This window comes from Euphorbia lathyris, chromosome 4 (genome assembly GCF_963576675.1).
Source record: "Euphorbia lathyris chromosome 4, ddEupLath1.1, whole genome shotgun sequence".
Classification (NCBI taxonomy): domain Eukaryota; kingdom Viridiplantae; phylum Streptophyta; class Magnoliopsida; order Malpighiales; family Euphorbiaceae; genus Euphorbia; species Euphorbia lathyris.
The window spans coordinates 61835684-61907772 of record NC_088913.1 but is presented as its reverse complement, the minus strand read 5'-3'; the positions used below and the strand labels follow the sequence as shown (position 1 = coordinate 61907772).

Here is a 72089-nt window from a genome sequence, read left to right as displayed (position 1 = left end):
ATATTTATAATATAAATAAGGGTAATTTTGTATGTATTAAGACAAAATTTAGACGTATGTACTGAGATTAAAGAGTTAACTAACATAAAATTTATAGATTTTAAATTATAAGTATGTGCTGACTCGATTTTAATCGCATAGATTTTAATGATTATGTAGTATTTGGTCATTCATCTGGATTTATTAAATTATGATAAAGTTTAAATTATTATAAGATTTAGATTTAATAAATTTATATTTAATGGTAAATATTGAAATCCATATAAATACTGCTGCTGACTCATTAATGTAATAGATAAAAGGGTAATTAATTTATTAGTCTCTATATTTTGACAAAACACACTGTTTAGTCCCTATATTTTCAAAAACACATGGTAAGGTCCCTAACCTTTTTCTCAGTGAACTGTTTAGTCCTTCCATCTGGTTGTTAGATTTTTTACCGTTTATGACTTCGGAAATGACGAAATTACCCTTTACTATTTACCTTCAAATTTCAGAAGAGGAAATCCAATTTAGAATAAGAAGCTATTTGTATGGAAAACAAGAAAAAGAACAGACCCAATGCTTACGAATTTGAACGATTAAGAAGAAAATCAAGAAGAAGAACACTCAAAGTTGATTTCAGATGGATTCGAGTTTAAAGGAAAGGAAAATAAAGGAAAAGAAGAACGCAAATCCAAATTGACTAACACAATCTTCATGAGAGTCTAATGGCAGGGACTAAACAATTCACCGAGAAAAACGTTAGGGACTAAACAGTTCACTGAGAAAAACGTTAGGGACTTTACCGTGTGTTTTTGAAAATATAAAGACTAAACAGTGTGTTTTGTCAAAATATAGGGACTAATAAATTAATTACCCTAGATAAAAACACATCAATTAAATTATTTACCTATTTACCTGAAAACATATACTACCTCCGTTTCATATTACATATCTTTCTAGCGATTCTTTTTTGTTTCATATTACATGTCATTTTACATGATCAATACATGTTAAGTCATCTTTTTTCTGTTATAAAACACGGGTTTACGGAAATTAATTAGAATAATGGACTTATTATAGAATCAATAAATAAAAGTCAACAACGTCTTTTTTCCAATATCCTTAATTTTTATACAACTCTCTAAAAAGACATGTAATATAAAACGGATGGAGTATTACTTTAGAGTTGGATCCAAATATGTCGAATCTAAAAAAAAATCTTAGTTTGAGGTAGAAAGCAAATTCATAATATTGGACCTATTTGAATGGATTTTATCTGATTGTCTAAGTCAAAAGATGGATTTCATATATAAAAAAAACTAGTTTTTGGCCCGTGCGATGCACGGATTCATCTTAATATATAAATATTAATAAAAATACAATCTAATAATTACAATTAATGACATAAATGTGTTATATAAATTAAATATTATTATTTGATTTTCACATTTACTTTAAATAATATTTTTATAGATAAATATAATAATAAAATAATACTTATATATTATATATTATATTATATTTTTTATCAGTAAAAAAGGAGGAAGTAACACCTCAGTTCCATCATTACTGTTTTATATTATATATAGATGTGTATAGAATTAGAGAGATTTTAGGGATTAATTTAAATTCTATAGAACTCTTAGATATAGTACGGAAAAATAATCTTTTTATAGATAAATATATATAATAAAATTAAAATTAATATATTAAATTTTTTATCACTAAAAAAGGAGGAAGTGACACATCAGTTCCATCGTTACTGTTTTATATTATATATAGATGTGTAGAGAATTAGAGAGATTTTAGGGATTAATTTAAATTCTGTAGAACTCTTAGATATAGTACGGATAAAATAATCTTTTTATAGATAAATATATATAATAAAATTAAAATTAATATATTAAATTTTTTATCACTAAAAAAGGAGGAAGTGACACCTCAGTTCCATCGTTACTGTTTTATATTATATATAGATGTGTAGAGAATTAGAGAGATTTTAGGGATTAATTTAAATTTTGTAGAACCCTTAGATATAGTACGGATAAAATAATCTTTTTATAGATAAATATATATAATAAAATTAAAATTAATATATTAAATTTTTTATCACTAAAAAAGGAGGAAGTGACACCTCAGTTTCATCGTTACTGTTTTATATTATATATAGATGTGTAGAGAATTAGAGAGATTTTAGGGATTAATTTAAATTCTGTACAACTCTTAGATATAGTACGGATAAAATAATCTATTTATAGATAAATATATAATAATAAAATTAAAATTAATATATTAAATTTTTTATCACTAAAAAAGGAGGAAGTGACACCTCAGTTCCATCGTTACTGTTTTATATTATATATAGATGTGTAGAGAATTAGAGAGATTTTATGGATTAATTTAAATTTTGTAGAACTCTTAGATATAGTACGGATAAAATAATCTTTTTATAGATAAATATATAATAATAAAATTAAAATTAATATATTAAATTTTTTATCACTAAAAAAGGAGGAAGTGACACATCAGTTCCATCGTTACTGTTTTATATTATATATAGATCAACAGGTAATGGTATCAAAATCTAGTGCTTAAAATACTGTTTTCAGAAAAGTTGTGGGTGTAAATGGTATTTTAGAAGGGGGAAAACATAATATTGAAGAAGTACAAGGACAACCTTGGAAGGTGGTGCCGATGATAACGGAGACGATGCTGAAGACAGATTCATCACATGACGTCAGCCCTATTTATCGTCTCACGCGCTCTTCTTGTCACGTGATAGACGAGGATCCTCGAAGCGAATAGAAAGGTTGGGAAGCACCTATTGTTATTTTTTTTAATTATTAATATTATCACATCCTCAAGTTCTCAAGTATGCCAAAGAGGTTTTCAAAAAAAAAAAAGTATCCCAAAGTCAAGTAGAGATCTTATACGTGCGGTGGCACGTGCTTAAGATTACGTGGCTGTGGTTTGACTGGATCCTGCCACTAGCTGACTTCGCCGTAAAAAAAATACTAATAATTTAGTTCCGGTAAAATAATAGTATATTATAAATTTTTTAATTTTTGTTATGTTCAATAATTTGTCTATTTTCAGTGTTTTAGGGTTTTTTCCGGCTTTTACCGAAACATAGTATCTTTTTTTTTTCAATAATAAATTTTGTATTGATTTATTTTGTAATTTATTTTTTATTTTTTCTCTTTTTATGGACGGTTTTTTAGGGTTTTAAATGAGTCGAGCTGCTTATAAACAGTTCGATTTGTAAATGAATCCAGTTTGAACGTAATAAAGCTCGGCTCGAAAGTTCGTGAGCAAATTCGATTTATTGATTTATGAACAAGCTTATAAGCAAACTCGATTATAATGAACATGCTCATGAGCAAGTTTGGTTCAATTATTTTTTTAATAATAACTTTCCTATAAAGGGGATTTAAAACAACCGTAGTAGTTTTGTGTAAACCCTAGTTTTGTAGAGTTCAAAACTACATAGGTTTGTATTAAAAAAATTTCAAATCAATATAATTAATGAACATAAATAATAAGCCGTTCACGAGCGAAGTTCATTGAACTGAATTAGTGAGCTGCTCGTAATCAAAGCTCGTGAACAGACTCGTTAACAAGTTCGAACATGCTCGTTAACAAGATCGCAAACAGCTCGTGAGCAGCTCACGAACATAATGTTGAGTTCGAGCTCGTTAGTTTTCTAAGTAGCCGAGGCTAAGCAGGCTAAAGCTCGAGTCGACTCGATTACAACGCTAATTATTGTATGTCTCTTTGTATGGGATGTTATCATGTTTTTCTTCGTGAAAAAACATAAGAGTTTTATCTATTATCACATAAGTTTGACTCATTGAAAGATCATGAAGTCATTCTTAGAGTAAAAGACTATGAAATCGCTTATGGGTGAAATGTGTTTCTTATCGTTGTGCTAAAATTAGTTTCAAGCATTTTTTACTATTGTTTTATCATCATCTATAATATTAAAGATACAAATTCAAATTTTTCTAATATATTTTTAGATTGTAATTTTTTAATTAGTTATATTGATATGGGTAAATGCTATGCTTACTTTATTTTTAACAAAACTTTTCATACGAATATGAATGACACAATTATCATTCCAACAAAACAATTCAGTCAATACATTTATTTAAAACATAAATTATCTTTACTCATTAATAATAAATTACATACATGATACCTAAATTTTAGCATGTTTTACAATGAAGCTATAAAAATAATTCAATATTAAAAATAATATTTTTATATTTACAAAATTTAGTTTTTTTATCATCTCATTCTCTCTCCTCTAATCCTACTCTCTCATATAAGGTGTAACTAGTATAAACGAGTCGAGCCGAATCTAAATCTAGATAGGTTTGGTATTATGTCATTAATATCTCGAGTTGAACCATCTCGAATCGAGCTTTGACCAAGCAAACTTTTATCGAGCTTTAACCAAATTCATAATACATATATAGAATAAGTAGCGTACGAGATAAAAAAAACTATATAGCAAGTTTTTTTGAAAACGATATGGTTTTGTGTTAGTTCACAAATATCTAAATTAAATATTATTTCGCTTGCCATTAGATGAGTTCGTTCACAAACATAATAACTGAGTAATAGACGAACTATTTGTAAGCATCTTGTTTGTTTATTCATGAACTTTGCTTGTGAGCTTGTTTATGTACACAATTAAAGAGCTATTTGCGAACAAACTTCATAAATATAATTAATGATTTACTCACAAACAATTTATGGTTAGATAATTTTCTTAATGAACCAAGTTCAAAGAGGATTTTTGGCTCGAAACAAGCTCGAAGCTCGGCTCGAGCTCATTTATTTTCCAATGAGTTGAGTCGAGCTTGAGTAAGCCAAAACTCGGTTCGAGCTTTTTAATTTTATAGCGAGCCGAGCTTGAACATGCCAAAACTCGACTCGATTCTATTATAACTAGGGGTATAAACGAGCCTACCTAGTTCGCAAACTGTTTGAGTTCGGCTCGGTCAAAGTCTGAATCGATTGGGCTCGGTTCGAGCATTAATGAGCACGAGTCTGACCTTCCTTGGGTTCGGCTCGAAAGCTCGTGCGTAGGCTCAAGAGTTTTTTAATAATAGTATATATATTATTTTTATTTTTATTTTAATTTAAATACATTTTAATTTTTTCATTAGTTGTTTTAATTAGTAACTTTGAACAACACTTAAATGTTTGGTCCAAAACTCAATTTGAAACTATATGGCCGTAGATTACGTAGTAAATTCGAATTTGTTAGATTCTATATTTGTTTAATCTTATTAATTTGTTTAAATTTGTTGATGATTGTATGTAATATTTGTTTTTTGGAATTTAAATTTGATATTCTTTTATTAGAAGGTTGATTTTTGGATAATAAAATGTTAATCAACTACAATTAAGTATATTCAAAACTGTTTCAGAAAAAAAATTCACAATGAACTGTTTGGCGAGCTTCGAACTCGAACCGAACCTATATCGAGCTTAAGCCGAGCTCCAAAATTCCATGCTCGGTGAGCTTTGAGCTCGAGCCTAACCCGATCTTTGAACTTCTCGAACCAAGCCGAGCCTATCCCTGTTCGATCTCAGTTCGGCTCTGTTGCACCCTTAATTACAACCCTATATGGTGACATGTAGGTTTTTTTTTTCTCTTAAAACAATCAATTACTCACTCGGCCAATATATCAGTTTCCCTCACATAAATAATACTAAGGTTAATAATATCAACAATCAAATTTCTTTGCCTGTAATTTTTTTGTTCATGCTATTGTTGTAAATGGCATCACAATTTATCTTTTAAAAATTCTTTCAGCTGTTCGATTATATGCTACTTAAAGTAGTATTTAGATATTATTCCCACTTTCAAAATATAGGAATAGTTTTCAAAAAAAAAATAAAAATATAGTAATAGCCCATCCGGTGTTCGAAGACACGAAAAAAGCTAAACTCGAACCTTACAAGTCAGAGTACAACTATCATGTCCTCGAACAAAATAACACGGATAACTACAAGAGACACACCACAGTCTTAATGACCCAAAAGAATAATTCTACTTAATTTGCCAGCTGACTGCGAGTCAGCTACTCTATTCCCTCACAATAATATAGCGTTTGGTTAGATTTGTATAACAGCAGCGTTTAGTATTTTTTCTGGAAACTGCAGCGTTTGTGAGCTTTTTCATGAACAACTGTTTGTATTTATTTGTTATTTACAAAATTATCTTTTTTATTTTCACAAAATATGTTTCTTCTTTAACATTATTATATTTCTACAACATAATTACTAGAAGAATAAGATTTTTTGGTTCAATAATCTTTTTTTTATTTTTTATATAGATTATCTATTATTATATACTAAAACTATAGACTGATTCCTATTATATTTTTGTTGATGTGCCTTTTAAGTAGAGCTTCTCTCCTTAAACTAAACAGATTTTATTTTAATCGTTAACTGCTTTGTTTTTTCTCTAAAATTTTAACTACTTCCCACTCTCCCTCCTTAACTCCATGTTTAAATATTCCCCATGATTGAAATTTCAAATGCTTCTCCCCACTCTCCATAAATCAACTCCTTCAGAGGAATTATAATCCTAATTTGTTCAAATCCATCTTTATTTTTCTCTTTTGCGTTTTATCTTCTTCCTCTAATCAATTTTTTTTTCTTTTCCAAGTTGTTGGATTAAACATTGAAGACGTAAGAAATGTTGGGTCTCGAAAGGTGAGTTGTTTTCCTCTTTCTCTATTTTCTTTTTTAATTTTGATGTATGATCGCTTGAAGAAGTTTTGATTCTTTTTTTTTCTGTTTTGATGAATTTTGGATTCAGTATATTTGAGTGATTATTTTCTGGTATTCTTTTATTCCTACGGATTTTCGTCTAAAATTCAATTTCATCACTTTTCCAACGTAAGTGATCAATACTTTGTGAGGAACATCTGTAGATTGCTTTGCAGGTTTGCGGTGAACCAATCTCTACAGTATTTAGTTCAGTTTGAATAACATCTCATAGTTAATTGTTCTTTCTCTTCCATAATTCTATCAAGTAATTCAGAAACTCCTTATAGTGTGATTTACTCTTTTCCTTATTGAATCTAATTTGTTACTTGAGATGTTGTGGACATCACAGCAACGCAGATCAATCTTATACTCTTGTAATCTATTAAAATTATTTTCTAAAGTGTCGTTAAATTTTGCATTTTCATTTGAGTTTTGCTTTTGTTTATTAAAACTGGTAATCCATTACATTCTCCTTTTCCGTTCATATTTGCTTATTCCTTTTCTTCTTTGTGTAGAAACATGATGGGAATTAAGAGATTCTAGAGGTTCAAGACACATAGGAAAATTTAAAGGGGTAAGGAGATGCACGTATTGGATGAAAGAAACTCCCCGTTCTTCTGAACTCTGCCCGAATGCAATTCGGGGAATTTTCTTTGTTCCAACCTGGTTTTTACATTTTGAATGTGAAGTGTTAATAGTTAAATTTGTTTACATAAGGCATAGGAATCAGAAAACTTATCTTTTCTGAAACATGTTACAACTCCCTCTAGGTGGACTTCTGAATAGGTTCGTCCAACCCCCTTTTTCCCCTCTTTATAGATTCCAACAAAGTGTAATACTATATTTTTATGTTATAATCAAAAGTATGGAATTCATTCTTGCAATTTTATTTCTTTAATTAACAGGTAGATGACTACTTGATTAGGCATGTGTTTTCTCAAAAATGTTTTTGAAAAACATAGACTATGTTTTTCAAAAACATCTTTGAGAAAACACATGCCTAATCCAGATCCTTTCAAAAACATCTTTGAGAAAACATATGACTACTTGATTAGGCATGTGTTTTCTCAAAGGTGTTACTGAAAGCATTATCTGTACATTTACATTGTAATTTTTAAAATTAACTAACTGAACTATGCTTGCACCCAATTTCTGGTTTTGCAATTTCATAAAAAAAAGATGGAACATAAAACATGATTCTTAGTTATACGAGTTAGATATTGCAGAATATGTCTAAGATCCTAACATATATGCTACTTCTATGTGCTTTTTTAAGTACTTTTTTCTATGTGCTTCATATTAAACAAAAGGTTAGCCATTGCAGAAGTAGCTATCACAGCTCCAACATCATAAACTTAACACTCAAGTTGTCAAGCAACTTCTATCTTATCATATATGAATATTATTTTTACGAGGCATATAAAGTCTCTTACTCCTAATTAATAGTTTAATCAAAGTCAGTGTTCTTTCAACCCATTATTTATTTAAGCAATTTAGAATCAAAATTCAATCCACAGACCAAAAACAAAATAGAAAATTTCTCCTTCCAGTCATGAAATTACTATATAAATTAGTCACCTAAAGAAGTATCGAGACCACCCACAAGAGAGAAAGCAAGTGCTACCAACAGTTAAGAGACCATCGACATGTTGTGAGAAACTCTATGATATATTTTTCTAAGGAATAAGATGCAAAAATATCTCTAACGTTTACACTGATGAGCAATTTTACCCTTAACATCTAAAACGGTGCAATGTTACCCTTAACGGTAGTCAAGAGTAATTTTACATCTAACATTGACAACTTGGGAAATTGGAGAAATTACTCATCAAATTGTCTTCTCGGTCAAGAATGTTGTTATCACAGTTCATATATGCGTCATTTTATCACTCATTAGTAACAGATCACAATTAAACGTGAAAAAATTAAAATAAAAAATATATTTCAAGTCGGATAAAAAAATTCAAATATTTAACTAAATTCAAAACTATTAATTTTCAATTCTATTATTATATCATAAAAAAATATGAAATCTTTTTTCTAGAATCAACTTGCATGTAAATGGTGGAGAATAAGAAATAAAATATGTTTTATAATAATATCTAAAATTGACCCAACTTTCTAACGTTAGGGTAAAATTGCTATTGGTTGCCAATGTTAGGAGTAAAATTGCACCATTTTAGACATTAAAGGTAAAATTGTACTATTTAAGAGTAAAATTGCTTTTGCCCATAAACATTACATATATTTTTGTACATTATCCTTTTTCTTATGTTAAAGTATATATTTTATTGGGAAAAGTACGGAAAAAAAAACCTGTGGTTTCCATGTTTGACAATTTAAGAATTGTGATTTTTTTTTTAACAAAAGGGTGCTTGAGGTTACACCTGTTAGCAAAGGCAGGATATTCTACTCACACCGTTATATGGCCAAGGACGTTTTAGTCCATCTACTTATAAATCTGCATATAAAAACGTTGATTTAATTTTTACTCACTTGACTTTGAAATTGTGCAACGGATTCTGATCGTAAACTACTGTTCTTTCATAACCCTAGCCTCTCACAATTATCCCACCTTCAAATGTCTTATGCAAAATCAATGGACAATTAATTTCCATTATAATTCGATATTCATCTGCATTCAACGTCTTGTGGGCAAAGGAAATTTAAAAATTCCAAGTTGGAAGGCACTACTCAACAGTTTAGCTTGGAGAACACGGTAAGTAAACTGATTCTGAAAATCATGTAAACGTTTTGTACATAAACTCTGAATACTTGTAGTAAGGTTTGATCTCTTTTTTCAATATTAGATTATATTAGTACGCTTGCCCTTCTTTTAGTCTTGTTAGGATTCTAGTATATGAAACTTCATATTATCCTTCTTATCCATAAAAAAGAAATTGTATGCAAATATGCATTAATTACATGTATCATATTATAGAAGAACACAGATGTATATCATAACTTGATTGAAGAGATGTATTTTGACGAATAAAATTCTTTCTATTAATGCATTAGGGTTTATCATAATCTATATACATAATTTTGTAAATATGCTTGTTCTTTCTTGCATATGTCTATAATCAAATGGAATTTAGTTGCCCTTAAAACACACTTTGCACTCTTCACTTGAGAAGATAGAGGTTAAATGTTTTTTTACATATCAGACACATATATTGATTAATTATTGAGTTTTCAATCTAACCTGAGATGAGTTTTCTGTTAATTAGTCGGTTTATGGTTTAGATTTTCATTTTTGTTTTGTGTTTTAGTGTTCGAGTGAAATGTCTAATCTTGTGGAATTAGTGCTTCATCACGGGGGTTACTGGTCAACCGATAAGAATGCATTAATGTATGAGGGAGGTGACTTTGCGACTATTACTTCAGATGTTGATGTTATATCATACTTTGAGTTGTTAGGGTATTTCAAAGATTTAGGCTACAAAGATGGATGTAGAATGTGGTATCAAAAGGCTTGTTCTGGTCAAGTAAATTATGAAGAAATTTGCAATGATAAGAATGTTGAAGATATGCTGACTTACCACAATAATTGCTCAAATATAAATATTTACTATATTACTTGTATGAGACAAGAAATTAAGGCTATTGGTGATGACATGAGGGATGGTCAAAATGGTGATGGAAGAAATCTTACTTATGTGAGTGGTGATTCTACAAATAGTGATTATAATGTTAGTGAAGATCGATTTTCAGAGATAGGAAGTGATTCTGATTTGAGTGAGGCAAGTTGGTTGTATGATGACTTTGAAGGATCAGATGATGACATATTTCGTGACAATTATGTTGATATTTGTGGTGAAATCGGTGTAGGGAAAAATGATACTCAGCCTGAACCAATAGGCAATAAAGATCAACAAGATAAAGCAAACGAAATGTCTAACTAATGCCAAAATTTGAATGAAGATGACATGAGGGAATTTAATGAAGTTGCATAGGATTTGGGTAATGATTTGCTTAGTTTACAAGGGTCTGATAGTGAAGGGCATGTAGAAAATATTGAATTTCGGGAGCAAAATCTTGAATTATATACTGGAATGAGATTCACAGGGGCATATGTATTTAGAAGAGCACTTAGAGAATGGGCTATTAAGAAAGGGTTCGACTATGTTTACAAGAAAAAATGCAAAACGGTTATCAGTGTTGCATGCAATGATAGGGAGAAATGTAGTTTCAAAGTTCGGGCATCAAAATTAAGGGATAGCTCAACATTTCAAATCAAGACTTTCTACCCAGTACACACTTGTCCAAGGCAGTATACAAATCACCTTGTTAATTCTAAATATATCTCTTACAATTATGTGGATGAACTAAGAGACAATCCAAATTGGAGTGTAGATGCAATGGTAAAAAAAATACAAAGGGATGTTGGAGCAGAGGTAACAGCGCCAAAGTGTTATAGAGCAAGAAGAAGAGCTGCAAGAAAAGTCCAAGGAGATGTAATCGAACAATATAGAAGGTTGTATGATTATGCAGAGACAATTCGAGTAACAAATCCTGGAAGCATGGTGACATTAAAAACTGAATTGACACTTATAGAAGATCAGAGTGTAAATCAGAATGAAGGAGAGCTGGAAAACATATTAAGGCTGCCAAAGGAAATCATTGTATTTCAATACATGTATATAAGGTTTACTGCTAAAAAACAAGGTTATTTCTCAAGTTTGAGACCATTAATATGTTTAGATGGATGTTTTTTAAAGAGTTCAATGGGAGCTCATCTTCTTTGTGCTATTGGAAGAGATGGAAATGAAAATATGTTTCCTTTAGCAATGGCTTGTGTTGATTCAGAGTGCAAAGAACCGTGGTCCTGGTTTTTACAGTTACTAATGGATGACTTTGGTAGGCCTGAAGAAACCGGATGGGTTTTTATGTCGGATCAATAAAAGGTGACTTAATTCTATTCCTTTATCTTATCTTATTTTAATTTGTTATTGGTTTTTACAGTTATGCAATATATGTATGAAGTTCATAACTATGGTCTATTATGTGTTTCTTTAATAATGCTACATTATGGAATAAATATTTAGTTGTATAACATATTAAACTAGCTATTTTACATTTTAAACATCTCATTTTTTTATTAAACCATATCCAAGAATAAATTATCAGTAATTGAATTATTTTGTTTTAGCATGAGTTCTGGAAATACAAATTAACAAAAAAAAATGCTTGTGATATACAGTGTTGTTTTTTCTGAATGTATCTATCATTTATGATGATTTCAAATTAATTTTAACTTAATACTCAGGAATTGGTTGAGTCCTTTAAGCAATTGATGCCTAATGCGGCACATAGATTTTGTGTTAAGCACATGTACGAGAATTTCAAATTAAGATTTAAAGGGCTTGAATACAAGATATACTTATGGATGGCTGCAGCTGCTGGAACTGAGAAATTATGGGAGCACCATATAGGGAAACTAAAGGACTTCGATAAAAATGTCTATGAATGAGTGATGCAACATAATCCAAAAACATGGGTTAGGTGGCTTGAATGATCATTGGGCCAACTTGATAATGAGATGTATTTCAGCTTCGTCTATGAGCATCCTCTAGAATGGCAAAAAAGCTTTCCAGGTTTCAACCCTCTCGAGATCTACGACAATGTGAACCCCTCTTGCCACATCTATTTGGTTTGTGCCTTGAACGAGTGAGTCATATAATTGAGGGTGCCATGGAGAGAAATCAATGGCTCACCACTCGTCTTTCTAGAAAGGGCTCTCTTATTTCCCATATCTTATTTATAGATGACGTTATCCTCATGACTGAGGCTAATATCACCTAAGCTTGTGTTATCAAGATCCTAAATGAATTATGTGGCAACTCGAGCCAAAACGTTTGTGAAAAAATTCATAATGTTAATTGGAGTATTGTTTGCAGGTCAAAGTGTGAAGGAGGGCTTGACATTAAAGTGGAGAAATGGGTTATAAGGGAGACAGGAGAAAAAAAAGATAAACTTCAGTTGATTATTGGAAAAACAAGTGAGATTACCTATGCCTGTGAAGTTGCTAAACTTTCTAATCTGGTTGAGACCCAAACTATTTGGATTAATTGGAAGCATTTGGACCCAATTGGATGAAAATGGACACCAATGGAGCTTGTAAAGGAACCCAAATTTTGCCACTGCCAGAGGAATAATGTGTGACCATAATAGGCATTGGATAAGAGGCTTTGTTGTTAACACTGGCATTTGCTCGGTTAATCTCGCAGTGCTCTAGAGTGCTTACTAGGGCTGGGCACAGTTCGGTCCAAGTCGGGGATTCATGAATCTCCAGTATTGAATTGAAATTCAGAGATTAATAAAAGGAAATCTCCAGGATTGGATTGAAAGAATAAATCTTCAGAATTGAATTGCCCCAAAATTTCAGTTCAGTCCAGTTCGGGGATTCGGAGATTCAGTTCCGGTCCAATCCAATCCAATATAATTTTTCGGTGATTCGGATAAATATCTAATAGTTTAGGTCCTAAAAAATAAATTAAAAATTTAATTTACAAGATAATAAAATATAAAATTTTATTATCTTACATAACTTGAAATAAATGATATTTTTTTAGGAAGTAAACAACATTCATTAAAAGTTACAGTAGACAACAAGGTTAAAAAAACCCACAAAATGAAAGTATTAAAAGTTACGGTAGATAACAATGCTAAAAAAACCCACAAAATCAAAGTTACAAAATAACAAATCCATAAAAGCAAACAACCTTTAATTCAAAAAAGGCAACACTTCATTAGCAAGATCCTTCTAATCATCATCCCAATTTGTAATTGAATCTTCTTAACACAACACATTCCTTGTTTTCCAAAGCAAAGGCAGTAAAAGCCAAACATCAACCTAAACATATAAAATTTACCATATTAGTGAATCAACAAATGTTAAATAAATTAGCTTTTCACTTCAATAAAATTAATCAACACACTAGTAAAAAATAAAAGGAAAAAAATATGCTTACCAAAGTGCATTTGATTCGGTTAAAAAAACCTTAGATATCCAATTAAAATATGGATAAAAGAGATGATGCAATTTCGGGATCAGAACTAATTTCTACAAATTAAATAACATTTATATAGTTAGTATTCATAAACATTTAATTAAAATAAAAATATGAAATATAATTGCTAAGTAAATATTACCTTCTTCAATAGCTTCAAGATCTTCAACTTCTTATTCATGCTTGAAAGCTTGAGTTAAAGTTTTCAACCAATCTTAACAACAAATCAAAACCGCAGTTGTAGCAGGAGTTAAAGAACTCCTAAATTGATCCAAAGTTCTACCACTTGTGCTAAACGTAGATTCAGAAGCCACAGTTGAGCATTGAATTGCAAAAACATCTTTTACAACTTTGAATAAAGCATGATATCGCATACCAAGTGAAGAAAATTTTCCTAATTGATTTTCCATGAGAGGAAGCTTCTGTGAATTAATTAAGAACTATATCTAATACCCTAACATATAAAACTTCAAATCTACACAATGTACACAACACAGAGTTTAGAAATTGAAATATAAAAGTTCAGAGTTTAGAAAACTTACCAGAGTTTAGATCGGTAAAAGGTGGAGGTGGCGTTGTGCAAGGTGGAGGTGGCGGCGGTGGCGTGCAAGGTGGTAGCAGCGGTGTGCGAGGTGGTAGCGGCGATGGAGTGCAGTGGAGGATATAGAACCCTAAAAAAAAATCGAAGCAGAGAGAATGGGTAAAAGAAACACGTGATTCTATTTTATAAAATGTTTAAAAAAAATTAATATTTAAAACTTCTAATATTTGTTACTTAATTAAATGGTTCACGAGAAGTAGAATTGGTTTAGATGGTTAAGGTGATTAATAATGTTTCATTTGGTTAGGTGTTCGATTCTCCATTTCCACATTTTAGGTAAATATTTTTTATTTCATTTTATAAACGTGAATTAATCGGGATAATTTTTATGACTGTATAATTTTTATACCTTATTAATAAATTATAAATTTCTATTATTGTAATTAGTTTACCAAACCTTACAAAAATATATAACTATATATTATATAATATTTCTCTTTATATAAAGTTAATGTATGAAATATAAATTTATTATTGCTAAACTTTCGGTTATTTCAGTTTGGTCCAATCCAATCCAATCCGGTTATCAGTCCGGTCCTGGATAAATTTCGGTCCAGTTCAGTCCAGTTCTTTGACGAAAAGTCAACGGTCCAATCCAGTTCGATTCTCCAAAAAAAGTCAACGGTCCAATCCAATTCCAGAGTTTTTTCCTCGGATATTCGGCCCGGTCCAGTATCTCCAGGATCCGCGCCCAGCCCTAGCGGCGATGGAGTGCAGTGGAGGAGATAGAACCCTAAAAAAATCGAAGCAGAGAGAATGAGTAAAAGAAGCACGCGATTCTATTTTATAAAATGTTTAAAAAAATTTAATATTTAAAACTTCTAATATTTGTTACTTAATTAAATGGTTAACAAGAAGTATAATTGGTTTAGATGGTTAAGGCGATTAACAATGTTTCATTTGGTTAGGTGTTTGATTCTCCATTTCCACATTTTAGGTAAATGTTTTTTATTTCATTTTATAAACGTGAATTAATCGGGATAATTTTTATGACTGTATAATAATGTTATACCTTATTAATAAATTATAAATTTATATTATTGTAATTAGTTTACCAAATCTTACAAAAATATATAACTATATATTATATAATATTTCTCTTTATATAAAGTTAATGTACGAAATATAAATTTATTATTGTTAAGCTTTCGGTTATTTCAGTTCGGTCCAATCCAATCCAATCCGGTTATCAGTCCGGTCCTGGATAAATTTCGGTCCAGTTCAGTCCAGTTCTTTGACGAAAAGTCAACGGTCCAATCCAGTTCGGTTCTCCAAAAAAAGTCAACGGTCCAATCTAATTCCGGAGTTTTTTCCTCGGATATTCGGTCCGGTCCAGTATCTCCAGGATCCGCGCCTAGCCCTAGTGTTTACTTTGGTCTTCAAATGTCACGAGGGGTACAAGAGGGTTATTATGAACTTTGATTCTCACATTATGATCCATTATATGATGGGTAATGTGTGTAATCATCAGTATATTACTAGTTAATTGGACATTGTTTTTTAGATGAGAGATAGCTAATGGAACGTCACTTTTATTCACACTTAGGGTCTGTTTGATTCAGTTGTTAGTTAATAGATGTTGCAGTTGCTATTAGTTAGTTGTTTGCCATTGTAGTAAACTGTTAGTTGTTGCTGTTAGCAGTTTAATTATTAGTGTTTGGTAAAATTATATTAAACTTTTTCTATTCATATTTAAAATGTCTAATATGGACATGTTTTAAATTAATCAACAAAGAAAGGGATAAGATGAAAAAATGCGCCTGAAGTTTACAACTAGAGCAATTTTACTCTTAACGTCTAAAATGGTGCAATTTTACACATAAAGTTGGCAGCTAAGAATAATTTTATCCATAACATTGGCAAGTTTGATCAATTTCAGACATTATATTATAAACTGCTCAACAACTTTTAAAAACCCACAACCCCTTGGGGTGAACCAGAAAAGTTTGGGTGGAACTGGATCTAAATGTTGGCTAGCTAAGCGTCCTGTAGTAAGAGGAGTGATTATAAACATTGTAGACCATCCCCATGAGGGCGGTGAAGGGAGGGCCCTAATTGGTAGAAAAAACCCGCAACCCTTTGGGTTATACCGCACTTGAAAGAAGAAGTAGTAAATAAGAGAAAACGTAGAATTTGTTTCTTCGTAAAAAAAATGAAAAAATAGATATTTTATTTCATATTTTACGCCAATTACACATATCAATTAGTTCTAAAATATAGGAGCTATATGCTTTTTTTTTTTTTTTTTTTATCTTAATTAGTTTTAACTTTTTCAAATTTTTAGTAAACTAAAACCATGTTCAGGTGTTATAAGTGGATATTTGAAAGCATGGTTTAACTAATGGAATGTTCTTAATTATCTTTTATTGAACATGCCTTGATTTCCAAGTGGATATTTGTCTCTAGTTGCACTCCTCATAGTTGTTGTATGACAGGAAAACAATACACAATTTCATGTTTTCTCAATGGTATCTACCAAAAAAACTTGAAAAATCTAATTTTTTTTTTAGCACAAATAGTAAAACTACAGACACTAAAAAGTAGTATACTACAAAAAAAAAAACAAAAAAGGATTTATTTGACCAATTGGGTTTAATAATTTAATTTAATTCAAAACCAACCTCAACATTATTCCCTAATATTCTAAACTGATAACAAACTATTATATATAACATGATCATAACAAGGCATTCTACATAGCATTATCAAAACAAGCCATTGTCAATATGCAGTACAAAATAGCGAAATCATGTCATTATCTACAACATTTTCAATCATGACATTATTAACATGCTCTATAAAATAACTAAAAATTCAAAACAACATAACCAAACATGATTACTTGTTATTATTGTTAAATGTTCCTAAAGAGAAGTTAATCTATCCAATTAGGCCAATTGGATAGTTCTCGTGAAATTCTTGTATGTTGCAGGTGGTGCATCAGTTAGAGAAACTATTTGTTGAGAAGCTGAGATAGTTGATGCTCTATAATGATGGGTCACTGCTGGATTCTCATCTGGCCTCACTGGTACATTTTGAGCATGCCTCGCTAGTGCATTTTGATAATATTGTGAAGATCTTACATTATTTGCTGCACCATATACCAATAAAAAATAAAAAATTTAAACGATTTGCAACCCCAAATATTAACAGAATTAACAAAAATACAGAATTAAGCAAACGAGAACTGGTTAACTTGACTATTTGAAGCAGCATTACTTCTCTTCCTTGGTCTGCCCCTTTTCTATTTAGGACTCTCCTGTATTTAAATAGTTTGATTATACTTTATCATTATATATATATATATATATATATATATATATATATGTATTAATAATTATATTTGGCTTAATGTATTCCCGCCCATATTCTTCTTCTTTTCCTTTCGAAGCCTCCTTTGCCAGGATGTCTCCCCTGTTACAACAACTTTACACCCTTTTGATTAATGTCCGACTCCCTTATAATTTTCACAAACAACGTTTCCTCCTGCGTTGGAAACCTTGTATGGATTTCTTGGTTCATCTGATTTTCTCATTCTCTTCTTTTTGGGTCTACCCTATGGTTTCTTAACAACCCAAGGACTGACATCAGGCCACTCAGTTTTTTCCCATTCCTCTTTTAATGGTACAGGCTTGAACATATGGTTGTACACAGCTAGATAAGTGGTTTTCAAGAAGTAGTTATGAACATATCGCTCAGGCTCCTCTCTATTAGTGTAAATTGCAGAAACAACATGCTTACAAGGGATGCCAGAAATCTCTCATAGCCTACAAGTGTAGGTTTTGGTTGCAAGATTCACTACTACAGTTGTGTCACCACAAACCACTTCATAAATTTTCTCACCAGCCGATGTACAAAAACAATTTCTACTAGCATATTTGATATTCTCAAGCAACTCTTGATATTTTGGGCACATATCACATTTGTACATTTGCATTTCGGTAAGCTTAATATAATGTCGTTTCATCATCCTCTTTCTTATACATTCGTACATTGAGATAATAATCATGTCTCTTGCAGCCTTGATGTACGAATTGAAAGATTCACACAAATTATTTTGCAAAGCATCTGACTTAATGTGTGTAGAAAAGTAACTTCTCTATGTACGTGGATGATATGATCATTAAAAGCACTACCATGAAAAAGCACGCGACAGATATCAAGGAAGTTCTACAGGTGCTTTGTAGATACGACATTAAGCTCAACCCTGAGAAGTGCACGTTTGGAGCAACCTTAGGAAAATTCCTTGGCTATATCATTAGCCAAAAAGGAGTTGGTGCCAATCCAAACAAAGTAAAAGATGTGTTAGATATGAAGGCCCCGCAAAACATGAGGGAAGTATAACGACTAAATGGGCGGATTATAGCGTTAGAGAGATTCATATCCTGTATAGCCAGGAGATGTTACCCTTCTATGAATATGAATCAATAAAAAAGCGAAAGACATTCGAATGGATGGAGGATTGTCAGCAAGCCTTCCAAGGCATAAAACAATTCTTGGCAGAACCACCCTAAATGAGCAGGCCAGTCCGAGGAGAAGACATGTATTTGTATGTATCTGTCACGGATAAGACTGTGTGCACAATGGTTATTCGAGAAGAAGAGGGTCAACAATTTCACATCTCTTATGTTAGCAAGATGTTGAAGGATGCGGAAACAAGATATTCAAGGCTGGATAAAATGGCTTTGGCGGTTGTAATAATATCCATCCGCCTTAGACCATATTTCCAGGCATATGCGATCGTGGTACGAACCAGCATCCCAACGAGGAAAGTGTTGCAAAAGCTAGAAACCTCAGGCAGATTGATGAAATGGTCCATACGCCTCGAAGAATTCGACATCCGATATGAAGGGAGATCCGCCCTCAAGAGCCAAGTCCTAGTAGATTTCATTAATGAATTCACGGAGGAGTACATGGATCCTCCCAAAGCCAAGCTACAAATGGACCATGTACACAGACGGAGCGTCATTCGCTGAAGGTGCAAGAATTGGAGTAGTGATTAAAGGTCTAGAATACATCAAAATTCATTATTCTGCAAAGTTAGATTTCCCAACAACCAATAATGCAGCTGAATATGAGGCTTTGGTATACTAGGATTACAGTTGCTGAAAGAAATTACACCAAAGTGTGTAGTAGTGATTCTAAGCTCATGGTGAGCTAGATCACCAAGAATTACAATGTAAAGGATGAAACCCTACTCCAGTATGCAGAAAAGGCGAAACAGATCCTTAACATTCAGGAAAATAAATAGGTTAAATGGGAAATTATCCATGATGCAAATAAAATGAATCAAATGCTTTTAACTAAGTTTGATGTTTATGATTAACTAATTTATTAAATATGGTTCAATGTGTATGATTAGGGTTTAATGTGACAAATTCAAATATTATAACTTAATTAATAAAAATTGAAAAAATCAAGTTAATATGATGTTTTTTTTTCTTTAACTTGCATATTTTTTTTAGATTAAATATAGTTTATCTTATTATTTATTTAAAAAAAGTTGAAAAAACTAAATTTGATATAATCCTCACTATGTAATTAATCTTCCATCTCACCTTTAACCGTTAGAACCTTCTACCTCACCCTTAGCAGTTACTAGGGATTTTTCCATTGAAATCACGTTTGAGAACGTGAATTATGGTTATGAAGGTAACTTCCAACATTCGGAACGAGAGCAATCATTACGTCTATTAATTTTAGCATCAGAGTGTTTATGAGAAGAACACTATTCTCACATTATAACAAGTAAATTGAGAAAGATCCAAAAATATCATCCGTCAACCTCAAGTGAACATCCGATCGTCTCTTTAAGATTTTAATCTTAGACTTAAAATGTTATCATTCGATCGTCAACCTCATGTTTTCGATAATCATTTTCTTAACAAATTTAACTATTTAGCTCATGCTACACCAAAATAGATTTAGATTTTGTTACATGATTTTGATTGATATAAAAGATTTCCAAATAGAGAGATTAAATTTTTTGCAAGCAAGCTCTTTTAAGATTGACAAGGTTAGTAGATAGTAGATACTTTTTTGCTAAATTTGTTGGCAACAAATTTTCAAACTATGTTTGACAAATATATAGGCGCGTGAATTATACGCAATTCCCCCCGTTAATTTCTCATAAAACCAGGGGCCTTTCCGGTATTAGAAAAGTAGCGAAGGCACAAGCGGGCCAAAGTGAAAAAACAGTAAAAGCAAAAGTTGGATTGATAAGGAATTGGAAAGAAAAGAGGAAAATAAAGTAAAATAGAGAAAATAAAAATAAAACTTAAATAAAATATAGGGTTAATGTGCAAAAATACCCCTAATATTTTGGGTCAGGAGCAATTTTATCTCTAATGTTTAAAATGGTACAATTTTACCCCTAACGTTTATAGTCAAGAGCAATTTTACCTCTAACGTTGATAAATTGAGTCAATTTTAAAAATAATTCATCAAACTGTCTACTCGATCATGAATTTTATCATCTACACTTTACATGTGCATCATTTTATGAGTAACAAATCATAAACATATATTGGGATTTGAAAAAAAATATATATTGTCTTTTGTACGAATTAGATAAAAAAAATTCAAAAAATTCATCGAATTTATAAATATTAATCTCCAATTCTATTATTAAATTACAAAAAACATAAAATTCTTTTTTAAAGAATGAATTGATATGCAATTGGTACAAAATAATGAATAAAAATATATGTGTTTTATAATAGTGTCTGAAATTGACTCAAATTACCAACGTTATGGGTAAAATTGCTCTTGGCTACAAACGTTAGGAGTAAAATTGCATCATTTTAAACGTTAGGGGTAAAATTGCTCATGACCCAAAACGTTAGGGTATTTTTGCACCTTAACCCTAATATATATATTTTTTAATAAAACATTAATAAAATATTTTAATAGCGGATGTGAAGAGAACATTGAAATGTGGTTTAATATCGTCGTTGAGATACGGATGCCAATCTCTCTCTCAAGGCTCTCTTTTGGCCCTTATCGACTTTCTTCGCCTTCTTACTTTCTCCCATCTCCCATAGCTATTCCTTTCCTTTTCTTCCTCCCAGCTAAACGTAACCGAGGAAATCAGAGGAAAATTGAGTTCATGAGGAACGAACTAGACGAGGCTGGACTGCAAAACGAAGTGTCTGCAACTAATTCAGTTTTCTTGGCACCGCAGTTTCTATTCTCGGATCTGTTCTGCTAACCCTGTTAAGACTGACTTCTAATCCATTGATTTTACGAATTTTTCTGGTTTTATATCGAGGTTCTTCTTGAGCTCTCCGATTTTTTGTAATAGCTGCGAAATTATCTTTCGGTGTTGGCTTCTCTTGAAGCCTATATTTGATATTCTGGAATCTGCGTGGTTTTTATTCTGGGGCAGCCTGTGCGGGGTTTATTTCATGCTGTTGGGGTTTTGGATTCATTGCAGCGCCGGTGCATAAGGTGTTTTTTTTTTCTGTATGGTTCTCTCATGCCATATAGATTGGTAGGAAGGCGGATATATTAGCACTAGGTTTTTTATTGGTTTCATGCCGCCGGAGCGATTTCCGTGGGATCGGAAGGATTTGAGGAAGTACGACAGGTCTACGCCCCGATGGAGGGAGTCGTCTTCAAGCCACTATGGATCGTCTCGCGATTTTCCTCGCTGGGGAGGATCCAACGAGTTCCGCAGGCCGCCTGGTGAGTTATTTTATTATATTCTTCTACTTTTGTTAGTTTTAACTCGTCCAAGCTCAGTTTACATTTTATCGGCTCTGCTAGTTAATTGATGAGATAAATTTGAAATCTTGGGTTGTTTCGGTTACCTGTGCTTTCTGTAGAGGACAAAAGAAATTAAAGCTTGATTTTCTACCATACTTTCTTTACTTTACTGTGCCAAATATGCAAATCTGGAGTTTATATGGACTTTCCAGATATAGGGTATTCAATTACTGTTTATTAATTAGAAGCTCTTGATGCCGCATTTATGTGCTTCTATATCTTCTTTGCTCTTATATAGGGTGTTCAATTACTGTTTATTAATTGGAAGCTCCCGATGCTGCATTTATGTGCTTCTATATCTACTTTGCTCTTATCTTTTGTTTTGTATTTCTGTTGGTTATGGAAAAATATGATTTCATGACTTTTTTGTTCTTCTATCTTGTAGATCTAGGATTTCGTGGTCTAGTAAATTTTATTTCTCATTCATACTTCTTTTAAAGATACCTTTTCCAGTTTTCTGGCATCATTATATCCTGCATTTGTAGTAATTATTTGTAATTTTATTTCCTTTTGTTTAAATATTATTTGAAGGTCATGGTAAGCAGGGTAGTTGGCATCTGTTTGCTGAAGAATCTGGCCATGGGTATGCACCATTTCGGTCCAGTGATAGGATGCTGGATGACAAGAACTTCCGGTCCACAGTTTCACGGTGTGATGGTAAATACGGCAGGAATAGTAGGGATAACCGGGTATCTTTTGGTCAGAGGGAATGGAGAGTTGATTCCTGGGATATGAGCAATGGGTCCCCAAACACTCCTGGGAGACTGCACGATGTGAGTAATGATCAGCGGTCGGTTGATGATATGCTAAGTTATCCATCCTCACATTCCCAACCTGAATTTTCAAGCTCATGTGATCAGCTTCACTCTAAAGAGCAGCATGATAATAACAAGTTGACTGGTGCCAATGGGTTGGAAGCAGGCCAAAGAGGTGACAGAGAGACGTCACTCGATTGGAAACCACTTAAATGGGCCCGTTCAATAAGCTTGTCTTCTCGGGGATCAGGTTTCAGTCATTCAAGTAGCTCAAAGAGCCTTGGAGGTGCAGATTCTACTGAAGGGAAGGCTGAATTACATGTTAAGAATGCATCTCTAGTCACATCACCTTCTGGAGAGGCTGCTACCTGTGTGACTTCAGCTTTGTCTGAAGAGATGTCTGCTAGGAAGAAGCCACGCCTTCAGTGGGGTGAGGGACTTGCCAAGTATGAGAAGAAGAAGGTCGAAGGCCCTGAGGTGACTGCAGACAAAGATGGAGCTGTTATTTCTTGTAGCAACAATGAAGCTGTCCATTCAGAATGTTTGAACTTGATTGACAAGAGCCCTAGAGTTATGGGATTTTCAGAATGCGCTTCACCTGCAACTCCTTCCTCTGTTGCTTGTTCCTCACCAGGTAGTCACTTTTTTGAGTTTATAGCCTCTATAAACTGTAGTTATCAGGACTTGAATTACCAGTCATTAAATTGTTTACTTGTACTACTGATAGTTGTAGCAATGTTGCATGAATTAGGGATAAACTAACTGACTCTCAACTTAGCTTTGTTGGACTTGATACAGTGTTAATGATGCGGATGCATACCCAAATTATCATTTACCCTCTGTAACAGAGGCTAACTCACCTCCAAAGGTACCTTGAAGGAGGAGAATTGCCTCACATATTTAAGGAGCCATATAGCTTACTAATTAAGCAACGTGGGATATTCAACACACTCCCCCCACGCCCAGCGTGAAGCTAATATTAACAGGGGATCCAACATTGAACCATGTAGACAAATGCCTAACTCACTCCAAAAGTTACCTTAAAGGGGAGGATTGTCTCACATGTTTAAGGAGCTGTATTTTTTATTTTTATTTGCGGAAGTTAACAATTTTTTTTTGCATCATTGTTTGCCTTTCTGTTTGTGGTCAGCTTCGTGGTATTCTCTTCTCCTACCTGTTTTCGAAGTAATATTTATTAATATAAGAAACTACTCCAATGCCACTTCCCTCGGTGCATGTATACAGGCTGGTCAGAAGCAATTTTTTTGGTCCTCCTGTAATTTTAAGTAATAGATGTTTTTCTTGGATAGGAACTGTGAGTTAGGAAATCCCCCCCACCACCATCATTTTCTTTTGAGGTGGTTCTAATTTCTGAGCTCCTTCTTACTTGTTGCAGGCCTCGAGGAGAAATCATTTGGCAAGGCAATAAATGTTGATAATGATGTCATTAATTTATGTGGTTCACCTAGTACTGGGTCCCAGAGCCACGCAGAAAGTTTCTCTTTTAACTTAGAGGTGTTGGAGGGCACTTCAATAACTAATTTGCTTGTTGAACTGCTTCAATATCATGATAGTTCAGTGGACTCGAGTTTTGTGAGGTCTACTGTGATGAATAAGTTACTTATGCTAAGGGATGACTTATCAAAGACTTTGGAGATCACTGAATCTGAAATAGATTCTCTTGAAAATGAACTTAAGTCGCTGAAATTTGAATCTGGAAGCAGATGTCCTTGTCCAGAAGTGTCCAGTTCTTTGCCAACAGAGGTTAATGCCAAACTCTGTGGTGAACAGGCGACCGCTTCCAATAATATCGTTCGACCTTCTCCATTGCAAGTTTTGTCCTGCGGGGCAGAAAATGTGGAAGAAGTTCCTCTTTGTAACAATGTTTTGGATGAAGTTCATTGTGGTATCAAGGATGATGATGTTGATAGTCCTGGAACTGCTACGTCAAAATTTATTGAACCAGTTTCTATAGCAAAGACAGTCAGTTCTCCATGTGATCCTGTGAAGCTTCATGAATATTCTGGTGATACAAATGTCTTCCATTCTCCAACTGTGGTTTCAAAACCTTTCTTGCCTTGCACAAATGAGGTGGGTATTGGTGCATCTGCTTGTAGAGATATAGAGAGCAAAGAAAGTGGATCTGTTTCTAGTGACTTGAGTTATGCAGAAGATAATTTATGTAATCTAATATTGGCTGCCAATAAAGAATCTGCCAGTAGAGCATCTGAAATATTTAGTAATTTGTTGCCTAAGGATCAGTATAAGATTGATTTTTCAGAAGTTTCTAATGTTGCATCATGGAAGAATGACGCAATAGTTAGAGAACTATTTGCTTCGAGGAAGAGGTTAATGAAATTTAAGGAGAGAGTTGTAACCCTTAAGTTTAAAGCCTTTCATCACCTCTGGAAGGAAGACCTGCGCTTGCTTTCAATAAGGAAATATCCTGCAAAATCTCAGAAGAAATATGAATCAAGCTTGCGAACAACACAATGTGTGTTCCAAAAAAATCGGTCTTCTATCCGCTTGCGATTCTCTTCACCTGGTAAGAACTCCATTGCAATTTCTGGTTTTAAATGTTTGGTATTTAAGTTGCATTACCTTTTTATTGGATGTTGGAATTTAGGAATTCTGCTCTCTATCTGTGGGCTGCATTGAACATTAACATTGAGGCATTATCATAGGTGTCTATAAGTTTTGCTATGTTTTGGTAAAAAATGATGGGTTAAATGCATTATTTGTCTCAATAAAATCATTCAACTCTGAATATTGTTTCAATTAAGTCACTCCGATGACTTCAAGAGCAAAAAAACACTGCAAAAGTGATGTGGCAGCTGCATCGGTAGTAAACTTTCACCACTACCGAAACGAGACATGGCTGCCAACCACTACCGAAATGACACGTGTCAGCTAGGTGGCAGCCATGTGTCAGCAGGGAAAGTTGACTAGTGCTGATGTGGAAGCCACATCATATTTCTGGTGTCTTTTTGCTCTTGAAGTCGTCGGAATTACTTAATTGAGACAAAATTCAAAGTTTAATGATTTTATAGAGACAAATTGAAGTTGAGTGACCATTTTGATATTGAAGTTGAGTGACCAAATTGAAGTCGCTGGAATACTTGGTTGCATTTAGGCTCCATTTGTTTTGTGGAAAATAATTTCCCTTGTAAAAATATTATTGGAGAAAATTAAATATTTTTCTTTGTTTGGCGTGTAACGTTGGAATTTGTAAAATAAAGATATCACCACAAAAGAATTATGGTAAGCGGAGACAGATTGACATTGATTTGTATTTTCTTTCTCTTATGGAAAATAACTTACCCTTTATAAAATGAGAAGTTATTCTATTTGTGGAAGATTTTCCTTTGACTTGGAAAATATCTGACTTATTTTCATTTTAAGCCATAAACACTAGAAAATAAAGAAAATATTTTCCATTAAACAAGGGAAGCCTTAGTATTAATTGCTTATTTTTATTTTGTTTTCCTTGTTTTGGTACATGCAGCTGTAATTAGAGAGTGAACTTTTGGGAGACTAATTTGAAGAGTTATTAGATTTTTCTTAATTTGATTACGTGTGTGGGTATTGTTTAATCTTACTTTTGACCATAGCTGTTAAATGCGCAAGGCGCGCTAAGGCTCCAAGGGGTCCTGGAGCCTAGGCTCAAGGCGCAAGGCGAGGCGCGCGCCTTAGAAACACGAGGAGCATAAAATAAAATAAAATAAAATATATACTCTTTTACTGGTTAAGCATAAACAAAAAAATAACACTTATGACCACACAAACAAAACAAAACCACATAAAAACATAATACTAAATCATAAATGTCAAAAGCACCAAATTAAGTTCAGACTTCATAGAGACACTAACATATGCTTAACGTCTTAATCTAAAATACCTAACTATAACAAATGCTACTAAACTAATAACCATTCATTGTCAATAAAAAAGAACACACAACAAAAACTAATAATCATCATCATCAAGATCATCACTCTGTCTGTGGAAGTTTGTTTTTGCCGAGTGGAGGATACTTCTTTCTTTACATGACTTCTTCTCCTAATCTTTCTCTATTTTTTATATATTTAATTATGACTGAGACTCTTGATATTATTATTTAAATTAAGGGTTAAGATTAATCTTATTTAAGTTAGATTAGTGGTTGAGATTAATCAAACAGTTATTTTAGAGAAAACTGTAAAAATAAAAATAAAAAGCTAAGTAAAAACCGCCAGGCGCACCAGGCGAGAGCCTTTTGTTCAGAGTCTCATTTTCTAGGTTCAAGGCTCAAGACACTGAGCCTTGACTGAGGCGCGCCTTTAACAACTATCATTTTGTTTAATCTTACTTTTGATTGAATATTCAACCGGTAGGGCAAGCATTTGAAACTTCTATTTGAGTTTTATTTCGCAACGTAGCTCTTGAACATGTTAGTTGCCTGGCTTGTAGTGAGTAATTATCATTGGGTTATTTGAAACTTCTCTTTGGGTTTTATTTCTCAACTTAGCTCTTGAACATGCTAGTTGCCTGGCTTGTAGTGAGTAATTAGCATTGGTTTTTCATGTGTCTATTCTTCTTCTCTGGGTTTTCCTTTACCAATTTAGCTCCTTTGAACATGTTCGTTGGATTGTAGAGATTCGTTCTCATTGGGTTCTATCTCTTTTCTTGTTTTTTGCTCCACATGTTGCTATAGGTCTAGTTATGGGAAAGGTAGTATTTTCTGGTTTGGTTGATCTCAAGGACTCAGAACCCTTCGATCTCTTGGACCTAATTTTTTGCAAAATATTTGCTTGCTTTTATCTTCATTTTTTTCAACATACATAGGAGATGGGGGCTTGTTGCTGTAACATGTAATTGCTGTCCAATCATAGTTAAAGGCGCTAAAAACATAATACTAAATCATAAATGTCAAAACCACATAAAAACATAATACTAAATCATAAATGTCAAAACCACCAAGTTAAGTTCATGCTTCATAGAGACATTAACATATACTTGTAACGTCTTTAGTGCGTCTGTTGCAGTTTATTTTTGCATGGAATGGAGGAGACTCTTCTAGGCAGTTTTCTTACAGAATGCAGAACTTAGAACACATAGGAATATAGATTAATAGACCTAGGGCACATAACTGATGCAGATACAAAAGCTTTGAAATTCATTTAGAGGAGGTTATGTTGCTCCTTTCATGCGTGTTGTAATAACAAGTTTGAAAGGTTCATACTTAATTTGCACCTACTATCCATATCGAGTTTTATACTGGTCGCGGATGAACTTCTAATCTTTCTAATGTTTCAAACATGGTCTTAGAGTTGGAATTATCGTATATTTATGTGGGTGCAACCACATGAACTGTGCATATGCCTGGTTTGGATGTAAGCTTGTTTCATATCGCTGGAGTTGCATGATTGTCCACAAGAAATAACATGCATGAAAGTTTGTGCACTTGGTGTCTTGAGCCTTGCGAGTATACATAGGACCGCATTCCAAGAGCTGGCGCTCTGTGCACGTTGTGGGAGCTTGAAGTTTTCTCACTGTATGTGTTTTGGGAAATTCCTTGATGGAGTGCACACATTGGTTGAAAGCCTTTAGAAGTCTGTTCTATGCATTTTCGGGTTGCTTTGTATTTTAATGAGTTCTAGCCTTCTAGTGGTTGCCTTTGTTAGGGGCTGCTCACTTTTAGAGATGCCTTTTTAAGGTACAATATGTATTTTTTTAGCATTCAATATTTTTGCAAAATGAATTTCAAGCGAGAGTAGGAAGTTAATATTGTTTTGCTTTATAGTGTATATAACATGCTTCTCATGCCTCTGTAAGGTTTGCTCAGAGAGTTTTAAAAATGTGAATGATGTGACATTGCATATTTTTCCCTTAGTATTGTTGTTACAGTAAATTTAATTACTGATAGAAGCTGGCAACATAGTTATTAAGGGGCACCAGCGACAGGCCTATTGTCTTGGAAGGCAGACGACAGGCACTGTTCAGAAGGCGCTTGCCTCAGTGCACCTTTGTGAGCTTGGCATGTTATAGAAGATGTGCTTAGGCACATCTTTTTTAACGGGTTTCAGACTTGATAAGATAAGCAAGAATGGAGGAGCTAATTAAGCTGTAAAAGAGGGGTAGCGAGAGCTTTCAGTTAGCAAAGTGGTGCTTATGACTTGATAGAGCCATTATGGATTTGAGCAAAGAAGAGAGCAGGAGGGTTAAAAGAAAAGAAATAGTTGAGATATATTGCGTCTAAGATTATTACAGAATGAGGAAGATCAATTTTACCATTATCCTATGGGATGTCCCAATGCTGCTCCTAAGATAGAAATCCTTGTCCAAATTTACCTCCATGATATAATTGCTAGTTCAATTTTATCCTTTTCTAAGTAAATACTGACAGAAATTACAGATGGAATTCATTGAAAAAGAATAAATTTGAACTAGGACTTCCTACCATGGGGGGCAACATCCCTCTTGTACACTGAAGGTAAAGTCGATCTTGCACAATAACCTTAGAGGCAAGGTTGACTGTTGTCGTTAGAATTTGTCATTTCTTAAATGTTAACTGTTGTGGTTTATGGTTTTGTATGTGTTCGTTCTTTATTACGACTTCGTTGCTCAGGTGAATTCCTGTTCTTTGCGCCTGTGGGCCTTATTATAAATGGCTAACAAGCTTTTTCGCTACGCATAGTGGTAACTGGTTCGTGTTTGTTCCAGTTTTGCCTATGGCTTTTGAGGAAGTAAAGCTTTCTTGGTAGCTTCCAATAAATAGGTTTCTAAGTCGCATTTATTGATGCGCTTTCTCATGTGTTGAATTTCTTTGTCAAACTCAAATTTTGACAAGTTGATATTAATTTTAATCATTTCTTTGACTTTCTAAAATGGGTTTTGCAGTTGGAAATTCTAGTCTTGTTCCTACAACTGAGATGCTCAACTTCACCGGGAAGCTTCTTTCAGAGTGTCAAGTTAAGCCATACAGGAATGATCTAAAAATGCCAACATTGATTTTGGACAGAAAAGAGAGGAGGAACTCACAGTTTATCTCCAGCAATGGGTTAGTTGAGGATCCCTGGGCTGTTGAGAAGGAGAGAGCTATGATCAATCCATGGACGTCAGAAGAGAGAGAAATTTTCATTGATAAGCTAGCCAGCTTTGGCAAGGATTTCCACAAGATTGCTTCATTTCTGGATCACAAAACAACTGCAGATTGCGTGGAATTCTACTACAAAAATCACAAATCGGATTGTTTTGAGAAAACTAAAAAGAGTAAGCAAGTGAAGTCCTCTACTACGTACCTAGTAGCGTCAGGTAAGAATTGGAAGCGTGAAACGAATGCTGCATCACTTGATGTTTTGGGTACAGCTTCTTTTATAGCGGCTGATGCTGACAATGATTTGGAAAAGAAGCAGATGCATGCTGGCAGGGTCTATTTGGCAGGATATTATGATTCAAAAATGCCATGCCATGATGATGGGAAATTGGATCAATCAAGCAGTTTTGATATTCTTGAGAATGAGAGAGAAACTGTTGCAGCTGATGTTTTAGCTGGCATCTGTGGTTCAATGTCCTCAGAAGCAATGAGTTCTTGCATCACTTCTCTTGATCCTGGTGAGAGCTGCTGGGATCAGAAGTCCCAGAAAGTGATTTCTGTAAAAAGACGGCCTTCCATATCTGATGTTTCACAGAATGTTGATGAAGAGACTTGCTCGGATGATAGTTGTGGGGAAATGGATCCTGCTGATTGGACAGATGAGGAAAAGGCTATTTTTGTACGGGCTGTGTCATCTTATGGGAAGGATTTTGCTATGATCTCACAATGTGTTAGTACAAGGTCTAGGAACCAGTGCAAGGTATTTTTTAGCAAGGCTCGGAAATGCCTTGGACTGGATTCTGTACGTGCTGGACTTGGAAGCAGTGATGATGTAGATGGAGGTGGAAGTGACACAGAAGATGGTTGTGCCCTTGAGACTTCTTCAGTCATCTGCAGTGATAAATTAGGCTCAAATACAGCAGACGACTTGCATGTACCGGTTACAAAACATGCCGAATCTGACGGTGTGGATAGGAAAACCTTGACATCAGATTTGCACATGTCTGATGATTACAATGTTGTGGGACTACCAGATCACGATGAGTCTAAGGAGGAAAAAACATGTGTTTCTGGTTCTTGTCTTACGGAGAACAAGCACAATTCACCTTTTGACTGTGATGATAAAATCATTAATGAGTTTGTGCAGGCCCAGGAAGTTTCAAATGAATCTGTCAGTTCTGATGCTAAAAGAGAAAAGTCAATGGAAGATGGAATTTCTGCTGGGCGAGAAATCTCTGTTTCAGAAACTGTTGGTTATTGCTCATCTAATTCAGTTACAGTTCAAGTTACAGTAGAGGTTTCTGCCAATGGAAGTGGAGATTGTTTGGAAGGAAAGAAGCTTTTATTTCCTGAAGACAGATTGGATAGGCAAATACTGGACTCTCATGCTACCAAAAAAATGCCTCACTTGCATTTGGAGAAGGACCCTCATTCTAGTTTCAGCCTTGGTGAGAGCATGCATCTTGTGTCTGCGCAGCAGTCTCCCGTTGTGTCATCACTGCCGGAAAATCAGCTTGTTGTTGATTCTGTTTTACACACCCCTTCTGCCATTCCATGTGATAAAATGCATAACCCGAATGGGCTGTCATCACAGCTTGGTAGTCTGGAAAATGGAGATGAGGGAAAGATATCTGATTGTGCGGATGACCATTTACAGCTTTTGCCAACTAACTGTAGCGAGTCCTCCCAGATACTCAGGGGCTATCCACTCCAAATTTTAACTAAGAGAGAGATGAATGGGGATATTTCATGTGGACCAGTTTCTGAAGTGAAGGGTCATTCAGTATCAGAAAAGAACGGGACCAATGAGCATCTCTCTCAAGATTCTTGTTTTAAAAAATGTAGCAAGGTAAAGGTTCAGTGTTCAGTACCAGAGCTCCCATTACTCTCCCAGAAGTGTAATAAGCAAATCAACGAGCATTCACAAAATTCGTCAAATTTGGTGAAGCCCTGCAGTAATGGCGATGTTAAATTATTTGGTAGAATACTCAGCAAACCTTCATCTTCGCAGAAGCCAAATCCTATTGAGAATGTGGAAAGGGGAGTTCATTGTGGTAAACCTGGTAGCAAGTCATTAAATCTGAAAACGGGTGGTCATCCAACTCCTGATGGGAGCAGTTCTGTGTTGAAGTTTGATCATAATAATTTCCTTGCTCTTGAAAATGTTCCTGTGAAGAGTTATGGTTTCTGGGATGGGAACAAGATACAAACAGGGTTTTCATCAATACCTGATTATTTCCTATCCAAGTATCCTGAAGCATTTGGCAACTATCATCGGTCGTCATCAAAGATGGAGCAGCAATCGTCACGGGTGACTGCTGCAATGAAATGTAGTGACCCTAATTTAAGCAATGTATCGGTTTTGTCAGCAGGGGAAATAAGTGGTAGCAATGGATTAGTTGATTATCAGATGTACATGGGTCATGACAGTAGTAATAAAGTGCAGCCGTACTCGGTAGAAGTGAAGCAGAGGCAGGATATCTTCTCAGAGATGCATAGAAATGGGTTTGAAGCAAGTCCGAATTTGCAGCAACAGCAGCAGGGTAGGGGAGTGGTTGGGAGAGGTGGAATTCTTGTAGGGGGATCGTGTACGGGTGTTGTTTCAGACCCTGTGGCTGCTCTGAAAATGCATTATGCTAAAACGGAGCAGTATGGTAGTGGGCAAAATGGGAGCATCATCAGAGAGGAGGAATCGTGGAGAAGTAGAGGTGGTGATTTAGGCAGGTAGTAGGAGTGGTGAGAGGGCCTCTTCTCCTCAAGAGGCTCTCGCCGTGTATAATAGTTTTTGTATTATTTAATTTAAATGGTAGGGCAGTAGTCATTTTGACGGTTCTTAAGGCCGTCTTTTTCATTTCAAAATGAAAAAGAAAAAAAGATCAATTAATTTAGGTGCTTGTAATATTGCAGCAGCAGCTTTGTATTATTTGTATTTGATGAAAAATACAGAAATAATCTGTGAAAGTTGCGAGGGGCATATCAGCCACTGCCCTTCATTTAATCACCTTTGATTAGTTAGGTTTTCTCTTTCTGGTCTCTAGTGGTAATGAAGCTCTCTCTAATCAGTTTTATATCCTCCTTGGATTTGTCGGGTTAAAATGTTCTGTTAGTCATTGAATTTTCATAGTTATTACAAAATATCACTAGACAGCAAAAAACATCAGATGACTGTGGTTGCCATAGTAGTACTAGTTAATTTTCACTGCTGTTTGAAAAAACATATGGCTGTTATCTAGCTAACTGAAATAACACATGTTGTCTAGATAGTAGTTACATGTATTAGCTTGCTTACTTCAGGGAAAGTCAATTAAATGAAAGATAGAGTAGACGCAGTTACCGGAAAAGAAGTAGTAAGATATTACAAAGTTTGTAATCTGTAAAGAAGGACGGCATTGAAAGCTGACTACTTCCATTTTTTTAGTTTTTTTGTTTTTTTTTTTTTTTTAGCGTTTGAAGTCGAATTAAAATAAAATTCAGTTTCCATTAACTAGGCTTTCAATGAGTGATGAAAGTTGACTAGCATTGACTTGAAAATAATATCTTCGATTTTGAGTGATCATTTTTAAATAACCATAAAAATTTGGTTAGTTTAATGATGAGAGTATTTAACTTGACCCGTCATTTATCAGACTTAATACTTTAAGATCCTTAAACTAGTATTAAAAATTGATTTAAGATACATTAAATCTTTGATCTTTTATTTTTGGTCTCATTAAGCCATTGATGATCCAAAAATGTAATTTTGAATATAAAATTCGACTAATAGACTTATTTGCATTCGAAATATATATAAAGTTAATAACGTCTTTTTAATAGAATTAAATATTCACAACTTACTAATTTGGTCATCAAGGGTTCAACGAGACAAAAAAAATAAATAAAAGATCAAAGGCTTAATGAAACAAAAGAAATGAAAGGTGAAAAAAGAAAAAAACTTTTAAGTAATTTCATGAACTAAACACCATGTAACTTGCTTCGACTCTGTAAGTTGAGAAGGTACATCAGCCTTTATCATATGTCTATTTGACCGACTAAACAGAATCTTTATTAATTACAACTTCAAATAACACTAAATTATCAAGTAGTCGCTTATGATACGGACAAGAATAATATCATTTTATAACGAAACAATATATATATGCTTACCTCGTTCTAACATTCTTCTCAGCCAAAGCTCAAAACTAGAACCAATATATATATGCTTACTTGTAAGTGTTTTGACTTGAGCAAGTCCCTTACCTTCCTTGATACATTCATGTAGCTATTATCACCCGATCAAATTCCTCTGTTGGGTCTCTGCCTGAGTTTGCAAGATGGATGGAAGAGGTGCTATGATTGTAATCACCTACACATTCATTTTTTTTTTTTTTTGTTATAATGAAGGTTAACGCCCAAAACAAGAAAGGAATTCAACTTCATGGAATCCATCGACAAGCATAGGTAGGGTTGCAAATGGGGTGGAGATTATCCGTTCCTAACGGGAATCGCTCCAATGAGAATGGGGAATACTCATTTATTTTCCTCGTTTATTCTCCTAACGGGGAATTCTCCCAGCTCCACGGGGTTCCCATCCTTTTGTAGTTTATAAAGAGATTCAAATGCTTATTTTTAAATTTGGATATTTTTATTTATCATTACATTTGATAGATCAGTATTGTTTATAAATTATGATTTATGTATCAAGTATATTACTAATATTTTAACAGATTCTATTTGGTAACTGTATAATACAGAATTTTTTTTTAAATTCACTAAAGAAAATGTTATTTAGAATTTGAGAAATGGGAAATGGTGATCCTTAAGAGGATACTAATACCCAAAGGGACAAACTATTTTCCTCATTCTATACAAAGGGATGGGAATGAAGATTCCCATCTAGATAGGGATAGGGACGGAGTCCCCATCTCCGTCCCATTTGCAACTCTAAGCATACATATTAAGTTACAGAAGACAATAATTTGTGAAACTCTTATCCATGGTTTTAATATTTTCTCTTAAGTGTCCTGTTCCTCCTATACTTTAGAGAGTGGGATTGCTGGTTAATCAGCTACATTGACAAAATGCTCCAAATTTATAAAGGAAAAAAAAACATGCATTTCAGAGCTAGTTATGATGAAAAAGGTTGTGAAATGTGTAATGTATGGGTAGAAGCATTCCATAGGGAAAAAGCTTACCTCGGTTGTGAAGGGGTGTAGGAGGAGCAATTGATGCGCATGCAAGTAATAGCCACAATCTCCAGGCAAAGGTTTCATCGGCCTTTCATACCCTCTATACACAAAATCAACAATAACAGGCAAATAATATATGATACTACTGCACGAATATTGTCCATCAAAATAGCTTGATTGAGTGAAATTTTTATAACATGAAGATGAGAAACATATAAATCAATCCCCTTACCCATCTTGGGCAAAACTTTCATCTGCATTTTCAGATTCAGAGCACTTGGGTTTCCCACCAGCTACATATAAAGGATCACCTGATAAATAATTAAATGAACGTATTAGATACAAATTAGAGCATCATTTTCAATTGTCTACTTACTAACATATAGTCAAACTTTTATTAATGACTAAGGAAACTGAATTTTATGACCAATCGAAACACAACAAGTGCTGAATGCAAACACTTGATTGATTCGGATAAACAAATATGTTTAACATAATCAAGTGCATAAGAAAACTCAACAGATGAACTCAACTGGTTGCATCAGTAGTGAGATAACCAAAATCAAGTATATAAGAAAACCCTAACAGATGCAGTGGAAATAGTTCATAAGCAAGCTATCCATCAGAAATGAGCCATGAATCAAGTAATTGAAATTTCAATTTCTGCAGTAGAAGATTTGAGGAAGCATTTCTAGTCAAGGAAAATACAAGTTTTCTGACCTTCAAGCTAGTTTACATTTTGCACAGTATAAAGAAAATACATCATAAAGCAAATAGTAACAGAAAATACCAAACAGAACATAACGAAATTGAGGTTTCTTGCTGCTGATGGTCTCATGTGATACAAGTGCATGTTTAATACATCACTAACTTGGTTCAAAATCTTGGAAATAACAGAATGATCAAGAAAGGTTTACCCAGCAAAGGATGCCCTATAAAAGAAAGATGAATCCGTATTTGGTGTGGCCGCCCTGATTCAATCTCAACCTGTTCAATAAATGAGCAAAAGAAGTTTCATGCGTGATTAAGGATTGTGACAAAAAGCCTACCTATTATGTGGTAGAGATTATAAAATTACATTTGGAGCCTTTACGTTAGGTTTAAGCTTTTGATTTAATGGTTCTGTTACCAAAGCATCTTAAGCCAAGAACCCCAATCTATTAATTGACATTTCAACACAAGGTAAACGTTGTTGTCGTGTGACCAAGAGGTCACGGGTTCGAGTCTTAGGAGCGGCCTCTTGCCAAATAAATTGACAGGGGAAGGCTTGCCCCCAGTACACCCTTGTGGTGGGACCCCTCCCCGGACCCTCACTCAGCGGGGACGCGTAGTGCGACCGGGCCGGCCTTTTTTTTTTTTTTCAACACAAGGTGGAGTCAGCCTTTCCTTGTACACATATCAAGTCCATGGGGCATTCACAAGGTGTGAAGTAGGCTCTTTCACAATAAGCTTATGGTAGAAAACTAAAAATTGATACCTGGACTAATGTGTGGTTTTTCTGCACATTTCTTTCGAGCACTTCAACTTTGCTTAACGCTGACTTGCCTATTTGAACCAAAAAATACTAACATTTATATTTCCAGCAAGCCACAAACCCATAAATTAATACCAAAGCAAAGAATGAGACAGCAAGCTTGCAGACAAGAATGACTCCTTGACTACACTATTAAGCCTTTCCAAACAGAACTACACCTTTTAGAACTTGTGCCAAGTACTGGAAGAAGTTAAAAGAGGAGAAAATAAAAAATTCTATACCTAATAAAGGGAAATAGTTAAAAACCTGAAGCAGAAGCAACGTAGAGTCCTTTTGCCACTCCAGGGTACCGAACTGTTCCAATTGGCTGCTCTATGATAACCTGTTAAGCAAATATAGATTCCTTGATTATGTACAATTATTTGTGGAACAGTCTAATTAATAAATCAAAGCAGCAGATTAAAAAGGTTCTTCAAATTTTTAACGTTACCAACACATAACCTATACCAATAGACAAGACAGTGAAATGACCAGAAAAGGACAAACCATTAAAAACCAAAAGGCTTAGGGTAAACGAGAAGTTCACTGGAAGGGGGTTACCTTATCTTGTTGGACTATTCCATCAACTAATGCCCGATATATCTTGGTAATATTCCTTCTCTTGTTAATGTGTGAGCTATTATTACCACATACGAGACAATCATACATATGATTAGAGCATGGATGAAATTGAAAGCACATTGTGAGTATCATATCCTAAACAGCATTAAACAGTTTTCTCCAGTACCCAGGTTTCAATCGTCCATTGTTTCCTCTGCTAAACTAGCTAATATTTGTACTTGGATGCTGTTGCTTGAGTATTGGAATACATAGGAAGCAAAATTTGTAGGATTCACGATGGTTTGATTTCAGTTATTTTCAGACATTTTTCCCTTGTGCATACATACTCTTTAAAACATCTAATGGGGCTAAAATAGTGAACAGTGTTTGGCTAATGCAATCGACTTACAATGGATTTTTTTATCCTAAGATATTATTTTGAAGAAAAAGTCAAGGTCTTGGTTTGAATTTATCACCAAAGGAAATTAAAAAATTTGGAATGAAACAATTCTGCTGGTGTGGTGCCTTCAACTCAAAATTGTTTGAGAATGTTTGTCACTTAAAGATGCTACTACTATTATCTATTTGGTGAAAAATTATTGATCTCCTTCCTTAATGTATTTTTAGTTAACAAAATATGTCTCATTCAATTCTATCAACAATTCCCAGTATTCTTCTTTCTGTCTTCATAATATTATACAGGAGTAATAAAAATGAGTTCATGCTAAACAATTCTATCCTTGTCCTTAAATGATCTTTAAGAGGCAGAACATTTAGGACTGGAACATAAACTGGAAATCCTTGATCATTTCATTATGGTGTGTATTAAATTTATTATTCTCTCAATACAGCTGTAATACTAGAAAAGAGGAATAATCTATGACCAGAGAAAGAATGTTTTTTTTTTTAAAAGACCAGAGAAAGAATGTTCATCTCTGTAATTAAGGGCACTGAAGTGAACACAGCACAGTTCTTATCTTGGATGACTTTCACAGTTTACAAACAAATATGGAGCATGCAAGGTGGGATTCTCCACTAACCCGTTGTTTTTAATAAGAGATGCGCCATCAGCAAAATATGCTGCAAGGCGAGTCTTGGCAAGCTTTGACTTTGCACAAAGTAATATTCCTACATCCAATGAAAGTTTATCAAATATGTCATTGAAAAATCTGGAGGCAAGATCCAGCATTGTCATAATCACATTGTTGAAAACAATATAAACACCAAAAGATATTTCAAGTGATTAAGCTCTGAAGTAAAAACAAGCCCAAGATATATTATGTAGAAGAGGCAAATGAAAATCCCATTATCAACAAGGAATTCAAGAAGTTTCTGGTTCAAAAGCACATAATTGCTTGTTATAATATTCTAATCATATCAAATGTCTAAAGCTGTACTCAAGAATACAACTTTCTATGTCAGGTGCTCAGGGGACATTACCTGCATATAGCATTGCAGTAAAGGTATTACCATGGCATGAATTCATGGAAAATAGATCATAATGGATCAATCTTAATGTTAGAACAAGGCTTAACTTGATTGGTATATAAATGATTTACATCCTGAATCAAGTGATGGAATTTTTTAAAGCAACCTTCTTTTTTGTGGTATTTGGGTCCAATTAATGGGTTCGACGTTGATTAGACACCTTTAGGTGACCCCTCACTCGATTAAGATTTTCTGTGCACAGTACTAATCGAGCTTGAGACCTAGCTTAAGCAACTAGAGGCATTTTACCGTTCAAGCTAACCTTAATTGGTATTAAAAGAAATATATGATACTAATATATACATTTCTCAAAAAACAAGTTCAGTTTAGCTCAAATACATTATTTCGAGCAAACTGGCCTTCATCAATTTATATTCTGATCAATACATTGATTTATGAGATTATTCAGAAAAAGGATCTTATGTCTATCATATATAAATTCTTTTGAGACTGCAGCCAAATATTAACAGACAATCAAGCATGTAATATTTAAGGACCCTTGAGAAAGCTGTTCAGAAAAACAAAGTCGCTCTTTAGTCTTTTTTTCCAAATTAACTATATCTAGTCTACCTGATGTGCCCCTTCCTAGGCGATGAACAGGTGCAGGATGCGATTCTTGGCTTGTCAGGGAGGAGGTTTCTTTCCATGCCCGCCACTGGAGTTGTGTTAAAACAGTTCTTTGTTGGAAAAGCCCTCCGGGCAAAACTTGCAAGCCAGAAGGCTTGTTTAGAGCAATCTGATTATGAAACAAAATTCCACATCTATCAGATGAAATCATATTGCTATTCAGTTTCAAATGCATAGATGCTCCAACCAGGCTCCACAGCCTTGCTTGAAACTGACATTGTAGAATAGATCAAAGCTATTGATCCCTAAATCAGAGCTAAAGAAAAAACAAGGTCTGTTTGATGTTTTAACAAGAAAAACTTAAAAATTTACAGTACAAGCATGGGATCAAATACATACACGTAGAAGATGAATCATTAGTATATATTTTACCATATGTTCATCTTCATATAAAACTTGCAACAAGTAAGGTGCATCAGGCTCTGTCCAAGGAAGCCTGTGATATACTAGTTCTGAACCAACCCTAGATAACAAAATGCACATATTAGTAAGACATATGGTAGAATCTGTTATATAACTCGAAAAACACACAAGCTAGAACGGCAAATAGTCGGGGTATTATAAAACCTGAGCGCGGTGTTGTGTTCTTTAACAACCATGCTATCAATAGTTATCTGCAAAACTAACAAAAACAAGATAAACAAATAGAATTTTTAAGAATTAAAGCACTAATGTAAATGTACTCTCAATCATAGAACCATTCACTTTCTCTAGAGAGAGAGAATCAAACCTGGCCATTGTGGATTCGCTGCAACCAACTATTAGATTATCAGTAAGAAATAATGACGATGATGATATAATGATGGTAAAGGAAAGGAAGAAAAGGGATATAAGAGTCAAGCTTACCCTTGCAATGGAGCTGAATAGGTGTATTTTCTTGAGTAGAAATCTATAAGTGTCAGTTCTGCAATTATTCCAAATCAAAAAATTGAAAAAAGCCGAAGAATAATCCATATGAGAGAATTTTACATCAAAACGCTAATGAAAGAGGTGAAAGAGTGAGAAGACCAGAATCTGATGAAGAAACTAGGTCTTTGTAAATCAAGCCTTGGTTGAGATGGGGCCAACGGAGACCAAATGAAGAAAGCTCCTCCTTCACTGTCGATTCTGATGAGTTACACATTTTGAAAAAAAACTGACAACCAAGGGAATCAACTCTCCTTCCTTATTCTCCTTTTTGTGTTTCAAGTTGCTCATAATTAATTGACGGAATAGAGAATATTTGCAATTGTTTAAAATAGTATTTGATTTTGAAAAATATTGGATTGGAGATTTTTGTTTTTTTTGAAAAATAATATATATATTTTTTTATATTTGTGTTCAGAACTGAAACGTAAAATGTAAGATGTCAAAAATTGTTGGGTTTAGCCCAATATTATGAATTTGTAAAAGTTTTTGTTATTGATCGTAACTAAATTATTTATCACCGTCCCTTTTTGGATATCCTCCCTCTCGAGCCAAAAGTTAGTTTTTTTTTCTAAAAAATGATCGAGGAAATCGAATAACTACAGTTCCTATTTACATTAATTGAAATTCGTCTCCAAAAACTAACCGATCCAATCAGTATCTAAAAAAATTCATCCAAATTGGCATGGACGGGTGATTCACACCACCTGGCCTAGACAGAAACGGAAGAACTACCCGTTTAGCACATATTCAACGAGTTTTGTCTCCGAATTCAAAGACGGAACTCGTGTTTTCGATTCGATTTTCAAATAAAAATACTTATCCGAGGAATCATTAGTCTTTTTCCTTTACCGTGCTTAAGTCTCATGAATGTTGTTTGGGTTTTTGAATTTTGAAGAAATTTGAAAGAATGTCAGTTTTTGAGTTTAAAAAATGAAAAGGGCAAAAGTGTCCAAGAGGGAGCAGTGATAAGTAATTTGGGAGTGATGAATAGCAATCCAACTATTAGTATAAAGATATGGAGGGAATTGCAAAAAAGTCTCGTATGTAACGATTTAACTCTGAAAATGAAACTTTTCAATAATTAAAATTGTTTAGTATCATAGGAAATATGCGACTACATTTTTTATTTTTCAAAATCATCATTTTTGGAGTTTTCTCTCTTTAAACATTAACTTTCTCTTTCCTAAAAAGCAACGTCTCAATGACTTCAAATTTAAAAAGTTGAAAAATTATTGTTACTTATAATATCATTCGGTTCTTGAAAATTTTCATTTTGAGGTCGTTATCGACTAAATTTGCCAAAGTTCCCAAAATGGCTAATGACAACCACATGGTTTGTTTTGTAATAAAAAAACTATAGGTACCGATCTGTAAAAACGTAAATTCACAAGAATTTTATTTTAAATTAACCTAAAAACTTGAATTTTGAGAAGCATAAAATATTTAATCTTCCTTTTGATTTTCTTCCCAGTTCATCCCTTTTTTAATTTGAGCAGTAAATTGAAATTGAGATGTAGTTATCTGATTCATGCAAATCATAATTGTATCTACAGTTGATGAACTGAGCTATTTTATCCTAAAGGCGACTAATTATTAGTCTGCTTGCACATCTTCGAGCAGTGTCGTGAACGTTTTAGATAGAGTGACCTTGTTCGCGACTCATCTTATATTCTATGTGTTCTGTAACCTTGTTCTTTTTTCAATTCGAGCAACAACAAATTTAAGACATTCTTTGCTGCTATGGCTACCGAACAAACTAATGGGATGATTGATATCAATAAACTGTTTTAGTTTGAGGTGGCTCACTTCCGAATGTGGAAATAGAAGATGTTGTTTTATCTCACCACAAAGCGAGTTGCTTCTGTTCTACCTCTGAAAGACCTGATGTTCCAAAAACTACTATTGGAGCAAAAAGACATGTTGTAGAAAAATGCTCAGAGAGTGATTTTCTTTGCAATTTCTTTTTTTTATCTTTAATGGCTTGGCAGATGATCTATACAACTACTATAATGCTGAACAAACATATACCAAGAACATTTAGGATGCTTTGTAAAAGAAATATGATACATAGGAGGTTGAAATATGATGTTAGCCATTATCTCAAGATGATTGATGACAAATCATTGGAGGCTCTATCACGTGAACTCTAGAAAATTGTAGACGAAGTTATCTCGGAAGGTATACCTCTTGATGATCAATTTCAAGTTGTTGTTATTATTAACAATTTGCCTCCTTCCTGGAAATAATCATTAATAATTTGCCTCCTTCCGAGAAATAATTATAACCGCATCGTGAGTTTTTTGACTGATGTTAGTCTGCCTCGTAAAATATACATATGTTTTCCTACTTAAGGATCATGCAACGTGTAAATGCTACGAGGGTAAGTACTTAAGCACATCATGTGGCTGGTCGAGGTAAGTGACGTGTGTGTGTTATGTTGTATACTAAAAGAAACCAACTAAAGATTTTTAAGCATTCTAAGTAAGATATTCTTTGGATGTTGTCCAATCACTTAAACACGCGTTTTGATTAGCCAGTTGATTCGAAAAATAATTATACTCCCTAAGTCCTCTAAGTAGCCGGGTACTTGGTGTCATCGACTTAACTTTTCCTCAAATCCCCAAAGGTAACCGAAAGCATAACATAATAACATATACTCTTAATAGTTCCCTCTCGAACCTAGGTACTTGGTGTGATAGAATCCTTTTATTCCGCCGAGATGCTTCTCTTTTTAATGGCGCATCATTGCTATTTTCTTTCTTCTTTTCGTTACGTTCCTGCCCGTAATAACTTGTTGCTCTACGTGCTTGGGGCCATCGATTTTTCCAACTCGTTAAAGAATAAGAGAGCACTTGCTCTTCGTAGCGCTCTCACTCTCAGCAAGAGCCATTTGCTTTAGCACCTTGGAGAAGCAGCACATAAACATTTAGTCATTTTAGGGAAATAATGAAAGAAACGCTTCGCGCTAAGCAAAACTACGAAGCCTGTAAAGGGAAATACAACTTGAAAAACATGAGTTTGCTTCGCAGTTTGCGAAAACCGCGAAGCAAACTCATTATGCGAAGTCGTTTTCTGGAGAAAATACTACTTCAGTACATGAGTTTGCTTCGCGGTTTTCACAAGCTGCGAAGCAAACTCATTCTGTGAAGTCGTTTTCTGAAAAAATGTCCTCCATACAATCATTTTGAACTATCTCTAAGTTCCATTTCGCAAAATATAGCTAAAAAAACGAAAAAGTACAACTAAACTATAAACCAAAATCGCACAAACAGATAAAACGAAAATATAAAACCCTAAAACATTGAAATCATAGAAATATAGTAGATACTTACATTCTTTCTGCATTTTGCCATTGAAATCGAAAATAAAAAAATATGATAAACGCAGAAAAAAATCGTCTCTGCAAAGAAAATGGTACCTTCGAGTTCGCACAAGAAGAAAGAAACGGAGAGAGGAAGAAGAAAGAGGACGATGAAACGATGTCTTCGATTCGCACAAGAAGAAAGAAACGAAGAGAGGAAGATGAAACAATTTGGGTACTTTGAAAAAGTCACAAATTAAATACTCTAGATATATAATGTGTTGTGTAATTGGTTTAAATGTGCAAATGGACCTTGAAATTGACCGAGTTTTATAAATTTTCCTATAATATAACTAATAATAACAAGTTAAATTTAATAAAACAGTTTATTAACAATTTTGAATAACAAAAATTCATTTGGTTAAATTACAAATAATATGAACTTGGAAAATTAAACGTATATATATCAAAATATGCTAATATATTTTCCAAGAATTTTTCAATTTATAACTCAAATCATCCTTACTTTCTACTTTGAAGAAAAACAACCGCCTATTTACTCATGTACCGTGCCTCCAACGTAGTATTATTTGACCCACCAAACTCTATCCCGGTTCTGAATAGAACAAAAACAGTCTCAAAAATCAAGAAATTGGTATTAAGTTGGTGATTATTAATTAATCAACAACCTGGACTAAAACAAAGTGTTTGAAAAAGAAAGTAAAACAGTAAATATATATATTTTTACTTAAAAAATAGGAAAAATTACAAAATTGGGTAAATCCTTTTACATATTTAACTCATTTACTTAACCTACTACATATTTAGATTATATTTGTTTGACTTTCTCAAAATACCCTCAATATGTTTGTAATTTTACGGCGCGACTGTCTCCCTCCCGTCTGACTTCGCGAAATCGTTGATTTCGGGAAGTCTGCGAAGCTAACGTTGATTTAGTTGATGATTTTAATTAGCATATGCAAAATCAGGACGTGTTTTTAACCAAATTTGCGAAGTGGTATATAACAGCAAAAAGGCACAATAACAAGGGATTCCAACATTAAAATCATAAAACACTAAAATCATAACATTATCAAAATTTACAACAAAATTGTCACAATAAACTCCTAAGAAATCATTTTAAAGCGAACGTTACGAATCTGAACGAAAATTTCTCCCTGTATTGGAAGTCCATACCTTTTGGGATGGACGTATCACATGATACACAACAAGATTGACACAATATCTCCTAACAAATCATTTTACACTACAAGAAAATTGCTTTTTGGCAACAAGTTTTAGCAACAATAAAAAAAGTCGTTGCTAAATACAAACTTTCGCAACATAAGTTTTAGGTCGTTACAAAAGATTGTTGAAGTGGAAGTCCCGAGCCTTTTGGGATGGATGTCTCTCATGGCACCCCAGTACATCGTCTTCCAGAAATGGATGTTATGTATTCAACCACCTTCAGAAAAATTTAATTATGTTAGTCAAAAAAAGGAAGATTTGGCTTCGCGAAATGAGGATTCACTAAGTATGCGAAAATAAATGTGCAAGGAAGAGGATGATTTTAGTTAGCGAAACGATGATTACGCGGAGTCTGCGGGAGAAATTTATCGAATTACCTTGCAAACTTCGCGTAATCATCGTTTCGCGAAGTTAAATCGATAAATTTCTCTTTACAGATTTCGCGAAAACGACATATACGCTAAGTGAATTTCTGGGACAAAACGCAGAGAAAATAATATATATTTACATTTTTCGATAAAAACAATATGATAAACTGGGAAAAACAATGGAAATAACGTAGAATCACCATTTATTCGATGGTCACAAGAAGAAAGAAACCAAGAAACGAGCAGAAAATGGAAGATGAAGAACCATGGCTTCGTTTCTAGGATTAGGAAGATGAAGAATCAAGAGATGAAGAGAGGAAGAAGAGAAATACATGGTGATTTGGAGAAAGGGTTAAATGTATCATTGGTCATTGAACTTACATGTTACATGGTTGTATCAAAATAACCACTCAACTTCAATTTGTCTCAATAAAATCACACAATTTTGAGTTTTGTCTCAATTAGGTCGCTTTGTCGATTTTAGTGGTTAAAATGCATTGAAATAATGACATGAGTGATACGTCAACATGAGTTAACTCAAATCTCTGACCGAAATGAAATATGACAGTCACATATCGGGTATTTTTATGAAAAAAACTAAATTTTAGTTTTCTTTTCATAAAAAATAACCGACACGTGATAGCTAGATGGCGCATATGTGGATGTTATATGTCATTTCGGTTAGAAATATGAGTTGTCTCATATTGACGTATCACTTATGTCATCATTTCGATGTTTTTTAATCACTAAAATCATCATAGTGACCTAATTGAGACCAAACTCAAAGTTGGGTGATTTTATTGAGACAAATTGAAATTGAGTGACCATTTTGAGATAACCATGTAAGTTCAGTGACCAATGGTATATTTAACCCTTTGGAGAAATTGTGTAGATTTCGTACAATTTAAAGGAAGAGAGGAAGATCAAAGGTCTGGAAAGAGCAACCGTTCGCGTAAGGAGAAGAAGCGGGAAGAGGGAAGATGAAAGGGTGGGGGTATTTTGGAAAAGTCACGCAAAAATAGTCTAGATATGTAGTATGTTGAGTAAATGGGTTAAATATGTAAATAAGTCTCCCATTTAACCAAATTTTGTAATTTTTCCTAAAAAATACTATTTTCTCTCTCTACCATCTACTTTCTCTCTAATTTCCCCAAAATTTCCAAAAACTTCTTAATTTTTAAATTCCCTAAAAACCATCTCTCTCCCTCTCTCTCTCTAAAATCCTCCTCTAAAATAGTGAATTTAGGGGCCGTATTTATTAAGAATTTTAGGGATTCAGAAATAAACGTACCCTTTTCTGAATAGAGCCACCACTGCTCTAGATAGAGTCGTGATGCTCTATTCGGGTTCGTACGAGTTGTACAAATTTTGTTTGATTATGACATTTCTAATACAGTTCTGTCCTTGTCGAGGCGTGCATTAATGCAGTGAATTTTCAAGGCGAGCAACTCTATATAGAGTCGTGTGACTTTATTTTTCAAAAAATAGAGTCACATGACTTAAAAAAGAGTGGTGGAGCCTGAAAAAATACAAAAAAAATTCTAAATGTAAATACAAGGTCAAATAATAAAGAGAAATATTTTTTAATTTTCTGAAAAATAAATTAAAATGATGCTAATCCTATTCAACGCGGATCTAAAAAAATGCGGGGAGCAAGCATGGTTTTAGAACTTCTCGAATTTAAAAAAAAAAAAATTGAAACGATATAAATAATATATCTTTGAAATAAATTTGAATGAGATTGAAACAATATTCGGGATACGAGTATGAAGCTTCACCGAGAACTTGGATTTTAACTTATCGATTAAACCGGCCGCTAAGGCATAACCAACTCATCATTAAAATCAAACAAAAATTCGTGCTCACGTTGTTTTGTTAAGGAGTTTATATTGTAGTGAATTGATATTGAACACCTTCTTTATCAAATAATTTGTTGAACTATGCGAAAGTGTACTTTTCTTATGATCACTTCTAAGTATCTTCATATTGAGCAAATGCGATCAACGGATAAGATCTAAATTTGTCTCTATCGTTTTTGGAGAAACATATATTTATCCTTAACATACGAAATGGTAAAAATATAACATTTTCAATCAAGATCAATTTTAATTGTATATAACTCAAATTTGAATGAAGTGGGTTAACATTAATTAACCGTCATATGGACTTTTCAAACATCAATTATGTCTAAAATGTTTATTGTGTTACTAACACAATTACAGATCACTTGCCAATATCAACAACTAAATCTGTCACATATAGTTAACCACAAAAAAAAAAAAAAAAAACTATTAAAGTGTCTTAAATATTTACTATGTTACCAATACAACTACATACAACCTGTCAAAGTGCACGGATATGTTTACCAAAATAATTTTATTAACACATTCACAACCAAGTTGCCAAAATGTATGAACATGTTTGTCAAAAAAAAAAAATTATTTACCACTTTTTTTTAAAAAAAAAATTTGCGTAATGCGCTTACATTAAAGAAGAAAGAAAAATCCTCACCAGACCCGGATGTGATTCGAACCTATGACCTCCCAATGCATAGGTAAGCTCTCAATCACTAGGCTAAAAGCTTCACTTCAATGCATGAAATCACTTCAATTTATTAAAAAACTTGTTTAGAAACTTCAATGTAGCAGTCAAATAACATTTAAACTGGCTCTTCAAATTTTCTATTAAGTTTGGATAAAATTGTTAGGAGTAAATTTTTATCATTTCAAATATCAGGAGTAAATCCGCACTTCCCTAAAAAAAAGATAAGGACATCTAGATGTGGTAATTATTAATCTAGTGTTCTCTTCATATTGTGTCAATTATCTAGTTAGTGTCAAATGAATCAACCTAAACTCAACCAAAATTTTATAATTATGTCAACCTAATCGAACCAGTATCAATTTCATACTGTATTAATGGTGATATATTTAAAAATATAAAATAATATAGTGATGTAGTAATTCTTCTATTTACAGTAAAACCTCTATAAATTAATAATGTTGGGACCATGGAATTTTATTAATTTATAAAGTTATTAATTAATCGATAAATTAATAATTATTAATTTATAGAGTGATTTTAAATTTTTTAAAAATAAATTTTAAATTACTAATTTAAATAAAGTTTTTGTCTAAAATCAATGAACAAATAAAATTAAATGTGCATTATATAAGTTAATTGAACTTGAAAGTTCATTGTATTTATATTAAAAATATTCAATGTTTTATAGTTAATGAATTACTATATAAATTTATATGGACTGTTATTTCAAATCATACCAAAAATGAGGATGAAGCTGAAGATAATTCAGTACTTTTGAAACCAGTCAAAGGGAATGAAGCAATTATATCATCATCCACTTTTTACGATTTTTTGTTACAATTTGACAAGGATGCACCGGAACTTTTGAATGCACTAAGCATAGTTAGAGATGAAATTCAACTAGATTTAAATTTCAAGAAAAAACAAAATACTATATATTCATATTTTGTTAATTATCCTAAGTATGTATATCTATATGTATGTGAGAAATTATTAATTTATAGAGGTAATAATACAATGTATTTATAAAGGGTTGTTCCGGAAAATTATTATCTTATTAATTTATTAAAATTGATCATTTTTTGAACTGACCCAAATCGGGACCAGAAGAAATTATTATTTTAAAGAGTTTATTAATTTATCGAGTATTAATTTACAGAGGTTTTACTGTATTTATTGTCAATTTTGTAATACCAGGTTTCAAGTTGCTATTAATTTTAACTTTCTACTATGCAAACATTATTGAGTAATAGTTTTGTAAACTTATTTAAAGAAGATAGGTTTAGTTTATTTATGAGAAGATGGAAGACTTTAGTAGTTAAAAAGGAAATATATTTGTCCTATTATTAATTTTTGTAATGAAAGAAGCAGACAAATTTGAACATTTCAAAGCACAGTTACAACTTACAACTGCTCTGCTCAATTGGTATAAATATCAAATAAATAATGGGTGTGGCAGCCACGTTTAGTTGGAAAAGTAGACTTTTGCCATTTCTCATTACCTAAATAATTGAGCTAATAATGCAGCCGCCGGTTGTTGACCTAATTTTTCAACTAAATGGTACTCTGAATATGCCTACTGGATCTGCTCACAACTTCCATTCACGTCATTTCATAACAATCCTGAGAAACATTTCGTTGTTAAAAACACTCTTCTTTCAGATTTCTTATTACCCCATTTGCCAAATTCAGGTTCTTACAATATGGGGGACAACAATAATGGAAGACCAGGAATAGAAAAACACTTAATTGGAAAAAATAGAATTACAATCTGTAAGAACACAAGTGATTACTGATCCACATGAGACAGTGGGAATCAGAATCAACATAAAACGCCTGCTGATGATGTCCCAGCAACCCGAACCGACACTGGATAATCCACCGGATCACCACAGTGTCCGCTTTTAACAGCAACAACTTGTAACTTACTTAAATTGCTGGCAGTCGTATCGACAAGTGACATTTTCTTAGCAGCAACTGCCTTCATCCGGTATCGCTCTGCTCTAGATCCAATAACCTGTCCTAGTATAGATGCTGCAATAGTAAATGCCATGGCTGACTTCGGCATCAATACAGATTTCCTCAGCATGCCAATGAAAGGAACTGCTGCATGGACAGCTACAAACCATGATGGTGAAAACTTCTCTGTGTGTTCCCTCCAAATCCCTAAAGGTACATTTGCTGCCATGCCTAACATTCCAATGACAAGAACTTTGGTAGGTAAGGCTTGAGGACGAAGGTTCTTAGCAAATGCTGTTCGGGAAATAGCTGCTCGAGCTGCAACAATTGCAGGTGGGCACTTAAATTTCATGCCTGGTGGGGGCTGAAAAGCTTTTGCAACAAGCGGCAGAACACCACTCACTGCCCGGTATGACTTTGCTATAGGGCAGTTCCCATTTTGCAGCCACTCATCGCCCATTGCTTCATGATTAGATTTATCTCCCTGAAAATTTCATTACAGAGACAGTCAATAACGATTCAGACATGAAATCCACAAGTTTAATGTCTAGGGAGTGAATTAGCAGTTACCTGTGAAGATGAATTTTTCTTGGATGGTTTTGAGTTTTTCTTGTCTTTCTTCCACTTCTTTGAAAAGGAATCAAAGCCAAAGAATCCCCCTCCAAACGATGAAAGACTGACAGAAGCTGCCTTTGCAGCTAAAGGATTGAACGCAGGAACGGTGGGTCGGGCCTCTTTTCTCTCAGAGTTTTCAGAAAGTGGGACAACTCCATCACTCCCATGGAATAGCCTGAATGCCATGTCAAAATTGGGACCATCCTCAAAAATTGGACCTTTGCTTGACCGAACCTGGCAAACAAAATTACAAAGTATTCATAAGTTTCCTAATTTTGTAGTATCACAATTTTGTAAGCGAAGAAACACAAAGTACAATGAACTATATCACAAACATGGTGAAAACCGGAAACTTAAGCAATCTACTTACTGGTACAGGCAGACGCAAGGATGAAAAGGAGAAATTAGTGGGCTCGTTAATATTCCTCAAAAATGGACACCTTAGAATGTCATGCGGACAAGGTGCAGATTCCTCATTTAGGCCTCTGAAGAAAAAGTCCATATTTTGCTGTCAAGTATGCTTATCTGCGGAGAGTTCGCAGAGTTAGAGACATAAACAATAAATCAAACCATCGATCGTAGCATCAAGCAGGAAAAAATAAAATAAAATATTTAGGATAACGACCAAATAGTAAGATTGCAAATCCACTTGAGAAAACTTCAAGCGAGAAATCAAAACAGGTTTAAGCAAAGGAAAAGTACTCATCAGCCATCATCCAAGGAAACAAGATACACATATAGTACATATCAAAATCCAGAACAAACCCCAGGTAATTTTACCGATAAAAAAATCTTGCGACTTGATGATGTATTTGAGCGAATCCTAAGAACTGATGCAGGCCACACGACGAGATTCTTTCAGGAGATTTCAAATATTAATATCTAAAAGGGGTCACGAATAGATCAATGGGTATAATCAAGCAAGCTTTTAAGCTTTGAAATATGTCGGTGACTGCATCTATATAGAATACAACTACTAATCCTAGATATACTTGGAATCCTAAAATTTAAGAAAACCTACATTATTAAGAAGTTATATATCTAATCCCCGATTAATTGAACCTTATCCCCAAAAAAACAAAACAATTTTTTTTTTATGTGAAATTTTTTTTTTATTAAGAAGTTATATATCTAATCCCCGATTAATTGAACCTTGATGCGCCGGTTAGGAGAACCGAAGAGTGGCAAAAGGATGTAGTGGTGAGGGGTAGGGGAAGACCTAAGCAAACTTGGAGGAGGGTGATCGAGAGTGATATGAGTTTATTGGGAATTGAGGAAAATATGGTAGTGGATAGGACGGAGTGGAGGGAGCGAATCTGTGTCGCTGACACGACTTGATTTTCACGGTTTTATATGATGGTTCATGTTAGCCGACCCCGAATCATTTCGGGACTAAGGCTTTGTTGTTGTTGTTGATGATGATGTGAAACTTGTATAATTCCTAAACCGCTTAAACGAGAAGGTTAAAAATAATTCCTAAAAACATGACTTGGAGGTCCCAGAAAAGAAAACCTTTTGTAAACCCCAATTTCACATTGAACGCACAAAATTTATCGATCCACCCAATCAGAAAGCCTCCAAATCCTCTACAAAATTAAAATTAATGTCTTCCCTCGAATAACGAGACTCATGCTAAACATAATTCTGAATTAACACAGGAAAAGATCATGATCGTACTGAAACACCAAAAACAAAGTTGAAACACGTAACCAGAGGTCCAAAAATGAAGAAACGGAATTGGAAAACAATGAAAGAATAAAAAAGGGAAAATTGAAGAACAGTGAAAGACAAACCTGATATCGAAGTAGAATCCGAGAGGCAGAGAACGAGAATGTGGACGAAGGGATCTGAAGAGAGAAGGATAACAATTGAAGACAGACGAAAGAATCAGAAGTGTTAGGTGACAATGAAGAAAACGAGGGAGAGAATGGTATTTGTTTATCTTTATTCACTAGAGAGAGAGAGAGAGAGAGAGGGAGAAGGTAAACGACGCCGTGCTTAGCACACGCCATATGGTATGTATGTAGCAGTCAAAGTTGGAATGGGATTGTGCATTGGGTCAGACATGGAAAATGTGTGTTCTAAATTATGAATTATTCTCTATTCACATTTTTAATTAGATTAGTGGACTTTTATTTACATTTATTAAATACCTTTTTTATTTTATCTATCAGCCATCAAATACTTTAAATACATATATTAATATTATTTAGAAAAATTTATTATTATTATTAAAATGATACAATTTACTCATAATGTTGTTATCTAAAAGCAATTTTAGCGCTAATATTAACAGATCGGGTTAATTTCAGACATCATTCTAAAACACGGATATTTTGTTCCTTATCCTCCACCAATTGCATATCAATTGGTTTTAATTTTTTTTTTCATATTTTTTGTGATTTAATAATAGAATTGAAGATTATATTTTTAAATCCTGTGAAATATTTGAATTTTTTATCCAACTCGTATAAAATATTTTATTTTATTTTATTTTATTCACGTCTAACCATATGTTTGTTATTTGTTACTAATTAGTGATAAAATGACGCACATGTGAAATGCAGATGCCAAGATTCATAACCGAAAAGACAGTTTGAGGAATTATTTATCAAATTGATCAAACTTATCAATGTAAGAGGTAAAATTGCGTTTGGCTACCAATATTAGGATAAAATTACACCAGTTCAGACATTATGAGTAAAATTGCCCCTAACGGTAAATGTTAAGGGTATTTTGCACCTTATCCATTATTATTATTATTATTATTATTATTATTATTATTATAAATACGTTGCGTCAAATTTTTTGACGCAACAGTAGTAAAGTTGTAAATAAAAACTACATGTGGACCTTTTTTTTTTAAGTAAAGGCGGAGAGCAAGAAGGTTGAGATGCAAGACTCATACCAACTAGGTTGGCACCAGCCCCTACCCACAACCCCCAAACCCCTACATTTTATTAAATAAAATGAAAAAAATTACAAATTGCAAAAATAAAGAATGAAAAAATGAAAAATTGGACTACAAGTCCAAAACCAAACTTAGTAATATCGCCTATATGAAGTTCTATTGAAGTCATTAAAAACATATTCTGAATAAAACGGTGGATAGCTGTCCCACCACTGTTCCCCCGTATCACTAGCCCCCTTTATGTGCAAGACAGTCAGCAACTGAGTTATCCTCTCTAAAAATGTGAGATACACACACCAGCTGGTTATTAATTATAGTCAAACAATGAAGCCAATCAGTCATAAGCTGCCATGGAACCTCTTTGTTGCGACTCTTTAGCAGATTCACTATTACCAATGAATCCGAATCTATCCAAAGTGGAAACCACAGCCGACTCGCTGCCATTTTAATTGCGTATATGACTGCTTTTATTTCAACAAAAAGAGCATCACATGTCTCTAATTTCAGTGCATAGCAACCTCTAGGAAAACCTTTTGAGTTCCTAAAAATCCCCCTGCGCCAGATGTTGTAGTTGATGAGGAACCGTACGTATTTACTTTTGTCCAGCCTTATGGCAGAGATGCCCAAGTTACGAACTGGCAACTTAAGGGAGGGGTAGCCCTTCCCTGAATGCCAAACCGTAACAAAATTTGTGTATCCATGGCTGAGCCTGTTACCCCATGTTTGAAAAAATCTGCATCCCGCACTCTTTTCCATATAAGTCGTAGAGTGAATGAGATATCAACCGATACATCACTGAATATATAGTTATTTCTTACCTTCCAAATTGTCCAAATAGCATGAATCGCTGCACTTTGCCATAATGGCTTGACCTGCGAACTGAAATGTAAATCATTAGATGATCTTGTTTGCAGTGTGCCCATGTAAGTTAAAAAAGCCTCCTCCAGTGATTTCCAAATTTGGCGTGCAAAAATACACTATATCAGCAGATGATCTTGTGTCTCTATAGCAGCCCAGCATAGACTGCATCTCGACGCTAGTATCATTCTTCATTGGCATAACATATCCTCAATTGCTAACTTACCGTGCAACGCTTTCCAACAAATGAGCGATCGCGATGGAGGAATAAAGTCACCCTATATAAACCTGTACCAATTATTCGTCTAGCCCTTCAGTCTAAATGTTTCGTAACAACTTTTAACATAGAATTGACTGTTACGAGATGACGTCCAACAACATAGATCGTTCTCAGCAGGCGATATGGAAACTCGACATACTGCTGCTGCAGTATCCCCCTCCACAGGTAGATCAATCCAACTAGTATGATCCCTATATCTCTGTATACAATCAATGAGTAATTGCCTGTTCCGCTCTGGGATGTCCATTTGATCTGCTAATGTTGGCCAAATTCATTCATCCACCTAAAAGTTTCTGTCTGACTCAGTTCCAAGCACCTAATACACATGCTTTCGAATATCCTTGTATATATGTTTTAGTGAAGAACATATTGAAGATTTAAACGTATAGTTCCTCGGCCAACCATTTGGGAATAAGAAACGTTTTTGAATTAACACCGAAATGAAGTATTTTCCACAGATGAGGTTCCAATTATGTCGAGACAACATCACTGAATTCAAGTGTATCAAGTTTCGAATACCTAGACCTCCTTTACTAACCGGTAAAGAACAGTGGGACCAGGCTACAGTGACCAATTTACGCTTGTTCACATCCCCCGTCCATAGGAAGTTTTTCATAGCGCGGTTGAGTTTTTTCAGTAAAGAGCGAGGCCATCGGTAAACCGAAAAAGAGTGGAGCAAAGAGCTACTTGTGACACTTTAAATAAGAGTGAGTCTACCGGCCATCGATAACAATTCACCTTTCCAGGTCACCAGTTTACCATAAATTCTATCTGCCAAATTCTGTAGCCATTTCCTCTTAGGAGCACCCGAGAATAAAGGCACTCCTAGGTAAGTAAAAGGCAGCACCCCTAACTTCATTCCCAATAATCCACTTAATTCAATCCCCCTCCTGGCCGAGCAGTATCTGTTGACAAAACATTCCGATTTTTGCTTGTTGATCAGATGGCCAGATATCATGCCATATAATGACCAAGGATGCTATTCAATTCAGTGATGTTTCGTGTGGTAGCCTTAAGAAATATCAATACATCATCCGCATAAAGAAAATGAGTCGGAAAATTCACATTACCGCTATACAAGCATAGTGTCAGAGCTCGAGAAGAAACTTTTGGCTGCAATAATCGGTTAAAGAAGTCTTCTGCCAAACAAAATAAGAGGGGAGATAACGGATCTCCCTGCCTAACACCTCTTGCTCAAGCAATTTTTTTTATGAAAATTTCATTTTGAATTTCATTCATTCTCTACTTTTTTGACTCTCTGTTATATTAAATATTTTTGAAAATAGAGGAAATCACATATAAAAACACTTTTGAAAAATATTTTACAGTTTGATAACTCTTTTTTCTGTTTTTATCATTTTCTGTCTTTTCTTAGATTTTTATCATTCTGTCATTTTTTATTTCTGTTTTTGTCACATTTCAGTTATTTTTAAATTATTTCCAATAAAAAAAACTCAGCAGTTACAATGTTTGATGATATAACCATTTTTTTTTTCAAAAACTTGACATTTAAATAAATTCTTCTTACACTAGTGGTTTGTTGTAAATAGTTAACCAAATTTGACTAACATGTAGCTAACTCTTGAAAATAATGGACCATTCATTTATCCAAATGGAGAATGATTTGATGAAAATTCTTTCTTACACATTTTCTCTCTACTTGGTTAAACATATCTTTCTCATTGTTTTTTCCTTTTCTTTCTTCTTCCTTTATCGACATTAGCATAGTTAGACCTTTTTTCACCATTGAAGAGAATAAAATGTAAATGAAAAACAAGAAAATGAGGAAAAATAATATGTAATACTTGTTGTTGCATTTGGAAGCTTTTATAACACTGTTGTTAGTGTTTTGATTGTTAGTAGTTGTATTTATTTTCATAAAGTTAAGATTTTTGTTCATTCTTTCATTGATAATTATATTGGCTGTTAATTAAAATATCTTCATATGAAATTCTTCTTCCTCTTATTCTTCTTCTATTTCGTGAAGATTACAAAAGGCCATTTTTTTTTGCTTAGTGAATATTTTACCTTCTTGGAAGGGTCGTTGAGGTAGTCGATGAATGGTTTCTCCCAATCTTGGGCTAAGTTAACGTCAATATCATGTGACATGAATGCATGGTTGTAAGACACATGGATGCATGCATGGTCTTAATACATAGTGTGCATTTTTGCCCTTTGCCTACTATGTTGACGTGGCATGTAAACAGTTTGAGTTCCTCCATGTGTCTTGCTATGAGTATTGTCTAGAATAATAAACTGACTCATTTAAAGTCAGAAACACAATACCATACATAAAGCACAAAACTAGAAACAACAGAATTAAATAATTCGAGTTTCTCCATGTGTCATGCTACGAGTATTACAAAATTTTGAATTTAGAAGGAATAGAAGAAGATGGCGATGAAGAAGAAGTTGGTTACTGTCTAGAATTAACAGAGTTAACTATCTCTGTGGAATATTTAGTTTACAGTCTAGCATGTTTACCATTTGGAGTAACAGAATTAACTTATTCTTACTTTTTGTTTGGTTCGTGTAGTTATATGTTAACCTTACAATACAAAACTATAGTGTAAAATCCGTAATTTTATAGAAGGTGTTTTGTAAAATAAAATTATAGTATATATTATTCTTATAAAGCAAAAAGTGAGGCAAGACCTTTGGAAAAGTTATAGAGTAGGGGTTCGAGCTCCTTATGTTAGTCACTTATTTTTCATTGATGATTGTTATCTGTTTTTCCAAGCTTCGGCAGCTGCAACAAATATTGTTCATGAGGTGTTTAACGAGTATGAATTGGCTTCCGGAAAAGTTGTGAATTTTAATAAATCTGCTATTATGTTTAGTAGAAATATGCATACATCAGTTCGAGATGATATCTGTAATAGGACCGAGTGTGGATCTCGGAGATTATTGAACTGGACCGAACACCCGAAAAAAAGATCCAGAATTGGATTGAACCTTTGACTTTTTCTATTGGACCGAACTGAATTGTACTGCTGACTTAATTAGGTACAATTCTAGAGATTTTCAAATTCCTAATATTATTGAGTAAATATGTTGGAGATTCTAGAACCGGGCTGAATATAAAAAAAAAGATTCAAAATCGGATTGAACCGTTGACCTTTTTTTAGAACCGAACCGAATTGTACCGTTGACTTTAGTTGATACAATTCTGGAGATTTTCAAATCCCCGAATTGTACCGAATCATACTCATCCATAGTCTGTAATATTCTAGGAGTTATTGAAACGAATAATCAGGGAAGGTATTTAGGCCTTTCTTCACTTGTGGGTAGGAGTAAAAGATAAGTGTTAAGTTTTGTTAAGGATCGGGTGTGGCATCTTTTACAATCTTGTTATAGCAAAATTCTTTCTCGTGCAGGAAAAGAGGTCTTACTCAAGATTGTCTTTCAAACAATCCCAAATTTTGCAATGAATGTCTTTTTGTTTCCTATTGGCCTTTGTTAAGAAATAGAAAGGATGTTTAATGGGTTTTGGTGGTGTAACGAAGTCAGAGGTATCCGATGGCTGGAATGGGACAAACTGTCCGTGTTAAAGGAAGCTGGGGGGTTGGGTTTCAAAAGTTTGAGGAACTTTCATTTAGCCATGTTAGGGAAGCAAGCATGGAGATTCCTCACTGAACCTAATTTTTTAGTTTCTTGTATCTTCAAAGACCGTTATTTTAATGACTGTGACTTGCTTCATGCTGGTAAAGGTGTGAATCCTAGTTTCGTCTAGAGTAGCATTTGGCAAGCTTAGTTATTGCTAATTTGGGGATGTCGGCGTCAGGTGGGTGATGGAAATAATATTAGGATTGACAGAGATGATTGGCTACTTAATAGTTCCAATGGGTTACCTTCTACTGGTATTCATTTGTCCATTGCTAATGAGAAGGTTGTTGAAACACGATTTCCACAGCGAGTTTGATTATGACAAAAATATTCAATAGGAAATTAAAATCCCAAAAATAGTTTAAGTATAAAAATAAATATTGATTTATTTGAACTAATGATTATGTTAAGTGTTTTGATTAAACAGAAAAGAGAAAGAAATTCAAAGAATGGCATTAACAAAGGCCCAATGCCTTATTCCAGCCGAGAAGCAAGAAGGATCCAGAAGCTGATCCAAGCCTAGAAGCAAATCAACCGGAAGACAAGAATCATAGAGTTGACTTACCCATCTGACATTGCGTTACTATAAATGGAAAGAAGTACAAGCAACAATTGGCTTGTCCACCGGACAGTTTGGATTGTTTGCCACAATTGTCCAAACAACCAGTCTGCCTTCGACAGAAATCAGAAGTACGCTGCCTCAAGTGACATAAGAAAAATCGACTACAACGGTGAAGCTTTTATACTAGAAGATAGAAGTTGAAAGCGACAAAAGGGCACTTTCCCTCCAACGGTCTTGTCGAAATTCGAAAAGTTCTGCCTTCGGGCTTCATTATAAAAGCCCCAACAAAAGCTACTGTTGTTACTTGATCATTCACGCTGAAATCAAGAGAAATATTCTTCAAGTGTAAAAATCAAAAGCTCATAAATATTCATTGTTGTAATTCATGTAATAACTTATAGATAATAGAACTTCACTTTCTGTTATAAGTTAGAACAAAATCATCAACAGTTAAAAGATGAGAAGCTCTTCTGTTCACTTCGATTATAGATGAATAAAAGTTGAGAGATTGATAGATAACTGAGTGTAGTGTGCAAAGGACGGTACTTTGTAGTGCCTCTATGTCTATTATAAAGGTTTGTGCTCTACCAATTGAAAGAGTTCTTTAGTGGATTAAAACCCAGAAGAAGGTATTTTGGGGACTTGATGTAAGCAGGAGGGCGAACCAGTATAAATCTCTGAGTAACTTTTTCTCTTACCCTTTACTTTACTTACTTCTGATATTTGCTTGCTTTTATATTAAATCACTTAAGTAACGCTTTTGAATATTGTGCACCAATAGATCACATAACCTTAAGTCCTAGCAGAAGCTGCTTTGTGTGAGCCGTCTTCTGTTTAAAAAGATCACAAGCAGAATCTGTTGAAACACCTTTCCATAAGATTTTGATTTGACAAAATCATCCATGATTAAGAGGCAATTAAATTTAAATGCTTTGATTTAATTGTACTAATGTGTTTGTTCAATATTGAGTGCAAAAATATATATATAAAGTAAGATAGGACAAAAGTCAGCATAAGCCAAGCTGAGTGGAACGGAACTCAGCATGAAAGAATAGAAGTTGAGTGGAGTAGAACTCAATATCAGAAGTCTCTTTCAAAGTTTCGAGAACGAAGCTGACTAAATTAGAAGACTCCTTAAGAAGTGTATAAACAGAACGGAGCTGACTAAGAAGGAACTCAGCATGAAAATTGAACATTCGAAGATAACGAATGAAGCTGAGTGATAGTCAGGATAGCATGAAGGATCCGTTCACTAAAGGACAAAGTCTGCCAATCTTCTACACCAATAATTGAAGCCTCAAAAAAACACAGAAGACTAATTCCAAGAAACATGGGTCAATGGATTATTGGTAAAAGACAACTGGCACAAAAAGACAAGTCTGTAGGAAGAAGACAAGGCTGACACCTGAAGAAAACAGATGACAGGATTGGCCTGCAAAACTAAAGCTGACCAGAAGCTGTCTACTAAAAGAGCCGTTTTGGAATCAACGGACACACCAAATTCAAACGGTATAATCTCCAGAATTCATCTATAAAATGGACAAGGATTTCACTTGGACATTTGCCGAATTACAAAGTAGAAAAATCCAAGAGAGAAATCTTCAAAAGCACTCAAATACAAAGATCTTACACCAAATCTTCTATTCTTTGTGTAAATGCTAGATTGATTGTTGTGTAATCATCTAAAGTGTTCCTTACTGAAAAGAGAACAAGTGTTTATCAATTGTAATATTGAGAGTGTATGCTGAGTGCTTGGTTGTAAGCATTCAGTGGTAGAAAAATCTAAGTGTTGGGTTGTAGTACTTAGTAGGAGCTGAGTAGACGAATAGAGGACGTACTCTTGCATACTCACTGCCTTGTAAAGGGTTTGTGCTCTACCTTGAAAGAGCTCATTATTGGATTGAAAATCCCAGGAGGAACTGGGGACTAGACGTAGGCAAAGAGGCCGAACCAGGATAAGTCGTGTTGAGTAACTTCTAAACTCTTTCCCTCAATATATATATATATATATATATATATATATATATATATATATATGTATTTGTGCATGTGTTGCTTGTAACATTTACTCAGCATATAAATTGTTAAAACTGAAACTGAGTAAATCTGAGTGCTGAGTTGGAAGCTGACCTCTCAAGAGTCAATTCCCAACTCTCAAGTCAAGCAGTCTTAGTCAGCATAGAACTAAAACTGTCTGACTAGTCAATCGGCCGTGCTGACCAACACGCTGAGTTAACAAACTCTTAAAATAACATTAAGTCAGCATAATTAAAAGCGAAAAAGTTACATTAGTTCCTATCCCCCCCTGGAACTAATTACTAGGGACCAACAAGTGGTATCAGAGCCAAAAGCTCACTACTCAAAGATCTAACAATCTTGAGCTGATCCCGATAAATGGCTGAAAACAGCACTCGTTTCCTTCCAGGGAACCAAACAACATAGATACTCCCTGGGGGATTATCGATTAGTCGGCCTCCCCTATTCTTTGGATCTAATTATACATTCTGGAAGAATAGGATGAAGAACTTTATTCAAGCCACAAACATGAGTGCATGGCTTGCAATAGTTCAAGGTCCACATATCCCTTACAAAACTGTTGATAATGAGAAAGTTGTCAAGAGTGAAACTGAGTGGACAGAAAATGATCTCAAAAAATTGCAAAATAATGCTTCGGCTATCAATATGCTTCACTGTGCTCTAGATGCTGCAGAATACAATAAGATTTCAGGTTGTGAGTCAACACAGGAGATCTGGAAGAAGCTGGAAGTGACTTATGAAGGCACAAGCAAGGTCAAGGAGTCCAAAGTAAACCAGCACATGCGATTGTATGAACTGTTTGAGATGACTGACAATGAGGACATTTCAGCAATGAATGCCAGGTTTACCAACATAATAAATGAGCTCAAAAGACTCGGGAAGAACTTCACTGAAGAAGAACAAGTGAAGAAAATCTTACGAAGTCTTCCCAAAAGCTGGCAAGCTAAGAAGACAGCTGTAGAGGAAGCTCAGGACCTGACCACATACAAATATGATGAGCTGATCGGTTCCTTGCTGACCCATGAAATTTCCATGAAAAACTTTGAAGCTAAAAAAAATCTGAGGATAAGAAACAGAAATCACTAGTGATGAAAGCTGACTCGACAGAAGCTGAGTCAACTGATGATGAGGAAATGGCCATGTTTACTAGAAAAATGAAAAAGATGTTCAGAAGAAATGAAAGAAATAGTAAGCGGCCATACAAGAGAGGAGACAGATATAAAGCAGAGGAGACAGATATAAAGCTGAGTCCGGTGACACCAGATACAAAAAGGACAGCTCCAAGCCTGTCACATGTTATGAGTGCCATCAAACTGGGCATATTAAGTCAAGCTATCCTAATCTGAAGAAAGATAAGAATGGAAGCAAAAAGGCAATGGTGGCCACGTGGAGTGACAGTGATGAGTCAACATCATCTGAAGCTGAGCAAAATGAAACAGCCAACATATGTTTCATGGCAGATGATGGAGCTGACCAATCTCAATCTGAGCAAGCTGACCTCTCTGGAGATTCTGAGCAGGAGGAAAACAACAATGAGGTAACATCCTTACTTTTGCTTAGAAACAAAATGGTAAATGCCCTGAGTGACTTATATACACTAACTAAGAAGTGTAACAAAAAGATTAAGGCACTCAGCAGGCGCTGCGACGAGATTGAGGAGGTCAAACTAAGTGATCTTCGATATCTCCTCCAAGACAACTCAACATTGCATAGCAACATAGAAGTTATGCACAAGTTTGTCTTGGAAGTCCAATCAGATTCAAAGAAACTGAAAAAGGATGTCACCACCTTACAGAACCAAATAAAAGGTTCAACTAAGAATAAACCCCATACTGAGTACCCAGGTACTGGTCAGCATAAACAGTTTACTCAATGTAGCTGTTGTGGGAAGAAAGGACACACAAAAGCTGTGTGCTGGCATAACAAACAGACTGTCCAATGTGACTTCTGTGGTAAGAAAGGTCATACTACCAAGGTATACTAGCATGCTCAACACAACAATGCTGACCACACTCAACATCACCCTCAAAGGGTAACTCAGTGTGGCTTTTGTGGTAAAAGTGGCCATACTACAAAAGTATGCTGTCACAAACTAAAATATGACTCTGCATCTGTTTATACTAACAAGAAAGGACCCAAAAGGAATTGGGTACCTAAAGATGAATAGTTTAAAATGCAGGTCAGCTTGACATGCGTGGAGAAATCAAAACTTTGGTACATAGACAGCGCATGCTCAAGACACATGACAGGTGATGAAACTCAGTTCATCACACTAGAGCTTAAACGAGTAGGTAATGTAAGCTTTGGAGACAACAAGAAGGGTAAGATAGTTGGCTTAGGAACTATCGGAGGTAACCCCAGAATTGAGTCAGTCTCCTTAGTTAAGGGTCTGAAATATAATCTTCTAAGTGTAGCTCAGCTTTGCAAGAGTGGAAGAAAGGTTATATTTGATGATACTCAATGTCAAATACTCGAGGGAAAAACAAACGATTTGATTTTAACAGCCCCTCGTGTAGAAAATGTTTATATGTTGAGTTTAGAAAAACAATTTTCAAATAATATATGCTTAGTATCTAAAGAGGACAACTCCTGGCTATGGCATAGGAGACTTGGGCATGTCAGCATGGACCTCCTTGCCAAACTAGCTAGAAAGCAATTAGTTGAGGGATTACCCAAATTAAAGTATGAAAAAGATCAACTTTGTAATGCTTGTTAGCAAGGTAAACAAATCAAAAAGTCCCTTCATAGCAAAAATGCTGTCTCAACCAAAAGACCATTGGAATTACTACATTTGGATCTTTTCGGACCTATCCAGCCACTCAGCATGGGAGGTAAGAAATTTTCCTTAGTTATTGTAGATGATTTCTCTAGGTATACTTGGATCATCTTGCTGAGTAGCAAAGATGAAACATTTGAGATGTTTACTACATTAGTCAAAAAGCTTGAAAATGATAAAGACCTAAGAGTAGCTCACATTAGAAGTGATAATGGTGGAGAATTCAAAAACCAAATGTTTGATGAATTCTGTGAAACTAATGGTATTGACCATAATTTCTCTACCCCTAGAACTCCTCAACAGAATGGAGTTGTTGAAAGGAAAAATAGGACAATAGTAGAAATTGCCAGGACAATACTGAGTGAAAATAGGCTTCCAAAGTATTTTTGGGGAGAAGCTGTCAACACAGCATGTTATATATTGAATAGGGCTTTAGTTAGACCCATACTAAAGAAAACTCCCTATGAACTTTGGAAAGGACGAAAGCCCAACATTGGCTACTTTCGTGCCTTTGGGTGTAAATGTTTCATACTCAATACAAAAGACAATTTGGCAAAATTTGATGCCAAAGCTGACGAAGCAATCTTTTTAGGGTACTCAACAAACAGTAAAGCATATAGAATTTATAATAAAAGAACTCAAGTTGTAGAAGAGTCGGTCCATGTAGATTTCGATGAAACTGACCCTACAGATAAGACAACTCAACCCATGGAGGATGAGCCGAACTCAGCTCATACTGACCTAATTGGAGGTGCTGAGCCATCAGCACAAGAGCTGACCAAAGGTAAAATTGAAACTGAAATTACCTTTGCTGACCAATCTGTCCCTGCAGAGATTGTAGAAACACCTGTTCCAAATAACTCAACATTACCCAAGGAGATAAAAATTCCAAGAGGACATTCAGAAGAGTCCATCATTGATGATGCCAACAACAAAGTAATGACTAGAGACCAGCTTAGGAAATTCCTTTGCAACGTTGCTTTCGTATCAGTTCATGAACCAAAGAACTTTGCTGATGCTGAGCATGATGAGTATTGGATCAATGCTATGCAAGAAGAGCTTGACCAATTCACGAGAAATGAGGTATGGGATTTAGTACCTAAACCTAGGAATCAGAAATCCATAGGAACTAAGTGGGTTTTTAGAAACAAACTAGATGAGCATGGAAATGTAGTTAGGAACAAAGCCCGACTTGTAGCCCAAGGCTACAGTCAGTAAGAGGGCATTGATTATGGAGAAACTTTTGCACCAGTTGCTAGGTTAGAAGCTATACGTATATTGTGTGCATATGCTATTTTCATGAACTTTAAATTGTATCAAATGGATGTTAAAAGTGCATTTCTTAATGGCTTTATAAATGAGGAGGTATATGTTAATCAAGCTCCGGGTTTTGAAGATCCAAAATTTCCAAACCACGTTTATAAACTCAAGAAGGCCTTATATGGCCTGAAGCAAGCTCCAAGAGCTTGGTATGAAAGGTTGACCAACTTCTTGTTGACCAGGAATTATGTCAGAGGAAAAGCTGACACAACCTTGTTCATTAAGAAAAAGGTTAAACATACCTTACTTGCACAAATCTATGTAGATGATATAATATTTGGTGCTACTGACGAATCTTTGTGTCAAGAGTTTAGCAAACAGATGCATACTGAGTTCGAAATGTCTATGATGGGAGAACTCAGCTTCTTCCTTGGACTTCAGATCAAGCAAGGTAAGAACGGCATCTTCATTAGTCAGTCCAAGTACACCAAGGAGATGTTAAAGAAATTTGATATGGAAGATTGTAAGCCCATACCAACCCCTATGGGTACTGATACTGTCCTATGCAAAGATGAGAACAGTAAGTCAATAGATAGTAAACTTTATCGAGGTATGATAGGCTCCTTACTTTATCTCACTGCTAGTAGACCTGATATACAGTATTCAGTATGTTATTATGCAAGATATCAAGCTGACCCAAGGGAATCTCACTTAATTGCTGTAAAAAGAATTTTTAGATATCTGCAGAGCTCAGTTGATGCAGGTTTGTGGTATCCAGCTTCAAATGACTTCACACTCATAGGATACACTGATGCTGCCTATGGACGGGATAAGCTAGAACGTAAGAGTACTTCAGGAGGATGTCATTTCCTTGGAAGCTGTCTAGTATCCTGGTTCAGCAAGAAGCAGTCATCAGTTGCTCTGTCTACAACTGAAGCTGAGTACGTTGCTGCTGGAAGCTGTGTAGCTCAAGTCCTATGGATAAAGCAACAGCTTGAGGATTATGGAGTAAGAACTGAGACAATAGAGATCAAATGTGACAACAAGAGTGCCATTGATCTATCCAAGAATCCTATCCAACACAGCAGGATGAAGCATGTCAGTATAAGGCATCACTTCATCAGAGATCACGTACTAAAGGGTGAGATCAAGCTGGCCTATGTGCCAACAAATGAACAGCTTGCAAATATCTTCACCAAGCCTTTGGCTCGTGAGCAATTTAACATACTAAGGGAAGCTATCGGCATGTCTAATCCTCTTCAATAATTCTAAACATTTGAATAAATGTTGAGTGATTGTCATGCTGACTGATATCAATCTAGTATCTACTGCACATTGAGCTTAATAGTCTATGCTGAGTAGATACAAATGTTGAGTAAATATTCTGTGCTGAGTAGATAAACATATTGAGTAATCACCTTATGCTGAGTAGATGTACATGCTGAGTGATTAACGTACGTTGAGTTACTAAGAGATAGAAAATCCATCTACGTAGAATTAAATACTCAGTATCATAAACGATTCATATCCTGGAAAACTGAGTAAAAGCCCACTTGTACCAATGAACAATGACACGTGTAACAAATCATACATAGAAAAACACAAGTAATAATGAATACCCATGTGCCGAACCTGTCATAAATGACAGAATCTTTGTCGATTAAAGTTCCAAGAAGAAAACGGCTAGTTCATTAATCAGGAATGATTCAAGACTCTATAAGTAGTGGAAGGATCCCCACTCATTACTCTTTACGCCTAAAATCTTCTGAAATCGAATCCTTCTCTCTCCCTAAAACCTTAAAACCTTCATCTATAACAATGGCTTCCGGCAAAAACGAAATCCCTAACTTCACCACTCAGCTTGGCCAAACCTCTGGCAAACCCACTCAAGCTGACCCCGCCGGTTCATCAAAGCCAGTAGAAAGAAACATGATCAAGGTCCATAAGAAGGTCAACAATTTGGAGGTTCTAAAATGCAGATGGTTCTCTCCAGGATTCGTCACATCTGAGAAACTGTTCTGTGACTGGATCGAGAAGAACAAATGGACCGGTCTCTTCTCACTCACCGGAAAAACATACCCTAGGTTGGTCAGAGAGTTCTATTCCAATATGTTTGTTGATGAAGAAGATGCTGAGTATTTGGAGACCACGGTCAAAGGACAGAAAATCACCATAACCCCTGCCTATCTAGCTACTCTGCTAAACTTACCAAACGAAGGAGTGGAGTTTAGGACAACAAAAGAAAAGGTACCAAAGGAAAAGCTTAACCAGATCAAGGGTTCTGCAAACCCAAGAATCATAAAGGTGAAATACCCAACACCTGTATGGGGCAAGACCAGAAGATGGCACACTACATATTGACCAACTTCATCTTCCCCAAACTCGACTCAGCCTCATCTGCCTCCAACTTTGAGCAGTGCTTCATATGGCACATGTTGACCTACACTCCACTTAACATGCCCGTCTTTCTGGTTGGGGCTCTTCAACGCAGTGGAAAGAAGCTCAAGTTAGGTTCTTTAATCACTAAGATCCTCGAGGATAAACAGATTGAGACCATAAATGAAACTAATACATTGGGAAGTGAAATCACAGCAGCTCTGCTGGTTGGATTATTATACAATCAACCATTGAAAGGATATGAAGAAGTTGAAGATATTGAGGAAAATGATGAAGCTAAATTGGAAGTTGTGCCTGAGCATGAGCCTGAGAAAGAAGTAGAGGCTCCTGCTGCGTCCCCTAAGGACAAGAAGAAGAGAAAAGCACTGGCAACATATGCAAAATATGTTGACGCAGTGCCCAGAAAGAAGAGGGCTATGACCCGAGCTAAGAATGTTGATACTGACCAGGCTAAGGAGAAAGATGAGTCGGCAGGGAAAAGAAAGAGGCCAGAAGAGGCTGTGGATGAAGAAGAGGAAACTCCGGAATCCCCCTTGATGAAAAGGAAGAAGGATCATACCTCAAAGACAGTTGAAGCTAATCCCTTGGATTGGGTTGTACCTCCAAAAGAACATGGAATTAACCTAGACCAAACTCATGCTGAGCCGGTCAAGGATGCTGAGCAAGAAACTCAGGTTGAGGAAGAAGTCAATACCGAGCAGGAACAACCCACTCATGTTGAGCAACATCAGGATGATGCTGAGCAGAGAATTGAGGAAGAAGAAAATCTTGATGTTGAGGATCACGTTGAGCAACATGAGAATCCAACTGTGGAAGAAGAGACAGTTGATACTGATGAGGAGGATATTCATGCTGACCCATCTCCTCCTAAAGAAACAAGGTTCAAGCGACTCAAGAAGAAGGCACAAAAGCACATTGATCTTCTGGATGATTCCCCTCCTCAAGATATTGATGCTGAACTCTCCAAAATTCAGTTCAAATATTTCTCCCATGATGCTGAGCCTGAGTCTCCTCCAACGGATCTTGTGCAAAACCAAGCCTCTGTTACTCAGGATGAAGAACAAGCCAAAACCTTTGAAAATCCAAATCCAACTGCTCAAGATGGAACCAATCATGCTTCAACTTCACCCACTCAAGTTGAGCAGGTCAACATGACTAACCAAACTCCACCTCCAACACAGCATATTGATGAATCAGCTCCTAAAGCCAATCTGCATCAAAGCCCTGTCACCAATCAAAATGATCAATCTGGCAAACAGTCAACTCCACCACCATCAAGCTCAATTCCAGCCTCTGAGACAAATGCTGCTCAATTCACATACTTGAATGCTACTGAGTCAGGACGACGAATTATTGCCTCTGCTCAGTCCTTGCTTCAAGATTTGAACCCTCCTCAAGCTGATGCTACTCGATCTTCTCATGCTGAGTCCTCCCAACTGTCTGGTATAACTCAGCTTCTCAATGAACTAAGAGGACTCAAGGATCTTGTAAGTGTTATAACCACAGTTCAAACTCAGCAACCCAGGCAAGACCAAATAGCAAAGCTGACTGAATTGGTACTCATAATGGTGAACCATCTGAACTCGCTTGAAGGCAAAATCCAACAACCGTCGGAAGTTAATCCAGGGTATGCAACTTCCACTGAGCTTCAAGGCTATTTTGCTAAGTTAAATGCAGAACTGGCCAATTCAAAAGCAACTGGCAATCCTGAGTCTGCTACCTCTGCTGAGCTACAAGCCTGCTTTACCAAGCTAACTGCTGAACTGACCAGTACGCGTGAATTAGTATCTTCTACCTCTTAGTGTACGATTGACCAACTGAGTGAAGCAATCAGTCTACTCAACGTCAACCAAGCACATATGGATGTTGACCCAGTCTTCAATGGTCAACTCTTGAGTTTTTCCCAAGCCATTATGAAGGCAATGCGCATCAACAATGCTCAGCGCATGTTTTATGACTCTGCCCTGCTGAAGATGTACCACCAATCTTTTGCTCAGCTAACCAGCTCGCTCACCTGGCTTAGCAAATCACATGAATGCCTACTCAGCATGATTAGCAGCTCTCTCTGGGTTCCTCGCCATGTCCAAGATGACAGTGTACCTGTAATTGATGGCTTACGTGAAAGCACAAAGAGGCCCCAGCGTTACTCAAATGTCCTCTCCACGCATGCTCGCAATGATACCTTCCTTTATAAATCCGATGATGGCAAAACGGGGGAGAGAAGCCAAGAAGGAACTCAGCTTGCAGGTAATATCTCAGGAAGTAAAGATAAAGGCAAAGGAGTATATCGAGCTGACCATCAAGCTTAGGTCAATGTGTAGGAAAAGAAGAAGAACTATATATGCTTAGTCAATGTTTAAAACTTAGCATAGAATCTTTCCTCATATATTTTTTTAATGACAAGTACCATTTTCTCAACCTGGCTGATAAAATTGAACAAACAAATTAAGAAGTAAAATATACTCAGTATACATTAAAACACTTATGTAATAAACTGAGTAACAACATACTTCTAATATTTTTGAAAACTGACTTAAATCCAATTGGCTCAGATCTTGAAAAATCTAACATTAAACTAAGTCAGTATACACAAATGCCTTAAGGTTAATTCAATTAAATCTTGGAAGGTTTAGAATTAAGTTAAGACAATATGTGCAACCCTTACGGGGGAGTTATTTTAGAAATATATCAATCATGGGGTAACTTATAACTGAGTTCCATAATTATGTATTTTGCCAACATCAAAATGGGGGAGTTTGTTGAAACACCTTTCCACAAGATTTTGATTTGACAAAATCATCCATGATTAAGAGGCAATTAAATTTAAATGCTTTGATTTAATTGTACTAATGTGTTTGTTCAATATTGAGTGCAAAAATATATATATAAAGTAAGACAGGACAAAAGTCAGCATAAGCTAAACTGAGTGGAACGGAACTCAGCATGAAAGAATAGAAGCTGAGTGGAGTAGAACTCAATATCAGAAGTCTCTTTCAAAGTTGCCAGAACGAAGCTGACTAAATTAGAAGACTCCTTAAGAAGTGTATAAACAGAACGGAGCTGACTAAGAAGGAACTCAGCATGAAAATTGAACATTCGAAGATAACGAATGAAGCTGAGTGACAGTCAGGATAGCATGAAGGATCCGTTCACTAAAGGACAAAGTCTGCCAATCTTCTGCACCAATAATTGAAGCCTAGAAAAAACACAGAAGACTAATTCCAAGAAACATGGGTCAATGGATTATTGGTAAAAGACAACTGGCACAAAAAGACAAGTCTGTAGGAAGAAGACAAGGCTGACACCTGAAGAAAATAGATGACAGGATTGACCTGCAAAACTAAAGCTGACCAGAAGCTGTCTACTAAAAGAGCCATTTTGGAATCAACGGACACACCAAATTCAAACGGTCTAATCTCCAGAATTCATCTATAAAATGGACAAGGATTTCACTTGGACATTTGCCGAATTACAAAGTAGAAAAATCCAAGAGAGAAATCTTCAAAAGCACTCAAATACAAAGATCTTACACCAAATCTTCTATTCTTTGTGTAAATGCTAGATTGATTGTTGTGTAATCATCTAAAGTGTTCCTTACTGAAAAGAGAATAAGTGTTTATCAATTGTAATATTGAGAGTGTATGCTGAGTGCTTGGTTGTAAGCATTCAGTGGTAGAAAAATCTAAGTGCTGGGTTGTAGTACTTAGTAGGAGCTGAGTAGACGAATAGAGGACGTACTCTTGCATACTCACTGCCTTGTAAAGGGTTTGTGCTCTACCTTGAAAGAGCTCAGTATTGGATTGAAAATCCCAGGAGGAACTGGGGACTGGACGTAGGCAAAGAGGCCGAACCAGGATAAGTCGTGCTGAGTAACTTCTAAACTCTTTCTCTCAATATATATATGTATTTGTGCATGTGTTGCTTGTTGATAACAACCCAAATTATTCTTGAATAAGGAATAAGGGAAAATTAATAGAAATAATGGCAAACCATTATTCCTTCTAAAAGAGATATTTATACATGATTAATGTGGAATTAATGATAATTAATGCAGGGGAGAATATGCAAATAATGAGGAAAAGGAAGGAGTCTCTAGCATTATGCCACGCCACATGGACCATGGCGAGATACGCCATAACGAGATACGCCCGATGAGAGCGAGTAGCGGAGACCCGCCATAGCTCTCAAGGAGAGCGTACATACGCCTTGACGGATCAAAGAATACGAAAAGGGATATTCATCTTACTGACAGAATATTATCCCAAGGACCAAAAGGGATATTCACCTTGAGAACGCCGCAAGAAGAACCGGATGGCGGATCTCCACGGTTCAGCTCAGTGAGATCCGCTGGCGAACCTATGAGGCGAATCTCCTCTTTCACCTGATTCATCACAGTAACGGCTAACCGCCGACTCGGCCATAAAGACCATTAATGAGCTATCAATTAGCTAACCGCCAGGTTAAAGGTAACCAGTAACCGCCAGCTTAAAGGTAACCAGTAACCGCCATTAATGGAGCATTAATGGAGACCTTCTAGTTGCTGAAGGTTACGACTTCCTAGCTATATATAGCCTACATCCCTAGGCTATCAAGGTACACTTTTACTTACCCTTTGTCAATTCAGTTTGCTCTCTTGTTCTTCCTTACTGACTTTGGCATCGGAGCTTCCCCCGGTCGAACCTAACGACGCCCCCACAGGGACGAAAGACAATCGGAAATTCTCCACTAGTTATCAATTGGTGCGGTGAAGGTGGATCTCTAACAAACATAAGATCACAAAATCTTGATTGTATAGAGTTTCACAAAGAACAAAACAATGAAGTCAACGGAATAGAAATCACAATCTCAAACTTTGGCTCAATCAGTACAACAAATCTATCCAAATATACAGTTCTCCATATATTGGTGGGAAAGAGTTTTCTACATTGAATCTGGAATTTTATGATGAAAAAGATAAGTTTCCTCCCCTTTCTTATTCCATTTTTAATTAAAGAAAATTGAGATCCCTCACTCTTATAAAGTGCTATGAATATCATTACATGTTATTATGATAAATCTAATAAACTGTGAAAGATGAAGTCATAGACACAAATCTTTCATTAAATCTTGCATGCTT

General features: G+C 34.8%; 3 protein-coding genes across 6 annotated transcripts; 1 reads left to right on the top strand and 2 right to left on the bottom strand.

Moving 5' to 3' along the window:
- Positions 1-21348: 21348 nt before the first annotated feature.
- LOC136226054 (uncharacterized) lies at positions 21349-33058 on the top strand. Its single transcript, XM_066014343.1, has 4 exons — positions 21349-22077; positions 22690-23547; positions 24310-25458; positions 29793-33058. Exons 1-4 carry the CDS (start codon positions 21927-21929, stop codon positions 32714-32716), a joined length of 5082 nt encoding a protein of 1693 aa, XP_065870415.1. The 5' UTR covers positions 21349-21926; the 3' UTR covers positions 32717-33058.
- Positions 33059-33903: 845 nt separating this feature from the next.
- Positions 33904-40560, bottom strand: LOC136227919 (RNA pseudouridine synthase 5). Of its 3 annotated transcripts, none has more exons than XM_066016717.1 (14): positions 40351-40560; positions 40189-40246; positions 40073-40100; positions 39910-39956; positions 39715-39805; positions 39286-39451; positions 38268-38355; positions 37228-37303; positions 36934-37009; positions 36631-36698; positions 36071-36140; positions 35386-35464; positions 35160-35253; positions 33904-34330 (listed from the first exon to the last, which is right to left on the bottom strand). In XM_066016717.1, the coding sequence occupies exons 1-14, from the start codon at positions 40463-40465 to the stop codon at positions 34253-34255; spliced, it is 1134 nt and encodes a 377-aa protein (XP_065872789.1). In that variant the 5' UTR covers positions 40466-40560; the 3' UTR covers positions 33904-34252. The 3 variants fall into 3 exon arrangements, with proteins under 3 accessions (XP_065872789.1, XP_065872791.1, XP_065872792.1); XM_066016719.1 differs by having other exon boundaries at positions 40073-40090; positions 40351-40404; XM_066016720.1 differs by lacking the exon at positions 40073-40100 and having other exon boundaries at positions 40351-40405.
- An 8738-nt stretch (positions 40561-49298) lies between these two features.
- Positions 49299-52267, bottom strand: LOC136226496 (uncharacterized). Of its 2 annotated transcripts, none has more exons than XM_066015012.1 (4): positions 52080-52267; positions 50657-50811; positions 50242-50520; positions 49299-50155 (listed from the first exon to the last, which is right to left on the bottom strand). In XM_066015012.1, exons 2-4 carry the CDS (start codon positions 50786-50788, stop codon positions 49535-49537), a joined length of 1032 nt encoding a protein of 343 aa, XP_065871084.1. In that variant the 5' UTR covers positions 50789-50811; positions 52080-52267; the 3' UTR covers positions 49299-49534. The 2 variants fall into 2 exon arrangements, with proteins under 2 accessions (XP_065871084.1, XP_065871085.1); XM_066015013.1 differs by lacking the exon at positions 52080-52267 and adding an exon at positions 51067-51310.
- Positions 52268-72089: the final 19822 nt, after the last annotated feature.

Coding starts and splice junctions, on each gene's coding strand:
- LOC136227919 (XM_066016717.1), bottom strand. CDS start 40,465: ATGTGTAACTCATCAGAATCGACAGTGAAGGAGGAGCTTTCTTCATTT. Junction 40,101..40,188: donor TATTCAGCTCCATTGCAAGG/GTAAGCTTGACT, acceptor ATAATCTAATAG/TTGGTTGCAGCGAATCCACA. Junction 35,254..35,385: donor GAAAGTTTTGCCCAAGATGG/GTAAGGGGATTG, acceptor TTTTGTGTATAG/AGGGTATGAAAGGCCGATGA.
- LOC136226054 (XM_066014343.1), top strand. CDS start 21,927: ATGCCGCCGGAGCGATTTCCGTGGGATCGGAAGGATTTGAGGAAGTAC. Junction 23,548..24,309: donor TGTTGCTTGTTCCTCACCAG/GTAGTCACTTTT, acceptor TACTTGTTGCAG/GCCTCGAGGAGAAATCATTT. Junction 25,459..29,792: donor CTTGCGATTCTCTTCACCTG/GTAAGAACTCCA, acceptor TGGGTTTTGCAG/TTGGAAATTCTAGTCTTGTT.
- LOC136226496 (XM_066015012.1), bottom strand. CDS start 50,788: ATGGACTTTTTCTTCAGAGGCCTAAATGAGGAATCTGCACCTTGTCCG. Junction 50,521..50,656: donor CCTTGCGTCTGCCTGTACCA/GTAAGTAGATTG, acceptor TTTGTTTGCCAG/GTTCGGTCAAGCAAAGGTCC. Junction 50,156..50,241: donor AGAAAAATTCATCTTCACAG/GTAACTGCTAAT, acceptor TGAAATTTTCAG/GGAGATAAATCTAATCATGA.